Source organism: Phyllostomus discolor, chromosome X (assembly GCF_004126475.2).
Source record: "Phyllostomus discolor isolate MPI-MPIP mPhyDis1 chromosome X, mPhyDis1.pri.v3, whole genome shotgun sequence".
NCBI lineage: Eukaryota > Metazoa > Chordata > Mammalia > Chiroptera > Phyllostomidae > Phyllostomus > Phyllostomus discolor.
This window is the reverse complement of record NC_050198.1, coordinates 29,947,852-30,019,940: the sequence shown is the minus strand read 5'-3', so window position 1 is coordinate 30,019,940 and position 72,089 is coordinate 29,947,852. Positions and strand designations below refer to the sequence as shown.

Sequence of the window (72,089 nt, the reverse complement as noted above, 5' to 3'; positions counted from 1 at the left end):
TTCCCCCAGTATCCCTTCCCACCTTCTCTCTGGTTACTGTCAGTTTGTTCTTATTTTATGAGAAATATTCTGGTTAATAAATGTTGAGAATTCACATTTTTAATAACACATTTTACATTAAGCTAAACAAAAGCTCACTGCTATGTGCCACCTCTGCACTAGAATAAATGGAAAATAACTCAAGTCTTGTGAGCCGTTTGTCCACAGGTACCAGAAGGAAAGTGAGGTTCATACACAGATGCCAATTAAGTCAGGGTTGATCAGGATCCTTATCCAAACTCCCTATCTCTGAGATAAAAGTATCCATCCTTTTTCCTCTTTCACGTATGCTCTATTGTTAACTGCATATTTTTGCTTATTTTTCTCTAATTATAAGCTCTATTTGAGCTTATGTAAACCAAATTTGACCCAAGTTGATTCATGGTGTTTAAAAAAATCATAAGACAGCCCTGGCTGATGTGATTCAGTGGATTGAGTGCCAGCCTGCAAACCAAGGGGTGGCTGCTTCAATTTCCAGTCAGGGCACATGCCTAGGTTGTGGGCCAGGTCCTCAGTTGGGGGCATGTGAGAGGCAACCACACATTGATGATCCTCTCCCTCTCTTTCTCACTCCTTTCCCCTCTCTCTAAAAATAAAAAAATAATAGAATCTTAAAAAATAAAACTTTAAGCCCTGGCTGGAGTAGCTCAATGGATTGAGCTTGGGCTGTGAACCAAAGCATCGCAGGTTCCATTCCCAGCCAGGGCACATGCCTGGGTTGCAGGCCATGACCCCCAGCAACTGCACATTGATGTTTCTCTCTCTCTCTCTTTCTCCCTCCCTTCCCTCTCTAAAAATAAATAAATAAATCTTTAAAAAATAAAACTTTAAAAAATCACATGACAGAATAATAAATAATAATATCTAACATTTGTTGAGCACTTGCTGTGTATCAAGCACTATACCAAGAAATTTGCACACATTATCACATTTAGCCCTAATAACAATCCCTATTTTAGAGTTGAGGAAAGAAGTAGCTGATAAGGTAGTTGCCAGGGTGGGGTGGGAAGGGAATAAGGAGTTGTTTAATAAATATAGAGCTTCAGTTTTGAAAGATAAAAAGAGTTGTGGAAATTGCACAATAATGTGAATGCATCTAACATTACTGTACACTTAAAATGGTTAAGAAGGTTAATTTTATGTTATATGAATTATGGCATAATTTTTAAAATAAATAAATATGAAAAATTTAAAAAGACTGGAAGAATACAAGCCAATATGGAAGCAGTGGTTATATTAGAGGAGTACCATTGGGATGACAATATTGAGAGGGTGCATTTTATCTAGTGTACTTTTCCTTTTTTTCACAAATAGGATTTTTATTTGTCTCCATTAAATGTCTGAATTTTAAACATAGTCTTGGACTAGAGACTCATATCTACCAGCTTATTCAACTTTAACATCTGCCTCATCACCAGTAGCTTTTCCGGAACTGCTGCCTTCACCAGGAAGCCCCATGAGTTTTCCCAGTTCAAACTTAGGTTTCTTTAGCATTTTGACTTTTCTAACAAGTACATCATAGAGCAAATCAATAAATTTGGAAGCTTTGTCTATGTCTTTTCCAATACTATCTGGAATCAATTTATTGACCACTTATTTCAAGTCATTTGTCTGTACCTCTTGGGTCATGATTTCCATCATCTTCTTCCAGATTTAGTGGACCTGTTGATGTTGAGCATAGAGGTCTTGTGAATCTGATTGCTGCGTTTTTTAGTAAAATCAACATGGAATTGATAAAGCAAATAACCCCCAGTAGTCTTGACATCAAGATGAGCTTCAATCATGGTCTGCCAGTTTTTGACCATGGAACACATTTTGTCATGGGTAATATTCATGCCATGAAAATTAGTTAATGCATTTTTAACACCCTTAGTAATTAGCTCAAATTTTCTAAATGCAACTTCATCATTCTGCAGATCAGCTAGGTTCACTTCAAAAAATGACCCTTGAGACCATGAGATGTAATTTTGGTCCCTTGAGTTCTCAAGACTAGTGTGTTTCCAATATTTCTTATATTGAGCACAGCTGGTGCTTTCACATCATACCAATCTTTCTTAGAGAATGAATTAACTACTTTGTTCCTGGCTCATCTTTTGCTGCTTTTCTAATGTACTTGTTCTTGCCGACTGCCATGGTGTTACTCAGAGAGCCAAAAGGTATTTCATTTCTCCCATTTACAAATTTGCAACAATAAACATAAGAAATAATTGAGAGTGGGGTCAATGGATGAATCCTGTATGAAATACCACATGGGGCACACCAGTGTGTCCATTTTTGGACCCATCTCTTCCTTTGTTTTCCAGCTTCTGCTGTGTCTTCAACATCACTTTGTTCACAAGCAGCCATCTGGCTGGGTTCATTGGCTTCCTAATGAATACTAGTGTACAATATTCCAGAATAAATAAAGTTGTGATTATTTTAAGTGATACATAAACTCATTAACCCAACTTACATAGTTTCATTATGGCCAGGAGTTAAAGGCCACTATTATGGGCTTCTCTGTTCCCTCTTTCCTCAGAGCCCAACAACTCTGTCCCCACAAAGAATTAAATCATACTTTTTGGTGAATACATGAATATTCATTAAGCAATGACTGCACACAAAACGGGAAACAAGTTTCCTGAGGCAAGTTCACAACTTTTTGGGAGGTGAAAGTGTTGAATTAGAGAGAAAAAGTTTTCAGTAACTTTGTAGAGCAAGCTCAGCTTATATTAGTGAGAGATTCCTGTGTTTATCAGGCATTGGCCAATGCAAGTTAGAGCTAGGGAATTTCACCTTCCAATGTGAATGTATACATAAGGATCATTAGGTAATAAGTGTACATAAAATACATTTTTAAAGACTTGATAAAGAGAGACTTTTGAGAGGGTTGCTGCAAGGTAGAAGGAACCATTAATATAGAGATAAGACCTGCAAGTATCTCCCATAACATATATTTTAATACGCAGGTTATTAGCATCACATGCCATTCAGAGTTATATAAAAATATTTTATTGTTAATTCTTGTGACATACCTAGGGCTATGTTTAATCACACAATTGAAAGTTTTGAAGTATATGAAGATAATGAAATGTGTTCAGGTCTCACTTTTATTTAGTAGTGGGCCAGTGGATGGATTTTAAGCTTCCCTGCTAATAATTATAATGCACTGAATAGAAAACCAGGGGTTTTGGGGATAACCAGATTTGGTGGTGTTAAAAACTGAAATAATGCAGCAGTATTACATTCTCTTGTTACAGATATCTGATATTCTGCTATCATTGTAAAATAGTTTTATTTTTCTAGGAGAGCTTCAAATTTAAATATTCTGTCCCACTTTCAAAAGGGGTCAAATATATGGTGATAGAAGAAGATTTAACTTTGGGTGGTGGGCACACAAGGCAATACACAAATTGTCATAGACAATTTGTGATGTCATAGACAATTCTATGATGTGTCATAGAATTGTACACTTGAAACCTATATAATTTTATTAACTAATGTCACTCTAATAAATTTCATCAGATCTAAGAAATTGCTTGGAATATTTTTTTCCAGCCTTTCACTTTCAGTCTGTGTAGGTTTTTTGTTCTGAGATGGGTCTCTTGTAGACAGTATATATGCAGGTTATGTTTTCTTATCCATTCAGCTACTCTCTGTCCCTTGATTGGAGCATTTAATCCATTTACATTAAAGATTATTGATAGGCACTTATTCTTTGCCATTTTTTCTTTTGTACCTGTGTTCCTCTCTCTCTCTCACTCTTTTCCTTCCTCTTCTGATAGCAGTCCCTTTAGAATGCCTTGCAGTGCTGGTTTGGTGGAGGTGTATTCTTTTAGCCTTTTGTCTGGGAAACTCCTTACTTCACCTTCCATTAAAAATGAGAGCCTAAAAGGGATAAAACTGTACTTGAACAATGATTAAATTTTTTTAAAAAATGAGAGCCTGCCCTGGCTGGCATAGCTCAGTGGATTGAGTGCAGGCTGCAAACCAAAGCATTGCAAGTTCGATTCCCAGTCAGGGCACATGCCTGGGTTGCAGGCCATGGCTCCCAGCAACTGCACATTGATGTTTCTCTCTCTCTCTCTCTTTCTCCCTCCCTTCCCTTTCTAAAAATAAATAAATAAAATCTTTAAAAATTAAAAAAAACTACTAAAAAATGAGAGTCTTGCTGGATAGAGTAGGCTCCTTTCTTGTTTGCAGGCCTTTGCTTTTCATTACTTGGAATATTTCTTGCCATTCCCTTCTGGCTTGTAGAGTTTCTGTTGAGAAATCAGCTGCTAGCCTATCAGATCTCCCCTGTATGTTACTGTCTATTTCCTCCTTGCTACCTTTAAGATTCTCTCCTTGTCTTGAAAGGGAAACTGACAGTGACCAGAGGGGAGAGGGCTAATGGGGGAAAACAGGAAAAGGGCTAACCAAGGAACACAATAGAGTAATTATGCACATGGACAATATGAGGGAGCATTGACTGTGGGAGTGGGGGGTGATGGTGCAGAGGAGAGTAGTGGGGGGAAAGGCCAGACAACTGTAACTGAACAGCAGTAAAAAATATAAAATGTTTATTGTTCTTTTTTTTTAAAGATTTTATTTATTTATTTTTAGAGAGGGAAGGGAGGGAGGGAGAGAGAGAGAGAGAGAGAGAGAGAGGGAGAGAAACATCAATGTGTGGTTGCTGGGGGTTATGGCCTGCAACCCAGGAATGTACCCTGGCTGGGAATCGAACCTGGGACACTTTGGTTCCCAGCCCGCGCTCAGATTGTTCTTCAAAAAAATAAAATTGTTTGGTTATGAGATTAAAAACAACAGGAAATTGTTTAGCAAAATAAACCAATCACAAAAGTGGATATTTTTCATGATTCCATTCAAATGAAAGTCCAGTACCATAGATCTATTTGTAAAGGACATGTAAGAACATTTAGGAGTGATAGAAATGGTCTAAAACTTTATTTGGATGTTTCTTCCTTAGGCAAATACATTTATTAAATCATATCTTCTTTAAATGTGTAGATTTTATTGTATGTAAATTGTGTCTCAATAAAGCCATCAAACAAAGATTTAAATGGAAACAGAAATAAATTCTTTCCCAAAATTTAAACAAAATGAATATTTGTGTTCATATAATTTTTTAGTTTCCTAATATTGTCATAATAATGATGAGCTTGTCAAAACATCTTAACATATTCCACTGCAACAAATTATAGGTAGTCTTTTGCAAAGCTGGCAAAGCAATCTTAACCAAAGGGAACAATTGCAAGAGCTCTATGACCTTTAAAAATTGTCAAAACCCAAAAATTTCTCTTACTATTGATTATAAATATATAGGAAAATGAAAAATAGTAAAATTAATATGTATTTCATAACTGCAATTTAAAACATTGGACACATTGAGAATTAAAACATTTTTCCTTGTACAAAACTAAGAATAGTTTGATCAGTGCTTGCCTCTTTCTCATAATAAAAGTTTGGCATAGATTAAGGACCTTTGATATGCCTTGACACATTTTCATACTCCTTTCTAAGTATGAATCAGCTTCCAATATTTTATCCTGTGCACTTTCATTGTTGTTAAATACCTCCAAGAGTTCATTAAATGTGAAGCTTTTCCCAGTGTCACTTCCTCTGGAACATCTTCATTCTTTTCACCACAACTTCTTTCCTCATTTATAAGTTTGATCAATTCCCCTTCACTGAGTTCTTCTGACTGCATCTCTAGAGTCTCTTGAAGATGAGGCATGGTCAATATTTTCACATTCATCTATTTCTTCTATAATTCCATGCATTTTCAATTCAAATTCTTCTCCCAGTATTACCACTTTTTGTTTCTTTGCTGCAGTTTTATCTTTGTTGGCTAATTTCCTGTTTCTGTATCTATTGTAAAAATGTCACATGGATATATCACTGACTAACAAGAAGGCAATAGAATTACATGCTTTGCTGTCTGTGTATAAACTGAATAACAGATTCACAGTGGCCAATCACCAACAGGCTTTCAAAGATATGTAATTGGTCACTGATTGTGATGCACATCTGTTATTTATGTTGTGATTTGTGGACCAACGAGCAGTGAAGTCTTATGCAATTATTCAGTGTTAATATATGTGGTAACTGAATCAGGTTGTTAGGGGACTAATGTTATTAATTAAACTGTGGTATCTAAAATGTTTGTATAGCAAAACCATGCAAAGCAAGGACAGCCTGTATATGGAAACCATGAGATCCTATAACCTCTGTTTGACAACTCTGAGTAAATGAGTGTTTCCCCAGGATTAGTATCAGAATTTAATTTGCACAAGGAACTTGGCGATCATCACATGACCCAAAATGTCCCTAGAACTTTTATACAAGTGCTTCTCCATGCCACACAGAGGGGAAGATGTCTTGGGGTTATGACCAAGACTCTTAGATAGCTGGGACTGAAGACTTGTAAAGAAGAGGAAAATACCAAACCCAGTGTCTATCCAAAAGGATTGTGGTGAAGTACAAGGGTTCACATGAGGCAAGAATCTGGTGGTAACTGACCTGCACAAGGTCCCTGGGAAGACAGGCAGGGCTCAGTCACTGTCTCAAATTTGAATTTTTTTAAAGCATTACATTTACCAGCCAAGGGGACTTCCTGGGCAGCTGCCTGCTAGATGTTGCTGCGAAAGGAACTATGCACTGCTGGGCAACAGAAGGATCTGTGACTATTCTAAGTATTATATAAAGTTGCAGGCACTGTTGAGACAAACATTGGAAAAATCATCCAGGAGGGGTTGTTTTGGATTTCTTTGGCTACTATGTATAATATACATGATATTTTGTAATCCTCACACAGAAAAGCTTACTCTTTCACTCAACAAATAATTAATGAATACCAACTATAGCTTGCACTATGCAAGGCTGTGGGATAAGGTAGTTAGTGTCAGAAAGGTGACTATCAAATAGCTAGTGACAGAGCTGATCATTTAATTATAATCAATGTTTGGAGATAAGTGCCACAAATAAAGATTCATATGGTGGCATGATGATGTATAAGGAACAACAGGTATTTGCAGAAGGCTTTCTTGAGGGAGTGACAGTTGAGTTGAACCTTGAAATGCAGGTTGGGTTTCCCAAAGACCTGGCATGCCCCCCATATTTAGAAGATTTATGTTTTTTACATAGAAAAGTATTTCCCCCATATTTCTTCTGTAGACTAAAAGAAAACTCCTCTAAGTTCTATGGATTTACATTATTTTTTACAGAACACAAATTTTCAAGCCAGCCAGGCCTTCTGTGAATCTCATTTAGAGCTTACTGTATAAGGACCTGCGCTGATCTACCTGTCTTGGCCCACTTTCTTACTCTCACCTTGTCTTCCTCATTTCCCTACTCTGGTTTGCCTTGGTCCACAGATTTGACATATAGTGTTGACAACTTGGCTACAAACTGGCCCTTTTGAACACCTCTAATTTTCTACACCAGTGTCCAGTCCTCCTACTCTTACACAGTATCCACCAGCATGGCTGCCCCTTGATTGACCACAGCCTCACTCACAGGATCCAGTTAGTTTTAGTAAATGCATACTGTAAGAATTTCAAGATCTTCAATCTAGTGCTATTTAAATGCAAGGTCTATAAAGGCAGAGAGAGTGTCTCCCTCCTCCTGGGAAGTACTCTTGGCACAGTCATCAGCAATTCACCTATAAAAACCCAGTTCTCTACCCCCTTGACAGGAGACATGGGTACATTTCTGAGATGTATGCTCGACAGTCTCCCAGAGATCCACAGTGGGACTGAGACACAGTTGTCCAAAATGATAACATACTTGATATTACACCATTTATTGGCTGCCTTTCCTTCCCTGTTTTACTTGCACACTCTCTTGCCAGTGTTTCCTGGGACTGTCTCCCAGATAAAGTATTTGAACTCAAAATTCTGTCTCAGCATCTGCTTTAGGGAGAACACAAATTCAGTTAGCTTCCTTCCTATAAGGGAGTGCCATCTTTCTGGCAATATGTTAAGTATTTGACATGCTTCATCTCAGTTAATCTTCAAGAGAACTCTGGGAGGTATTTGTCTTTTCTCCTGTCTTACAGATAAGAAATTGAAACCCTGAGAAATAACTGGCCCTAGATTATACATTAAGTTAATAGTAAAGCCAGTATTCTGAACTAGACCATCTGACTCTAAAACTGCCTTCTTAACCACAACCCAGTGTTAAGTTTAGAATCATAGTTTTGTTTTGTTTTTAGTAATAAAATCGCTACATTAACCTAAACTGAGTTCACCAGGTATCACACCAAAGGTCACCTGCATACATGAACTCCCTCAGAATGATTTGCACTCACTCTGCTTTTGATTTGCCAGTCCTACTTTAAGGTAATCTGGGTTCAATAGTACTTCAAGATACAGATTACATTTTCAATTGTGAATGTATAAAATATTAATGGGGTAGTGTTTATTACCTTAATGGGGAAGTCTAAGAAAATTCCTAAGCAAATTGTTTAGAGCTTTATGCTAATTTTCACAAAATCCAAATAGGGTCCAAAGGAAAGAAGTTTAATGGAAAAAATACAATAAAAATAAACTATTTTTTAAAAAGTTGACACATATAAAAGCTAAAATATGAGTGGAAATCTTACTTCATATTTCAAGATGGGGTCAACAAAAGGCGGTTAAAAGAAAATGGAAAATTTTCTATCTGAAAAGCAGAAAGAAAGAACAAGAAGTGGGAGCTGAAATTCCAAAAGACAGCTGAAGAAGTTCTGAATAGTAACTCCCAGGTTTTTAAGTGTTGAGATGAGTTTTCTTCATGTGAAACAAAAGGCAAATCAGTTAATGAGACTGAAGGTGAAGAGTTATGAATCTGCAGAAAAAGCAAGCTGACAGCTTGATTGGCATATTGAAGGAGAAAAGGAGAATAAATGGAAGATTTACCAGACAAAATTTACAGATGCCTTTTTAACCTATGAAATTAACAAGGATTTAGATGGGGAAAATGCTTTCATCTTAAAATCAATGGTTAAGAATTATAGGCCCTGATTGTCTGTAAACAGGGAAGATTTGTCCAATTGATATAAAATTTCATTGATGCATCTACAGGTGAAAATAAGACAAAATCATGGAGATAGAATACCTATAAATTAGAACTGATAATTAATGTCTAATGCCCTTCTGGGCATAGACATTACTTGGATAGATAATGAGGTAAGATAGATACTGAGGTATCTATCCAAGAAGGCCCAAGTTCTATGTGGACCAACCTTCTGGTCCCAACAGAAACAAAAATAACTGGGCCCAAGGATCATAGAGGCAAGAGTAGCAGTATTTGAGCATTTTGCCTTCTCTCCATCTCTTACTTTCCATTTAGAGCCCTGATCTTTAGAGTAGGTTAGCTCTTAACCACATTCCTTCTTTGTTTCATCACTTACTGCTTTTTCTCTGAATGCTTAGTAAGACAGTATATCTGGTGAAATTTTCCACTTGGCATCATGACCATTCTTACGGCCTCCACCATGCAGACAGCCTCAGACTTCAGAGTCCATCTTGGTTCTGGATTTGTTCCTAAGGGTTGTACTCTAAACATGAGGATTACTAAATAACTGACACAATGCTGGGGGAACACCAGTATCAGGTGCCTTCCACCTTCTAAGACAGAACAGTAACTCGAAGGTCATGGGACACATTGGTTTTGCCCCTTCTCCACCCCCCACTGCTTCATGTTTACAGCTGTGACCAGAGCTGGACCAGGTCAGTGCCCCTTATGATTATCCTCCATGGTCTGTGCACTGAAACATTTTGTTAACTTCCAATGGGTCACACACCTATTCTTTCCTGTATCATAACACAATTGCTCCAAAGTAGGTGTATTAGTCAGGGTTCTCCAGAGAAACACAACCAATAGGAGACTATATAGAGATATAGATAGAAACAGACTGAGAGAAAGAGATTGATTTATCATTAAGAATTGGCTCACATAATTATGGAAACTGAGAATTCCCAAGATCTGCAGTTGGCAAGCTAAAAGACCTGTGAGAGCTGGTGGTATAGTTGCAGTTGGAGTCTTAAGACCTGAAAATAAGGAAAGCCAATGGTGTAAGTTGCACTGTGAGGAAAGAAGAAGGCTGATTTCAGAGCTGAAGTGGTCAGGCAGGCCAAGTTCCCTCTTACTCGTTTTTTTTTTTTTTTTTTGTTCCATTCAGTTCTTCAATTGATTAGATGAAGCCCACCCACATTAGGGATGGAGTAAATCAGTCTGTGTATTCAAAGGTTAATCTCATCCAGAAACACACTCACAGACACACCCAGAATAATATTTGACCAAATGTCTGGGCAGCCTGTGGCCGAATCAACTTGCTATACATTAACCACATCAGTAAGATTATCCCTCAAGTAAGTAGTACCCACTTTCTAGGAGATATTCTGGGAGAGCTTCCAACCCCTGTGCAAAAACCAATATGTAGCCCTGGCTGGAATAGCTCAGTGTATTCGGCGTGGGCTGCAAACCAAAGTGTCGCAGGTTCGATTCCCAGTCAGGGTGCATGCCTAGGTTGCAGGCCATGACCCCCAGCAACTGCACACTGATGTTTCTCTTTCTCTATCTCCCTCCCTTCCCTCCCTAAACAATAAATAAATAAATAAATAAAATCTTTTTAAAAAACAAACAATATGTCTAAACTACCCTTCTGTCAGTTCAGGAATAAATTAGAATGATGGAAGTATTTTTATGTATGCATATATGTATGTACGTCTTTATTTTTTAATAATAATGTTGTAATGATCCAGAAGATGGATTAAAATTCTTTATTTCTGCTTCTGTCTCTTCACTCTCTGGAAAGCCTTGAGAATTTATGATCAGGACCCATGATTTGTTTTTTTTTAATTTTCAAGTATGGTTGTCTCCATTTTCCACCCACCACTGCCCCCCACCTTATCCATCCCCATCTGACATGCTCAATCCTACCCCCTTTGGCATTCTCCATGTGTCTTTTAAACATGTTCCTTGACTATATTTCCCCTGTTTCCCCTGTTATTCCCCTTCCCCCTCCCCACTGGTTACTGTCAGATTGTTTTATATTTCAGTGTCTCTGGTTATATTTTGGATACTTGTTTCTTTTGTTGATTAGGTTCTACTTATAGGTGAGATCATATGATATTTGTCTTTCACTGCTTGGCTTATTTCACTTAGCATAATGCTCTCCAGATCCATCCATGCTGCTGTGAAGGGTAGGAGCTCCTTCATTCTTTCTGCTGCGTGGTATTCCATTGTGAAAAGGTACCGTAGTTTTTTGACCCACTAATTTACTGATGGGCACTTAGGTTGCTTCCAACACTTGGCTATTGTGAATTGTCCTGCTATGAATGAACATTGGGGTGCATAAATTCTTTTGAATTGGTGTTTCAAGATTCTTAGGGTAAAATCCCAGCAATGGAATTGTTGGGTCAAAAGGCAGTTCCATTTTTAGTTTTCTGAGGAAATTCCATATTGTTTTCCACAGTGACAATACCAGTCTGCATTCCCACAAAGAGTGTACTAGGGTTCTTTTTTCTCCACAGCCTTGCCAGCACTTGTTTGTTGATTTGGTTATGATGGCCATTCTAACTGGTGTGAAGTGATGTCTCACTGTGGATTTAATTTGCATCTCTCTGATGGCTTGTGATGCTGAGCATTCTTTCACATGTCTCAGGGCCTAATTGGGTTGTGTGTCTTCCTGGAATGGAGTCATTTGGGCTCTTTATATATTTTGGACATCAAACCCTTGTTCAAGGTATCATTTGAAAATATATTTTCCCATATGGTTCATTCCCTTTTCATTTTAATGCTGTTTTCTTTAGCCATGCAGAAGATTTTTATTTATTTTTATTTTTTAAACTCTTTTTAAAAATATTTTATTTATTTATTTTTAGAGAGGGAAAGGAGAGAGAAAGAGAGAGAGAGAGAAACATCAATGTGTGGTTGCTGGGGGCCGTGGCCTGCAACCCAGGCATGTGCCCTGACTGGGAATCAAACCTGAGATGCTTTGGTTTGCAGCCCGCACTCAATCCACTGAGCTATGCCAGCCAGGGCAGAAGATTTTTATTTTGATAACATCTCATTTGTTTATTCTTTCCTTTATGTCCCTTGCTCTAGGGGATATATCGGTGAAAATATTGCTGTGGAATATCTGAGATTTTCCTGTCTATGTTCTCCTCTAGGACATTGATGGTGTAACAACTTATATTTTAGTGTTTTATCAATCTTGAGTTTATTTTGGTGTGTGATGTAAGTTGATGGTCAAGTTTCACTTTTTTGCATGTAGCTGTCCAGATCTCCCAACACCATTTGTTGAAGAGGCTGTTTTCACCCCATTTTATGCTTCTGCCCACTTTGTCAAATATTAATTGATCATAGAGACTTGGGTTTATTTCTGGGCTCTCTATCCTTTTTTTAAGATTTTATTTATTTATATTTAGAGATAGGATAAGGGAAGGAGAAAGAGAAGGAGAGAAACATGAATGTGTCACTGCCTCTCCTGTACCCCCTATTGGGGACCTGACCTGCAACTCAGGCATGTCCCTTGACTAGAAATCGAACCTACGACCCTTTGGTTCACAGGTCCATGTTCAATTCACTGAGTTACACCAGCGAGGGCTTAGGCTCTCTATTGTGTTCTATTGATCAATGTGTCTGTTCTTTTGCCAGCACCAGGCTGTTTCAATTACTGTGGCCTTATAGTTTGATATCAGGTACTGTGACTCCTCCTAATTTGTTCTTTTTTCTCAAGATTGCTTGGCTTATTTGGGGTCATTTATGGTTCCACATAAATTTTTGAAATGTTTGTTCTATATCTGTGAAATATGTCATTGGTATTTTAATAAAGAGTGCATTGAATGTATAAATTGCTTTGGGTAGTATGGACATTTTGATGACATTAATTTTCCAATCCATGAACACGGTATATGTTTCCATTTATTTGTGTCTTCCTTAATTTCTTTCTTCAGTGTTGTGTAGTATTTTGAGTACAGATCTTTTACCTCCTTGGTTAGGTTTATTCCTAGGTAATTTATTTTTCTTGTTGCTATAGCGAATGGCACTTTTTTCTGATTTCTGTTTCTGATATTTCATTGTTGGTATACAAAAATGCCTTCTATTTCTGAATATTGACTTTGTATCTTGCTGTTTTGCCAAATTCACCTATTAAGTTGAGTAGTTTTGTGGTGGAGTCTATAGGATTTTTATGTACACTATCATGTATGTCATCTGCAAACAATGACAGCTTTGTTTCCTCTTTTCCAATTTGGATACCTTTTATTTATTTTTCTTGTCTGATTGTTGTGGCTAGAACTTCTAATACTATGTTGAATAGAAGTGGTGAAAGCAAACATCATTGTCTTGTTCCTGATCTTAGTGGGAAAGTTTTTAGTTTTTGCCCATTGAGTATGATGTTGGTTCTATGTTTCTCATACATGGCCTTTATTATACAAGGTATGCTCCCTCTACTCTCAATTTACTGAATGTTTTTTATCATAAATGGGTGCTGTAACTTATCAAATGCTTTTTCTGCATCTATTGATGTGATCACATGAGTTTTGTCTTTCCTTTTGTTTATGTCGTGTATTATATTTACTGATTTGTGAATATTGTACCATCCTTGCATCCCTGGGATGAATCCCACTTGATCGTGGTGTATAATCTTTTTAATGTAATGGTGGATGCAGTTTGCCAGTAATTTGTTTAGGATTTTAGCATCTATGTTCATCAATAATATTGGCCTGTAGTTTTCTTTCTTTTTGTGTCTTTAGCTAATTTGGGGATTAGGATGATGCTAGCTTCATAAAAAGAGTTTGGGAGTCTTCCCTCTTCCTGTATTCTTTGGAATAATCTGTGAAAGACAGGGGTTAGATCTTTGTTAAATGTGAAAAAATTTTATAAAATTTTCCTGTGAAACCAACTGGTCCAGGGCTTTTGTGTGCCAGGAGTTTTTTGATTACTGCTTCAGTTTTACCAGCTGTTATCAGTCTGTTCAGGCTTTCTGTTTCTTCATTCCATTTAGAAGACTATATATTTCTAGGAATTTTTCCATTTCACTCAGGTTTTCAACTTCCTTGGCATGTAGTTGTTTGTAGTAATTTCTTACAATCCTTTATATTTGTGTGGTATCAGTTGTAATCTCTCCTCTTTCATTTTTGATTGTGTTTATTTGGTTCCTCTCTCTTTTTTTTCTTGATGAGTCTACTTAAAGTCTTGTCAATTTTGTTTATCTTTCCAAAGAACTAGCTCCTAGATTTATGGATCCTTTGAATTGTTCTTTTAGTCTCTATGTTGTTTAATCTTCTCTGATGGTGGCTATTTCCTTCCTTCTACTCGCTCTGGGCTTTGTTTCTTGTTGTTCCTCCAATTCTTGTAGATATAGGTTTAGGTTGTTTATTTGAAGTATATCTATCATTTTTAGGTAGGAGGACCCATGACTTTTTAGACTCATCAGAACAGTAAAAGAAAGGACAGGCAGAAAAAAAAGAGAGTCATCTAATACAATCTGGCAAACTCCTGTTCATTAAGAAATATTATAGCCCTGGCTGGCATAGCTCAGTGGATTGAGCGTGGGCTGTGAACCAAAGTGTCGCAGGTTCTATTCCCAGTCAGGGTACATGCCTGGGTTGCAGGCCATGACCCCCAGCAACTGCACATTGATGTTTCTCTCTCCCTCTCTTTCTCCCTCCCTTCCCACTCTAAAAATAAATAAATAAAATATTAAAAAAAAGAAATATTATAAATTTTAATAAAGCATTTGCCCCAAACTTGGGATTGATTTCTTGATATACCACTAGTTGGCCAGTCCTCTTCCCCCCTAGCTTCCAGCTCTGCTCTCTCAATCTGTGTTTACTCCTGGAAAGTTACCATGGTTAGTCACCAGGAGGGTCCTTCCTGTCAATACTTAAATTACATGTTGGTTTGGATTTTCCATTTATGCAGAAAGACAGTATTCAGATGTCTTATGCCTTATTCTACACAAGGCTAACCAATAGCCACAAGCATGATGAGTTTTAGTAACTGAAATTCCTTAATTTCTTTGGGTTCCATTTGGAATCAAATTTCATTGCAATTTTAATAATCATTCCTGGTTGTTATTTTGGTTTTGCTTGTTTGTTTGCCCATTTTGTTTTGTTTTACAGATTAATGTTAATTTAGTCTCATGTGAAAATAATATTAAACAGTTTCACTGGGTTCCTGGGTGTTTTTCTGAGACCAGATTTGAATTCCAGCACAGGTGTTTCTGGGTGCAAAGGTAAACCTCTGAAAAGGAGGTTCTTTTTTGGAGTAGTCTCCACTATGCCACTTCAAGGGCTATTGGGAATTTCTGTACTTGATCTTAAATCATCCAATCTCTTGTTTTTTCAAGTTTGTTCCAAAAGTCTATTCCTTTAACCCAAGTATTTTAAACATTTTTTCAATGAAAACCCAGGTCATCTATACTTTTTTCCTGACTTAATTTTTAAAATAAATGTTTTTTTTTTTGAGAACCTGACTGATACCTATAAAAAACCTGCCTTTCTTTACCTATGTGTTTTTCACTCTAGACAGCAGTTTTTTTTTTCTCACTAGGTCTGTGTCAGTAGAATTTTCCAGGTTCATTAGAGCCCAAGTTGCTGCTCAAGACTGTTCATTTAGCTTAGCTTATTTGATTGCACCCAAATGTGAGGCACAATGATCCTCATCTTTCTGATGCACTTTTGGAAGTATCATTCAACTAATTGTTATGGGACCTTTGCCCAAGTAAAAACCCATGCCTGGATCAATAGTCATGGGTTGAAACAAGAAAGAATAAGGGCTGTAAAAGAATCAGACAAAAGCTGGACCTGTTGAGAGGCACCTGGCTGAGGGAAGGTGAAATTTCTTGGTGTTCTGAGTCCCAGGGAAGCATGTGTGTTAAGCCTTCTTTTCCGTTTCTTTCTTCCCTCTTCTCTCTCTTCTCTGATTCACCTTTATTTTCCTTTGTTCTTAACTTCTTGTCCTCTCTTCTTCAACTCCTTCTTTTGCCTCTCTTTTCTTCTACCTTTCTTTTCTTGTTTTTCTCTTGTCATTCCTACTTCTTTTGCCCCTCATAGTTTGTCCTTTTCCCCCACCTTGCTTTTGGCCCTATAATTGGCTCCATCTTGTAATGGACCTGAAAACTTTTTGTTTTTCTAATCTAGGCTCTGACCAAAGCTAGGAATCCTCTCCCTAGAATAGGGCACAGATGTTCAAACTGAATACACAACTTCTGGGAGTTGATGATGCTTGATGCTTTCCAGGATTGAGAACTTCTGTGTTAAGTGTACTGGGTCCATTTCTTGTCATAAATCAAGTGATAGAACGGTTTCAAGGAACACCTTAAGGAGACAAAAATAACTTCCCCATTTCCCAAGTGAAATTTGGCAACTAGGTAATCAGCATGAATACTAAAAGGTTACAAGAGATCATACAGCAGGTAGGGAGCTTTGGAAAACATATGAGATCCAGAATACGTTCAGATGTCCACTCACTTATAAAGTTGGTTGTTAACCAACACTGAAAATAGAGACACAGCAACCTCTGCCTGATGATATCTATAGCAACATATACAACTATTATTGGTGAGAGCTGTAGGTGACATCTTTTGCATACTATAAAACCCCAAAGCATTATGAACTTGTAAAGAGTAGTATCAGCCCTGGTTGGCGTAGCTCAGTGGACTGAGCACGGGCTGGGAACCAAACTGTCCCAGGTTCGATTCCCAGCCAGGGTACATTCCTGGGTTGCAGGCCAGAACCCCCTGCAAACGCACATTGATGTCTCTCTCTCTCTCTCTCTCTCTCTCTCTCTCCCTCTCTCCCTCTCTCCGTCCCTTCCATCTCTAAAATAAATAAATAAAATCTTTTTAAAAAAGAGTAGTATCAAAATGAATTTAGCTAATCAATAAATGTAATAGCTCTGAGTGATTTTTTTATAATTAAATATTCTGAACACAGAGGAATAAGTTTAAGCTATTAGGAATTGTTTTTATTTTAAAGACACACAACCACACACACACACACACACATACACACACACAAACTTCCTTTAGTTCCCTCTTCTTTCCAAAAATGCATTTTTAAACTTTTTCCTCAAGGTACTGCCCTGCCTACAGGATAAAACAACTGCTTATCACATTTGTTACCTTACCACAAATCTGGTATTTGGATTTTTCTCATTTCTTAGCCAGTAGAACCAGATTACAATTTTATATTCAAAAGAATTTTCATGATATAAATGCTCTATTAAATTAGCATAACAGAAATGCATTGCTCTATTGTAAACTACTAATATTATTTCATTTCCATTTGGAAATTTGTTAAAGCATGATTAAATTTTTAGTAATGGTAAGTTAATGATATATTAAAAATGAAACAGGAGACATTTATACAAAGTATCAACAATATTATTATATATTTTAAAGGTCATCATTTATTTGAAACATAATTATAGAATGACTATAAACTACACAGACTTACTTTTAAAAATATACATTACAATTTCCCACTGTTACTTAGGTGTATTAAAATAGTGGTGGTTGGATTTTTTAAAAAGAGGAAGCACTATCTCACTATTGTGTGTTTGTCCTTTGAACAAATTTGGCCCAGAAGGCATTGACCTTTTAAAATCAAAACCAACAGTGAGACATCAATGAATCGATGGTCTGCTCTCTTCTTTTTTGCCCTAGATTCAGGTTTTAGGGGTTATGTGAACTTAAGATAAAAAAGAATGTGATGAAAATAACTTGGCCAGCTGGGGAAAAAGAAACACTTGGGAAATGGAGAAGAGTCAATTATACCCGTAAAATGGCACTTTTTCTTCTTGGTATAAATATGTCTCCAAGTTTTCATGGTAAACTGACCACAGTGTATGTTGGCAGTTAACTCCTGAATATTTAAAAAAATGAAGTACATAAATAAACCAAAACATAATATTTTAAATTATTTAAAATTTTTTTTCACTTAACATTTACTTTGCTTCTGTGTTTTTCTTAAATAACTATTAAAATCATTTTATTTTGCCAAAGGGGCACACCTCAGTCTGGTGGTGAGGGGTATAAGGTCCTTAAGGTGTACTATGAATGGGTAAAACCCACATCAAGTGAAATATTTACCAGAGAAATATTTACACATAGAAAATAAAAGTGGCCCTGTCTAGGTGGCTTAGTTGGTTGGGGTGTTGGCTGTATACCAAAAGGTTGAGAGTTTGATCCCCAGTAAAAGAAGGGGAAGAAGAAGGAAGAGAAGGAGGAGGAGGAAGAGGAGGAGGAGGAGGAGGAGGAGGAGAAGGAGAAGAAGAAGAAGAAGAAGAAGAAGAAGAAGAAGAAGAAAGAAGAAGAAGAAAGAAGAAGAAGAAAGAAGAAGAAAGAAGAAGAAAGAAGAAGAAGGAGAAGGAGAAGAAGGAGAAAGAGAAGAAAGAGAAACAGGAGGAGGAGAGGAGGAGGGGGAGGAGGAGGGGAAGGAAGGGGAGGAGGAGAACAGGAAGGAGGAGAAGGAGGAGAAGAGGAAGGAGGAGGAGGAGAAACAGAAGGAGAGGGAGAAACAGAATAATAGGATTTCACTTTTAATTGTCCATGTAGACACATTTCACTTTAACGTAAACCCCAGTTTTATTTTTCTAATTGCACAGACAATTGTATTCAATGTGCTGATATACATTTTGCATGGTAATCTCTTTCATCCTATGTGTGAAGTTACCAGGTTTACCTCTATCTGGTATGGCATTCAAACCAGAGATCTCGCACATGTATACATGTCCCAGTAATTGTCAATCTTATAGAAATCAGCTCATTTTCAGGTTAATGTCTATTTTGAATGAGTGTTTTGATCATGGGGAAACTTTGAAAGATGGGTGCTAGCTGTTGAAATATGAAATTTTCTGCATTAATTCATCAAATATTTAATATTTTATTCTACTTACCAAATATGTATTGAACACATCACTGGTTTGCCACACACTGTATGGGCCACAGAAATTATGAGTAATTAGAAATAGTCCTGGCCTTTAAGAAGCTAAACACAAACCACAAATTATAAAACCATTTGGAAAGTTATTGGGGAAATTTTGGCAGGTAAGGATATAGCTAATCCTAAGAGAAGGTGTTGTGTTGGTAGTGATGATGTGGTTTATTTGTGATTTTAATTTTTCTTAATTGGTATAGGGCAAAACAATTTTTGTAGATTTGAAAGACACCAGTGATTTCACACTTCACTGAACTATAAATTCACCAGGGGATCTTGTTTAAAACAAGGTGCCCGGGTCCCACCCCCAGATATTCCAGTTTAATTTCTTGAGTAGCGTTAGCAAATTTGAATTTTTGACATCTCATCCCACAACCCCAGTCATTCAGATAAATTTTGAGGGACTCAATTAGTCTTCAAAATGTTTTCCAACAAGATATCCTTTACTTGTGAGCCATGCACATCAAGTCACATCCATTCTTTGGAACTTGATTCATAGAAGAAATTGAGAAATACTCCAATGCTTAGACTACTCATAATGCGGGTGATCTTTATGAATCTCGCTCTGTTCAAATAAATTGTTTTCTTAAAGTATGTGCTATTTCCCTTGATTATAGAAATGAAGATATTCTGCCCTATATTCTGGTCTGGATCTCTCCATCTGTCTGTCTCCCTTGATGGTGAGCTACCAAAGGCACGGGCTTCATAGTTAACAATCTCTCCCCTGCCCTGCCTTGCACAAAGGCAGTTTACTTCTTGCAAAGAAGTTTACAACAAATACTCATTTTATTGAATTAAGGACAGGATTTTGAAAATTAGAAACGTGTATGCTTTTGTATTCTAAGAACTGCTTCAAATTGCCTTAAGATGATTCTCAGCTACTAGGGCAGCAGTAAACAGAAAGCTCTAGGAAGGCTTTTTTCTATCCTCCAAAGAGGCACATAGAAAATACTATTTTAAAGGGCTGCTCCCCATGTTCCAGACCTCCTTTAGGCCCACCCCAACCACAAACTCTTGCTTTTGTGAATGAATGCTAAATTTATGCAGAATGGGTACTTATATTTTAATAAACTATTTTCTCATGTAACACTTCTATCCAAATAGAAAACTTTCACTGAAATGATGAACCCATAGCATAGTGATTTACTGAGGTTTCTATGCAGGTCCTGTTTGATTAGTTATCAGTATTAAACACACACACACACACACACACACACACACACACACAAGAAACATCTGCAAAAATTTGCACGTACATCATTCCATTGTGCTATTCAAAAATGTAGAAGAAAATTAGATAATTAGTTAAATGAAAACATTTAACAGTGAATGTGTCTCTGCTGGGAGCACTTCCTTGTGTTTTACATTATCACAGCTAAACATTAAGCCAGACCCTTAACTTGATTTTAATGTATTTAAGCAATAACCATCAAAGCACAGAGTACTTTCTGGGAATTAATGAGCAGTAAGAAGAGTTGATGGCCCAAAGTCAAATCAAGGACCGTTAACCCCAGCTGGCTATTAATTCTACAGGAAATGCCTGGCACTGAGGTTGGTATTGCTATTTATAAGCCCTTTATATATGAAGAAAAGAAATACATATATAACCCTGCTGGGCCTTCATTTCATAGAGTGCTGTGGGAAAGCGGGGAGCTGAATCACACTGTTGTTGCTGCATCAGGTATTTTCTGCTAAATTGAAAGTAATTATCCAAATGAAGGCTTTAGTCTACAACCAGAAACAACATAAGATCCCCCACACTACCCTCCTCTTCCTCATTCCCACCACTAGTAAAATAAAAGGAAATAGTAATGGCAGCATCTTCCCAGGACATTTTTTAATGAGGTGTAACACACATGCAGTAAAGTGCATAAATCTTAAGCGTACAGCTGGATATAATTTTGAAACGTGTGCTCACCTGCATTACAACCCAGATCAAGGTTTAGAACATTTCCAAAATCCCTAAAGCCTTCCTCCTTCTCTCTCCCATGCAGTATCCCAAAAAAGGGGATCACAATTCTGCTCTCAGTTCATAGAGTGGTCTTGCCTTTTCCTAAATGTTATGTAAGTGGAATCATACAGTGTGTACTTTTAGTGTCTGTTTTTTTTTCCCTCATTCATCATTATGCCTGTGAGTTTCATATACATTGCTGCATGTCACTCTTTTTCATTTTAAAAGTTACCCCTGCTTTGGGGTAACTTTTAAATACACTAAAGTAAAAAAAAAAAAGAAAAGTTTTTTTTCTTTTTCTGAGCTACAAGAAATTCTCATGCCTGAAAGCTTGAATGTCAAGATTTTGTGTGCCCTGAGAAAGTAATACATAATTACAGGTCCTAGCATACTAAAGGCAAACAGCACTGTATTTGGGACATAATAAACCCCACCTGTGACAAGGCAACTGCTTTACAAGGCTGTCTTGATGACAAGGTAATAAGAATTGTGTATAAACAAATATTCATTAAAATGTAGTTGAGGCATCTTCCCTAACCTCTTACCCTCTATCCCATTATGAAAAATATTATTATAAAATGCCCATTATGTACTAGGTTTCTTTCTTATCACTTTCATCCTCACATTTTTTATAGTTGTTCAAGTACTGCTGTCTCCATTTTCACCCCACCACGCCCACCCATCCCTACCTCCCACCCTCAAACCCACCCCCTGTGGCTTTGTCAATGGGTCCTTTATATGTGTTCCTTGATGGACCTTCCCCTATTTTCCCCCATTATCCTCTCCCCCCCTCTCTAAAGTATGTTCTTTATTTCAATGTCTCTGGTTGTATTTTGCTTGCTTGTTTGTTTTGTTCATTAGGTTTCACTTGTAGGTGATATCACATGGTATTTCTCTTTCACTGCCTAGCTTATTTTATCCTCCCACTTGTTTTCTCCAGTTTACAGGTGGAGAAACAGGAATGCTGGCTAATTTGCCCAAGGTCACAACAGCAAGTATCAGAGTTAGGACTCATCAACTATCTGACTCCAAATTTCAAGCCCTTTTATCACGCACATAGCCACGTAAGAAGGGTGAATCAGAGGAAGTCAGTGACTGGAGAAAAAAAATTAAGGAAGCAGGATTTTCACTCAGATTCTAACATGCAGTTCTGTGCTTATGGGGCACACCTAAGCCTTAAGTCCCTGGATTGTTTAAATGGGTTTTTAGTAAAACTTTGCTGTAGTGTGCATTTACCTTATGCCTTAAGCATCCTCCAAATACTGTTATAATAGTGACACCTAATTTTATTGAACACTTACTATGTGCCAGGCACTATTCTAATGCTTTATCTGCATTATCTCATTTAATCTCCATAAATACCCTATGAAGAGATACTATTGACACAGCCAGTTTTACAGATGAGAAAATTGAGGTACAAAGAGGGTAAATATTTTCCTTGAGGTCTCCAAGCTGGAAGGAGGGGTCTGAATCCTATTTCCAATCTGAGGCTTCAAATCCCAGATGGTTGGACTCTGTGACCTGTTCTTGTAAATACTATGGCATACTGTCTAGAGCTAGACTAGTGTGTCCTGTGCCCTTCTGTAAGTAAATTGTTCCTTTTCCTATATTTTCACCATCCATGCATTCAGTTGCAAATTCCTTTATATGCACTGTCCCAAGAAAGCCAGGACCCTGTTGGTTTCAGTTTCAATTTCAATTTCGATAGAGCAATGATGCAACTTGAAACTGTTGATTTGGAACTATTAACTGTAATAGCCTGGTGGTAACTATTTTTATTTTGTATTCATGGTACATCTTGGATCTCCAGGAAATTAGCTAAGTTAAGCACTCCCATTAAGCAGGTGAGTTACCTTTGCTTTTCCACTCATTATAGTGAGGGGCCCTTTCTGCTGCCAAGTTTTCCCTGTCTTGCTACCTCACCCCTGCCTGGCAGTACTATAACAAGATTTTTCTACCTACTTCCCTGTAAAAGCTGCAGGGGAACATTTTCTATTTCCTGTGTGAGAATCATAAGCCTTATGTTATTAGTTTCTTACTAGCTAGGAAGCTGTGATTCAGCAGAGGAGATAAATGCAGAGCAGAAAAATGTATATCTAAGGTCACAACCTAGGTTGATAACCTTGCGGTGAATGTGGCTCCAGTTATCTAGTAAACAGTTGCACAGAGTATTTGCATTTGTTATCTAGCAGATTTGTCATTTTGTAACCACCAGTCTTTCTGTATATTTCATTGTTCTAATCTAGAATCAAGTAGTCCTGAATATCAGAGGGCACTTGGAGTTCATATGTTGATTCAATCCATGTATTTTATAGATGAGGACACTGGGGCCAGGGAGGTTGCCAGGGAGCTTTCTCCAAGGTCAAATGGCTATAAAAGAATGGAATACAGAACAGAATGCAGGTTTCCTTACTGCCAGACCAGGCTCTTTTCACCACTTTACCTACATTCTCACCACATGTTCATAGATCCATACAGTGCCCTTCACATTTAAAACACAAGAACAGCTGAGAAACCTAATTCTATTTGCTTTTCCCATATTCCTTTCATTCACTAGATTAAAGGTAGGACTTTGATAGGGGGATTAAGTGGATTCTAAGAGCTGGAAGGCCTTTTGGACTTTGGTGGTATTTTTCTGGGGTTTTAACTGTTTGTAGAAACTTTTTGCTTGTAAGTGCATTCAGTACTGTAGATAACTTTCTGATTAGGATATGTCTTTAGTTCCATAGGATAAGGGTTTGTGTGAGACTAAAAGAGCCCTGACTGGTGTGACTTAGTGGGTTGTATGTCATCTGGAAAACTGAAATGTCACTGTTTTGATTTCTGGTCAGGGCACATGCCAGGTTGCAAGTGAGAAGCAACCGATCAGTGTTACTCTCCCTCTCTTCTCCTTTCTCTAAAAATAAATAAATAAAATCTTTTTTAAAAAGGTAAAAGATATAGCAACCTCACATGCTCCAAATTTTTCCAAGGCAGTCTTGATTTTTTTTTTTTTGGCTACTTGTTAACCATGTGTGAAATGAAGGGTTTTCTAAGCAAACTACAAATAAAAGGAAACTTCTGAAACCCAATAAAGAACATCTATGACATATCTACATCTAATATCATGCCTATGGTAAAATATTTAACACTTTCCTTCTAAGATTAGGAGCAAGAGAAAGGTACCTGTTCTTATCACTTTGATTCAACATTGTTGAAGAATTCCTACCCAATGAAATAAGGAGAGAAAAAAGGCATAAAAATTAGACATGAAAAATAAAGCTGTCATTTACAGATGAGATGATTGTTTACATGGAAAACATTAAGGAATGTAGGCCCCTGGCTGGGTAGCCAGGTTGGTTAGAGTGTTGTCCCTGTATGCCAAGGTTGTGGGTTCCATCCCTGGTCAGGGCACATACAAAGAGCAACCAATGAATACATAAATAAGTGAAAAAACAAAGCAATGTTTCTCTCTCTCTCTGTCTCTCTCTCTCTAATTAATAAATAAAAACAATTAAAAAGAACAAAAACAAAACATAACCTACTAAGGAATCTACAAAAAAATCTAGTAGAATAAGTAAGTTTGGCAAGAATGTAGGGTACTAAGTCAGTATAGAAAAATGAAGTGTAATACATACAACAGACAGTTGGAAAATGAAATTAAATAATATCATAACAATGTAGTGATATTACTCATTAATTTTGCTTTTAGAAATAAATCGCAGTTTATGGATGCTACATACCACCAATTTAATGTTCTATAAATTTCAATAAGTTCACTAATAAAATAGCTGCTCCAACCCAGTAATTTCCTAACTATTCCATGCTTCTAATTGCAATTTTCTTATTTATCAAATGTCTAACTAACCACACAACTTACATCTTTCTTGTACAAAATGGAATGAAATTGATTCAGTAATAATCCATTTTACTTTATTGAACATTTAAAACTACATTTTGTCATTTAAAATAATTATTTTAAAATTATGGTATTTGGGAACATAGAGTGCATTAGATTCTTAAATAGCCAAAACTTGACACTACAAACAAGTTACTTCTACTAATTTTGATGGCTAGGTTATTCAAGTGGAATAAAAAAATAGGTAAATGATGTCAGAATGAATTTTATACGTCCTAATAGATGTGTCCTGAAATAATATATTAGGGAGTTGAGCTGAAAGCAGAGACAATGTAAGAAATTAGAAAGAAGACATTTTTCCTGGAAGGTGATAGTAAGATCTGCTTCTCAAAAGCTTGGACAAGCATGAAGTATACTTTTCCTAAATAAATAAATAAATAAATAAATTTTGTAGACATCTCCCTAAAGTAAAAATTGCATCACCAAACAAAAGTGACAGTTTCCTAATTTTTTGTGTAGATACAATAAAAATCTAAATCCAGTTTGGGACTATTTGAAATGACACTTTCAGAAAAATCTAGAAAGATTTAGTAAACCTAATCAGACCAAATTGTGGTGAAGCATGCACAGAGTGGATTTGTGAGTTACCGTATTTTGCCATGTGCAATGAGCACCCATGTTTCTGTGTGCACTATATACAGGATTATTATACCCATTGTTATACCCATGGTATGTAATCATTATATCCACGTATAATGTGTATCTTTATTTTTCCCTCAAAAATTTGGCCAAAAAAGTATGCACTATACATGGCAAAATGTGGTACATTTTTGGCTTTCTTTTAGTCTTGAATTCAGAAGCTCTCAGCCCTCCCCTCACCCCTGACCTAGGACTTGAAGGGACAAAAAAATCATAAGACAAAATCTGTACATCTGAAATAGGGGAGGGGGGACTTTTCTACTCTCAAGAGTTAACCAGTATAAAAAACACGCAGCATCTATGGGTTTGACCTGATTATAATGATGTGTTCTGAGATTTCTTTTAAAAGACACTCAGAATTTTAAAAGGAAATAGATATTAAAAGTCTGTCTACATCATTGACAGTAGTATAGCTGTCATGTAAGAGAATGACATTTTCTTTTTGGAAATACAGTTTGAAGAATTTAGGAATAAAAGGACACAAGATCATCTACTTACTATAAAATGGTTCAGAAAAAAATACATATACACTCACATACATGCACACAGAGATTATTGTAAAGCAAATGGGGCAAAATGAAAACTATTAGTGAATCTGGGTAAAAGATATATGAGAGAGCCTTAACTTTCAAATTATATAAAATTTTAATAATTCAAAAAATATCAGTCTAAATCATATACCTTTTATAGTCACTGATGTAAACTACCTGTAAAAAACACATTGTGGTGGTTTCTCACTTGAATTGAACCCTACATTTGAGGTTTCAAGTGATGTTTCTAAAGTAAGGCCACTACCTATTATGTCTTCACAAGGAACCCATTATACTCACTGAAGCTCCAAGCAAAGTTCATCTCTTTAATTAAGCAAAGTTGAACAAGCATTTTATCAGAAATAATTCTAGAGTTGCCTGTTGATATGGTCAAATGTCCCCAAGAAAAAGTGTTGTTTCCCTAAACTTGAAAGAAATTAGAAGAATGGATGAGGTAGAACATTCTTGTTCAAATAAGTTTTGTTGGAGGATGAATCTTTACTTCTATCAATATTTGAAATGTGATAGAGTGGAAGAAGGAAGTCTAAAAAGTGTCATGGTAAAGACTGGAAGATGGGAACACACAGAAAACATCATCATCATCATCATTATCATCATCATCATCATCATCATCATCATCATCATCATCATCATTGCTGGAGCCAGCCCTGAGTCTTAGGTTCTGGATTTAAGAGAAGAAACTGTTTTTTTATTTGGTGTAGCAAATCAAGGAAGTGGCACTCAAAATAATTTTTGTTACACAAAAATGGCAAAACACAGGGTGACAGAATATGTCTGCTAAACCTGGTGAGAAAATGAGCCCAAAGACTGGTACATTGTCTTAAAAAAAAAAAACAAAACAGGAAAATTGCTCATAATTTGTTTGAATTGTAATCTTAAACTCATTAAAGCTTAATTTCTTTCTTTGACAATATGTGTTTATTCTTGCTGGTATTTTCTTTAAAATATGTGATAATTTATATTTATAATTTCACAGAGTGGGAAAAGAATATTAAAATAGGCATATTTCTCACTAAAAATTGTATGACTTTCAGTGAGCTAGCCTCCAAAGTCATATGTCAGCATTTCCACCTTGTGTTGGTCAAGGTGGATCCAAAGGAGACCCAGGGTAGGATATATAAACCCTACATCTTAAAGGGAGGTCTGTCAAAGAATTAGGGTCATACTGTATACCTGAAATTAATACAAAATATTATTGAATGTAAACTGTAATTGAAAAAATAAAATTTAAATTAAAAAGATGAAGAAATGTAATTATAAAATATGTGATAATTTATATTTATAATTTCACAGAGTGGGAAAAGAATATTAAAATAGGCATATTTCTCACTAAAAATTGTATGACTTTCAGTGAGCTAGCCTCCAAAGTCATATGTCAGCATTTCCACCTTGTGTTGGTCAAGGTGGATCCAAAGGAGACCCAGGGTAGGATATATAAACCCTACATCTTAAAGGGAGGTCTGTCAAAGAATTAGGGTCATGCTGTATACCTGAAATTAATACAAAATATTATTGAATGTAAACTGTAATTGAAAAAATAAAATTTAAATTAAAAAGATGAAGAAATGTAATTATAATTTTAAAATTATGTCAGCCCATAACTTTTCTTAAAGAATATCAATTCATGTAGGTTCAAGTAATATTCTGTTGTCAAGCTGCTAAAACAAAATACATGCTAAAACTTAGCTTTGTAAAAAAACATTTCACAAGAGATAAACAAATGGTCTTCATGCTTCAAAGATGTCAGTCATGAATAACAAAGACTAAGAAACTTTTGAATTAGAGGAGAATAAAGAAATATGAGAGCTAAAGGCAACTGGAACATTAAAATAGCTATAGAGTCATTATTGTGAAAATTAGCAAAATGTGAATATGGATTCTATATTAGATAATAGCATTGCATTACGTTAAGTTTTCTGATTTTGATAATTACTCTGATTTTGTAAGAAAATGTCCCTGTTATTAGGAAATAAACACTGAAATATTAGGGGTTAAAAAAAGAATTAGTGCCTGTTTTTTACAATTGTCACACTGCATTATTGACACTTGTGCCTCTGCTTCCTTCCTGCCTGCTGTGTCTGCCAGTCTCCACCCATTCAGATTTCTACAAAGGTGAGTTCATTGTTATTTCCCATGGACATTTCTCAGTTAGCTATTAAATTAGTTTTGAAGTTAGTGGTGGCTTAAAACGATAATTTATTATCTTACAATTCTGGAGATCAAAAGTGCAAAATGGGTTTTAGAGAACTACAGTAAAAAAGTCAAGGCATCCCTTGGCAGATCTGTTTTCCTTCTGGAGTCTCCAGGGGAGAATACATTCCTTTGTGTTTCTAGTGATCGCCCCATACTCCTTGTTTTGTTACTCCTTCCTTATTATCAAGGACAGCAGCAGTTTGTGTTCAAACGTGCCCCTAGCCCTCCGACCCCGCCATCTGCTTCCCACCTGCATAATCCAAGATAATCTCATCTCAACTCAAGTCTTAATTTATTTGCATCTACAAAGTTCTTTTAGCCTTGTAAATTAATACATTCACAGACTCTGAGGATTAGAATGTTTAAAATGTGAACATCTTTAGGGGGTCACTTTTGGGGGTCGTTAATCTGCCTACCACAGACTTGTTTCCGGAAGCGATCAATACCTTGTCTTTAGAACCCTGTGGTTACCATGTACTGCCTTGTAATGTGAATCATATGATTTGTTTGCCACAGAGAAACTGTTAAAGAAACCAGATGCAGTACCTCTTTCTTTTAGCTTCTGAATTTGTTATTAAAATGTGGATGTTACTCAGTTGGTTGGAGCATTGTCCCCATACACCAAGGTGGCAGGTTTGATCCCCTGTCAGGGCACATACAAGAATCAAATGATTAATGCATAACTAAGTGGAATGACAAATCCTTGTTTCTCTCTCTCCTTTCCTCTCTCTCTAAAATCAATCAATAATTTTTTTTAAAAAATTGGATGTTATCATACATCCCATGACTATCCATTTAATCTGCCTTTGGTGTAGCTTGGTATAACTGCTAATTGTCAGGCTTTTGTGAAAGATTCCTGATCTGATCTTTTAATTCTTCACAGCAAAATTCTGTGACAATTTTTTCCCAGACTTTAGGCCCATGTCTGTCACACAGTAAATTTTCAAATAAAGTGTGTTGAATAAATTGAATTTCTATATTGCTGATGAAAATATTTGGTACAAATTTCTCTTCATTAGATGGTGCCTTTAAGTTGCAAATAATGATAATCCATAAAATGTTTTCTGGAGAGAATGTTTGCTTTCTAAGCACAGTCATTTATCATTTGGTTAATGAAGTTGTTGGATGGTGTTTGTTATGCTGCCAACTGTTAAAAATAAAAGAGATTTCTAGACAACTGGCAGCAAACTGACACTGACCTTCTGAAGTAAGACTTTTTACACTTCTGTATCACAAATGATAATGATCATATATAAGGAGACTTTTCTTAACAGTATGTTTATTAAAATATGTAAATGTCTCACCTAATTACAGAGGAGTTCTGTTGTTTACCTTGAATTTCTCCTCACTAAAGCCCTTGGCCAGATCTTGTTAAAGTAAATGCATCTATTCTGATTTCATCTGTATTTTCATCTTTTTTTTCCCACCAAGTGAACATGGTAGCCAATTCCTTTCTCAACCCAAGCTGAGCCATGTTGCACTAGTCTGCCAGTCTCTACCCATTCAGATTTCTATTTTTTATAATAGAAATTATTACATTTTTATATTCGGGCTGGCAGGTGAATTGTGTGAAATTTTTGTTTTCTATCTGCCAGTGCTCAGAGTTAAGGAATTTACATCATAATGTCTATAATACTGATGATTTCATAGCTATTTCCACTTGTTAATGAATAGACACATGTGAAAGTAAAAATTTGAGGAGGATGGCTTCATATTAATCTTCCCTTCAGAAAAATTATGCCCATCCTCTAACTGCATAGAAGGGTTTCATACATCAACCTCATCTTTAGCAGAAACAACCAAATAATGTTTAGGCTGAGTTCTTTCTGACAAATGACCAACTCAAAACTAGGGATCCTCATAATTTATGCACATTCTGCATATCAAATTTACCATCTTATGTTGGTCTATGAGTGGTGATAAAATTTACATTTCCTGAATACTGAATTTCTAACTGGTCAGGCAACTATCCATGCCCAGTGGGGTTTCCAGGGGCTGAAGCAACAGTAGGAAATTTCTCATTGGAAACTTTAAGAGATGCAAAAAAGTGGGAGTCTTTAACAGAGAGCCAAGAACCTGCTGGAAAGCTAAAGCCTAAGAAACTAGAAAAGCACAAAGGGTGTCATGAATGTCAGTGCTAGAAGAAGGTATAAGTAAAATATCAAGAATCCAAGACACAGGCAAGAAAAAATAGAAATGGGTGGAAAATAGTAAATGGGGAGCAAAGACTTAGAACAGGGCCTACTGGTCCATAGCTTTCTTTTACATGCTGTTAAGTGTCATGCATGTTATGGAGTTTGGGGAGTTGTTCAACATTCAGGTTACTCCCCATTACCCTTCCATAGCCATTCTTTAGGTTTCCCACCCTGATTGAATCCCTTTAGATTGTATCAGCCAGTTTCCCTTAACTGTCTGGCTCCCTGATGGGTTTGGTCAATGGAGGACAACAGAAAGAGAACTCAGAGCAGGAGAAGAGAGAGATCAGAGTATTTATTTGTCCTGATTTCCACCTTGCCAAGTTACAGATTGGCAATGACTGAGTTCTACTGGAGTCCTTGGCTTCTGCCTAGTGGTTCTTTCCAACAGCTATAGGTATAACAGTATTTATACAATTTCTATCTCCCTCTTGTCCCCTCAGGCCTAAAAATAGTAGCTTCCCACCCTTACTAGTTCCAAGGCACTACACATATATTGCTGGTTTTCTTATCCCTGCCTTCAGCTTTGGAAATATTCCCTTTACTGTTTTTTCCCCAGAATTCTATTTGTGTGTGCCTTCCATTTCCTGTTGCTGAAACCCCACGGTTTCAGTGGGGTCAGTGAAATGAATTATTTACTAGAGTTAGCAAAAATCATAAACATTTCTGAATGGTGTTGCTATTTGTTATGTAAACACATACTCTGTGTTTTATGTCAGTCTTTTGTGACCTGTGATTCAGGAAGAAAATGCTTTGTTCCTGCTTTTTAGTGGCTTATGGTCTGCCAAGATGAGAAGACTGAGCACACCATGAAGGAATTGCTATAATGCTGGTAAATAGATGTAATGACCTGGCTGGCATAGCTCAGTGGATTGAGCATGGGCTGGGAACCAAAGTGTCCCAGGTTCGATTCCCAGCCAGGGTACATTCCTGTGTTGCAGGCCATAACCCCCAGCAACCGCACATTGATGTTTCTCTCTGTCTCTCTGTCTCTCTGTCTCTCTGTCTCTCTCTCTCTCTCTCTCCCCCTCCCTCCCTCCCTTCCCTCTCTAAAAATAAATAAATAAAATCTTAAAAAATATAGATGTAATGGGAGAATAGAAGAATGATCCATGTTCACTTGGGGTTTTCAGGAAATCACTGCTGGGCTGATGATTTATTATCTTCCCTTGACTTTGTAATGACAGAGATCTTTTTTTCTCCTTCACAGATGTCTAAGCTTATTAGTGTTTGTTATATCTTTATAATATTAGCACTTCCTGTATCAAGCCCGTCTTGGTTCAGCTCCGCCAGAGGAGAGACTGAGTTAAGACTTCAGGTAGAGGCTATTTATGAAGGACATGCACTCAAGAGAAACTAGTAAGGGAGTGGGGCAAGCAAAACAGGGAAGGGAAAGAAGCCAAGAGTGAAAGTTCAAGTGATATTCTAGCCTCAGCCTAATCCCATGGGAAGTGCAGAGGTGCAGTTGCAACCAAGTTTTCTTCCCTGGTGACAAGGGATAGGGGAGTTGCTGTTAGCAACTATAGATTGCCTATGGGCTTCCCAGGGTAGGGGGTGGAGTGGGGAGTAATATAAGCCTCCCAGGCTCCCAGCAAGTCAAGCAAAATGGATCTTGTAGCCCAAGGATAGGTCTCTGAATACAGTTGCAAGTATAAGCAGTTAGGAGCAAAGCACACAGAAGCTATGTGATGAACATATAGAACCCATATTCTATGATGTCACCTATAAGGGGAACCTAATCAACAAAACAAACAAGTAAGCAAAATATAACCAGAGATAGTGAAATAAAGAACAAACTGACAGTCACCAGAAGGGAGTGGGGGCAGGGATAATGGGGGATAATAGAGGAAGGGTCTTCAAGGAACATGTATAAAGGACACATGGACAAAGTCAAAGGGAGTAGGATCAAGGGTGGGAGGCAGAGATGGGTGGGGTGGGGGTGAGATGTGGGGGGAAATGGAGACAACTGTACTTGAACAATAATTTTTAAAAATAATTAAAAAGAGAGTCTCGAAGATTGATATAATCAGAGCACCAGCAGCATCTGCTACATAGCCCTTCCAGAAACACATCTGTTACTGATTAACATGCAGTTAAGCTAACTCCTGGGAAAAAACAATCAAACACAGCTTTCTTCCTATGCACATTGTTAGATTCTGGAGGCATTAGGAGAGATTATGAGTGATGCTGTGTATCTAAGGTGATTAATGGTATCCCAGGATGCCAGATTTTCAGTGCTAAATCTCAAATGGCCCTGTGTAACCTGGGATGGTTGGTGAACCAACCTACCTTGGGGAACCAACATACCTGTATTTGAAATGTCACTCAATGAAGAACTCTCAGGTTGTCTCATGGAAAAACTAACCCAAACAGAGCTAGTTGTGAGTGTAGGAAGGATACAAACTTCCCCTGATGTAGTAATTTATGGTTTCCAGAGCTGCACTGAGAGCAGGAGTCCAGAAATCTGGAAAGAAATTAAGTCTGAACAAGGGTATGGAGACTGTAGGAGAGGATGGGGAAGGGGTTCAACTTAAGACCTTGGTTCTCCAGGACAGCAGAACGTGCAAAGATTCTTCAGAGAGGATCACAGTAGTGAGACTAGCTCAGGATCCAAGATTTTCTCCCAGATAAAATTCCAGAATAGTACTTTTGCACTCCTTATTCTCCAGGGAGGAAGGTATTTGACATGAGTTTGAATTTTTGTGTGTGTCATTGTGAATTCTATTGATGTGATAATTAATTTCCATTTAGGAATATTCTTGTTTAGTTTTTCTTCAAGTCTAATGTGAATGATGATGGGTAAAACCACTTCAAATTACATCAATTTTTAGTATGAGAAAATATACTATTTTCATGACATTTTTGTTTTTTAGAAAGGGAATCAAAAGATGATTATGACTAAAGCTTTTAACTTATGTATGGGTTGAAAATTTTTCTAAAGAATGTTGTCACAGTGACTTTACTTTGGATAAGCTAGAAATGTTTCAGAGTTAGGATTTTAAGTTATTGAATTAAAGATAAGTTTGTATGCAAGTGTCAGTTGTAATTATAAGAATCTTTTTAATGTAATCATTGTTGCGGCAACAATGAGGATTCCTAATCCTAACTGTATATGAAAAATATTTAGGAAGCTTTAAAATAATTCCAATGCCTGGATCCCATTCAAAACCAATCTGAATTTCTGGTAATGGAGTCCATGAAGGCAGGCTTCATGGGCCAATGACGTGTACAGTTTCGTGGGGCCCTGCACTTACAAAGGTCCTGCCTTGGATATAATGCTGTGCTGTCTTGAAATTCTTAGGAGTCCAAGCTTTAGTAATTCTTCAAAGCTTCCTAAGTGATTTCAGTGTAAGAAGCATGAAATAAAGTACACTGAGAAAGAAGCTTTGGTTCAGCTTGCTAGTAATTAGTGGAATCTTTCTCTCTGCTGATGAAACAACTTGGAACCAAAGCCTCTCAGAAAGACTGTGCTGGGCCTTTCTAGAAGATGCTTACCCCTGTCTACTTGTCCTGTCTCAGTGGAGATTTGAAAGGGCCAAGTAGTGTGAGACTTGAGGGAAGCATCTACCAACACATCTCCTTCATCTAGCCCTAAGACCAGGGTTAGATAAACAGGGATCGGCAATGCCTTTTTTCAGTCCACTGCTCTTCAAATAAACAGGCTGTGAGATAGGTTTACTTTGCGTCTTCTGTGTAGGTGAAGTAGGAAGGGTAACCATTAGGTTTTATTTTGAGCAAGGCACACAGTGAGGTCTTGAAACTGTAAGAGACAGTTTGGGAGCTACTGAGTAGTAGAAGTCTCTGACCCCTACACAGCAAAAGGAGTGATGTGACACTTGCAAGACAGAGACTAGAGAGGAAAATAGGTATAAAACCCAAAGTCAAAAGTGTCTTTCCTTATTGTCCTCACTCTCTGAGAGGGAATCTTATGTTCTTTGAATGAGAGACTCCCTTTCCCCATTTCTGTCCTTGGAATACTTGGGCTACTTCACAGAAGCAAGGGGAAGACCAAATTATGTACAAGAGAAGTCTTCATGGGCAAATCCTACGATTAAAAAATTATTAGGTAGACCTATGCTAATACAGTATATTCAGAAATAAAAATTGAGTGTATGAAGAGAAAATGAACACAAAGCATTTACCATGAATGTTCTTATTTACACTGTATATACTATCTTTCATTACTATCAAGTCTTTGCTTCAATAAAATAAGTAAACAAAATGAACTAACTTTCTTATCATTATATAGGTGAATGCTATGAATATTCTTAAGTTCTATTCAGTGAAATATATAAAGGTATAATGTCTGCATCAGTCAATCTTTCCATGTATAAAATACTTAACACTGTTGTAGATGCAGGGGTTACAGCAGCAAACACTATAGATAAGATCCATACCCTTAGGGTATGTATATTCTAATAGGGAGAAGTAGACAATAAAAATAAATGAATAAGATATGAAGAATGTTTGATGGGAACAGATACTACAGAGAAATATAAAGCAGAAAATGAAGCTGCTGGAAGTTGGAGGTCAGTGAGGGTTGGAGATTCAGGGAAAACACCTAAATTATTACTTTGGTCTTGGGCACTGGGGAATTTTTATCCTCACTGTAGGATGGGGTTGATTACCACAACCCTGGAGGGGAAGAGAGAGAGGTTTGGTGCCCTGGAACTCAACTCCTGGGTGGCATTGCCAGAGACAAAGTTGGCCATCCTATTTATACCATCAAGAAGGCTTTGTGGTTGATATACTTCAGGTGCACTGTAAAGGAGAGCAACACTTTACTGAGGATATCAAAATGAAAATAACAGTAGACCATGAACATTTTGGACCATCGACTTTTCTTTATGGGCCCATTTTTTTAAAAAAATCTAATATAAAATTTGTTTTCATTCTATTGTAACATTTTGATTCAATTTTTGGGCTATAGTTGAACTACTCCTACACATTTTCATGAGGGAATAAATCCAGTCAGGCCTCAAGCAGCTTCCTGACTGTTTCAAACATCAAGATCCAAGAATAGACACAGAGAGAATTATCCCAGCTTTCTTTTCTACAAAGAATTGACACTTTCCTTTTTATTTCTCCTGGCACTTCTAATGAAAGAAACACTATATTCATTATATAGTCAAGTGGTGCATATTTCTCTAAAAAGTATTTGGTTATCCTTTATGGATAATACACAAAAAGGGAGGATTTCTGGTATTGACTGTGGTTTTATATTGGGGTTTGTCCCAGGCACTCATTTCAAAATAACTTCCTTACTAGCAGTAGCAACTGTAGTATTTCTAGAGTTTAGGAGTCCTTCCTTAATTAAGGAAGGACATAGTGGCTGCATCTAATTGGAATTTGGAGGTAAGGGCAGGCATAGGAAGTAGAACTGGGGCTTGCTTGAAGTTACATTTGCATATCAATCTATTATTTTTACTCAGCTTAGTTTTTTTTTTTTAGGGGGATGTCTGGAGAGAGATGAGAGCTGGTTAAGGTTATTAGAGAGGGTGAAAGCCTCCTGCCTATCCTCTTCACCATCTTTTGGGGGCGCAAATGCTTGCTGGAGTGGGAGGAGTAAAGAGAATAAAGCTCCTAGCTGACCTTTCACTCCTTTATTACAATCCGAGTAGGTCCAGGATTTCTCCTACATAGAACTCTGAAATTCACTTTGTTTTGGGCTCTCTTTTTCATCTTCTTCTCCTCCTCTCCTTTACCCAACCTACTCCATTCTTCCTCTAGTTCTGGCTAATCTCTGCTTCTCCTTATCCTTTAACTTGGATAATATGTATGGAGGATACTCTATTAGCTTAGTATTTGACTGGGCAATCAGGGATGTAACAAACTGATAAATGTACAAGTTTAGAACTGACAAAAATTCAGGCTCTGAAATCTGAAATTTTAATTTGCCACTGCTGAAGACCAGAACCTTTCAGACAAAGGGAGGAAGCTATTTTAACTCAACAACTGTAGGTGAAACTGAATTAGTAGGTCATGTTGGATGGTGGAGGGTATAATGTGTACAGAGAACACCATCCTACACTTTTTAAAGTCCTATACCACCTAGGTATCACATAATCTCAAAAAAGAAAAATCTCCAAGATATTTTGAACATGTTAATATTCTGTGCCTTTATGATTTACATTTGTAGCTGAGTCCCATCTTGGAGAAGCTATCACATTAAGTGAATTCTCAAGATTCCTTCCAATTCTTGGATGATTCTACCTTGCTATTGTCCTTCATGTGCAGAAATGACTCTTACCATTCTTAAACATTCTACATTTGAACATTTACTCTGTGCTGGGTGGAGTTGATGATTGCCCGGTGCATTAGTTACATAGGGCTGCTGTAACAAAGTACCACCAACTGGGTGGCAGAAAGGAACAGAAATTTATTGTTTCACAGTGCTGAAAGCTAGAAATCCAAAATCAAGTTATTGGTAAGGCTTTTGGAGAAAACCCTTTCTTGTCTCTTCCACCTTCTGATAGTTTCAGGTGTTCCTTGGTTTGTGGCAGCATAACTCCAACCTCTGTCTCCCTCTTTACATGGCCAGTTTCCCTCTGTGTCTGTGTCTCTACTTCTTTTCCAGCAAAAGCAGCAGTCATACTGTGTAAAGAGCCCACCCCACTCTAGTATAACTTCATCTTAATTACATCCGTAAAGATTTTAATTCCAAACAAGGTTACATTTACAGGTACCATGGGTTAGGACTTCAACATATCTTTTTTTAGGCATATAATTCCACCCACAACATCTGGTTACCAACATAGTTTGTCTATGTTTAGGCATAAAGCTTTAATTGGCAGCCATGAAACAGACCAAAATAAAAAAGGTCCATGAGGGAGGAAACCATGAATAACCTGATGTGCTTATCAGTTTTGCTAACCAGTCATACATATATTCACCCTATCACACTGGCTTTAGTCTTTCCTTCCTTTTCTTTTCCTTCTTCCCTTCCTCTCTTCATCCCTCCCTCCCTCCCTCCATTCCTTCCTTCCTTCTTTCTTTTATCATTGAATAATATGGTTAAATATTTGGTGATGTGAAATTTGTGGGAAGATATGCATCAGAAAAAGGTATTTTCTTGTGAGTAAGGTAAACATTAAGGTATTTATCAGTTTATCACATACTCAAAAACCTAACAGAAAGCTTATCAAGGGTTTTGTAACTGAAGGATCTATTACAAATATTCAGATTTGTACTTAGCTTTGAATTATGCATAGACTCCCACAAATAATTTAGCTTAGAGCATCAATATTTCAATCTGAGCATTATATGGATAGTATCGCCTTTATCACCATTGTCTTGTGAGATAACTGGTGACATATTTCTTTAGCACAAGAGAACCAACTAGAGTAACTGGAATCCTGCAAATTTGAATCAATGATGCTGCTCACTAATAAAAGTCAACCAAAATGAAGAAAGTTAGTTCATGCTTTTCTTATAGGCAATGAGGAAACTCTGGTGAAAGAGCTGTCTTGTCATCAGCCCTTCCCCCATAAAACTTTTCCAGGCCTGAAATTCTCATTTTTCATAGCAAAGAAAGAAGACTATGCATTTTGTTCATGTTCATTACGAGTTATAACACCCAAACAGTAAATTAATAAAAACTATTAAAGTATCAGGAGCCCTGGCTGGTGTGGCTCAGTGGATTAAGTGTCTGCCTGCCAAGCAAAGAGTCCCTGGTTCCATTCTCAGTTGGGGCACATGCCTGGGTTGCAGGCCAGGTTCCCAGTGGGGGGCATGTGAGAGGTAATCACACATTGATGTTTCTCTCCCTCTCTTTCTCCTTCCCTTCCCCCTCTCTGAAAATAAATAAATAAAATCTTTTAAAAATACAAGTATCAGGAGAAAATTTCTCAAGAGAGGAAAGCTAATAAATTATAAAACTCTTTAAAACTCTGTGCTGGGGTGAGGATCAGGATGGGATATGCTGATAGCATTAAGCTGTTACAACAAACTCATGTTTTGTTTCAGCCTCACTATTTTGAATTTGAACTGGTCATTGGGAACTCCCTTTCTACAGGTCGATATGGGGTGTTCACATCTGTCCTTAACACTGTCAGACATTTCAAAACAACTTTTGAAAACAAATAGGTGACACAGAATTCCTTGGAGACAGCAGGAGTGTCTAGTTGCACTCAGTTATTCAAAGATCAATGAAAAATTCTCAATAGCACAGGAACTAAAAAAGGGAAATGTGAAATCTAATGGTGTTTGGTTATTGGAGCAGGGGTTTGCAGTGATGAAAGAAAATACAGATAAAGTTATTTGGACTGTACTTTTATATATATCTTAACATAATTCAAGTTTAGAAAGGATCTCAATTGTGACTTGTTGGCTTAGTTTTGACCTAAAAAAATAGATTTGTTGGTTTTGTTTCTTCTTTTTATTCAAATGGGACACGCCCTCCTGATTTTGAGAAATCTGATTGTTATCTCTTAGAACCATGCCTGATGAAGTACTCATGAGGTCCTTGTTATAATTTTGATATTTAATTGTGTTGGATTCCTATCAAAGACCTCAAGGGAGACTTAACTTGAAGGATAAAGATGATTGTCAAGTGAGCTATAGAGTAAGGTCTGGTTCTTTGGTGGAAGTACAATGAAAATTGTTCAGGCAAAGGTAGATTCAATAAGGCAGACAAAAAGAAATAAAATGTACTTCTGGGAAATAAGCAAGGCAAAGCAAACACATAGGGGCTCATTAAAGAAGCAGCCAATGAGCAATTAATAACCAATATCTGATATTTAATTTAAGACCCAAAGGTCACTTAATATCAACTCTGTTGCAATACATATGTGCTGAATGAATCTGGCTGGCAATTGTTCTTGAGTTTACCTTGGCTGGTTTCATGGATGTGTTTCTCTAGAGTCACACACACACAAAAATGGAAGAGTAAAATTAAATTTACGGGGAGCATTTATTTGGATTAATTAGATAATAAAAACATTCTGAAATTGCTCATTTACTAAGCAAAATCACCAGAATGTTGAATTACTTTACTTTTATTATGATGATTGAAGGAGATAAATGCAGACCCAGCCACAAAAAGCAAAGCAGAGAGAAGAGAGGCAGCAGTCATTCTTTGGATAATTACTGGTATTTGTCATCCTTGCCTTGAAAAGGGGATCATCAGTTTTTCTAAAGATTGTTTTCTTTGCTTGAGAGCCTCTTTTTCAGAATGCTGTTTACCATCCACATAGTCCTAATTTATTCAGCAAAAAATGCACTACGGCTATACTTTTCATTAGACAATTTAATGAATTTAATTCTGGTTCAAAATTTTAATTAAAAAGTGTACATTTCATTCTTATAAGAATGAAACTTAAAAACTTTTGTTTCTTAAGTGTTAGATTAAATTACTAAAAGCAGAGTTGAAAAACAAGGTTAATCAGTGTGAAATTCAGTATCATGAGCCCTAGGTTAATTGTGTTAATAAATTATAATTAATTTTCATATCTCTTTAAGAAAACAGTCTCAAAAATCATGGCATCTATAACTTCATTTATATTAAAAAATGAGAACAGGAAGGAAGTTTGCCTCAAAGAGAAAAAAACACCAAAAATGCTTACATAATATTCTATCGCTAGAAAATGAATGAGAATTTTATTATTTCTTGGCTTCAAAAAAATCTATCCTTTGCCAGATATAAGAATGCTACTAACGTGGAAGAAGCAGGATCCATTTTTCTATATAAACACATTTTAATAATTTCCATGAAATCGACATTTTAGAATTATGGCTAAAGCCAAATGAAAACTTATGGGTTCCTAGCCCTAAATTCTGAGCCAGTTCCTTAAGAAAGACCTAAAATACACTTTAAAATAAACCCAATTAATATAATTACAGAGGGTTTAAATAGCACAAACACACTGGATCTGTTTTTGTAAAACACAGGTGTTCTGTTATTTATATTTTGCTATTTTTAAAAATCGGAAATGTGCTCATATATAAAGTAACTTCTTTGAAAAGAGTTGAATCTGTTGTTTCTGCAATATTAAATTTTTAAAAAGCTCCTAAAACCAATTAGCTTGGAAATCTTACATTCATGCCTCAGACTATTGCAGCAGTTGTAACAAGGAAAGCAACACTTTCAGGTATTCAATGTAACAGACACAAGGCACAGGCAGCAACTTGTATCCATTGACAGTAGACATGCTAATTTCTTTGCCTCCTCTCTCCACCCTGCTTTACTAACTACCTTCTCCTCAAGACACGAGGCACCTTTGGGGACATGGAAGGTGCTTTCCGGAGAATGAAGAGAGGCGGGAAAAACGAGGGCAGAGCACGCGGTGCCCAAACCCTTGGCCTCTGGGTGAGTGTGGGCAGCACTTGCTGGTAGGGGGTAGAGTGGTGCAGGTTAGGAGTGCCGTCGGGGTGGATCTCAGCGGTGGTGGGGGGCGCCCCCACTCCTGGAACTGGAGATCTGCTGCACTAGGCTCTAGGCCCGCAGCCTGGTTGGGTAGGGGCAAGGATGGGCGGGGAGTGGGGCGGAGCACTGAGCGGGGCGGCGGGAAAGGGGCGGAGAGGACAGCTTAAGATCAGACGGCTGAGGGACAGTGGTAGAACCTGCGGAGTAGGTGGGGAGCTCACCCGCAAGGAGGAAGGGGACCGCGGCTGCCCGAGAGTGAGGAGAAGCGTGGGGTCCAGGTGTCAGACCACCAGCACCTTCTGTAGCTAAAACGGCAAAGCCGGCGGAAGCACCCGCTGCGACGGCGACACTGCGCGCAGGTGGGCACCCGGGAGCCTGTCGTTCTCACTCCTCCCAAGCTGCAGGGAGCGGGATGCCTTCCCATCTTGGCTACCGAGCTTGGGAACGAGGGCTGGGCAGGTCTGGGAGCAGGAGGAAGGTGCTCGACCCTGTGGTGTGCCCGCTTGTGCCTCCTTCCGCGGTGTGCTTGGTAGGTAAGAGGTGCGGCAAAGCTGCCTCCCTTGGGATGCTCTTTCTTGGGTTTCATTGTCCCGCCCTACCCCTTCTGTTGTGCTGAGCACCGGAGCAATTTTGGAGTACTGCGACCCTTTTCCCTGCCTGCAATCTAGGTAGTGTACGCAATTTGCCCCCTCTCTTCACAATCCACACCCAAAAAACATCAAGACACCTCCTGCTCTGCGCCCCCTGCTTTGTAGGAACCTTTGGAGAAGAGATAGTAGTAGCAGGACCAGCCGGAAGGCAGGAATTACTGGAGTATTGTCTCCCCAGGCTGGTGCCTGAATCCGTGCGCTCCCTTGCGCCTTCAGGGCCAGAGTGGGAGGTTGAAGGTTGGGGGTGGGGGAGTGGAATAGGTTTGCTGAACTTACCTCCGAAGGCTGACTGTGCACATGCACTTGGCACCATGTGCATGTTTGGATGAGGGTTTAATGGAGACACGTGGGGAGAGGATTGTCGCTGTTGTCCCCACCCCGCCCCAAAGCCGCTTGGGATGGCTCTGCGCGTGTACGGGGTTGGGAAAAAAGAAAGTGTGTTTGTGCATATCCGTCCTAGGGAGAAGGAGGAGGGAGGCTCAAGGAGACTTGATTTTCTTGGATTTGCTGCAATTCCTTAAACCAAACTGGTCTCTCAGGCGTTAAAGTAAATTACTGGTAAGTAGGGACAGATGTCTGGTAAAAAGGCCCCCGGGATTTTGGGGTAGCGGGCATAATCTCTGTGTAACTTCTGGCGTTACCTCACCGTAGGGGTGGGGGTGGGATGAAGGTGAGGTGGTGTGTGTGGTGGTGCATGTGTCTGATTTAAGGTGCTGAAGCTGGGGCACTTGTCTTGGGCAGGCTGTTGGACTCAGAGCAGGTAAAAAGCTGTGTAACGCAGTCTGTTCTCAATTAACTGTAGGATCTTAGTGTCTGTCTCCCGTGTTTCTCTCTCTCTCTCTCTCTCTCACTCACACACACACACACACACACACACACACACACAGTGGTGTGGTGTCCCTTTCTCTTTTTATCTCTCGCTTTTTCTTTCTTTCCCTCCCCCTATCTTTTTCTTCCTTTCCCCTCTCGTACTCACCCACAAGCTCACATCACACGCACACCATGGTTGGGTCTATTATTCTAAATTAACTTCGGCTCTCTCTCCCCCACTCAGTCTCTTGTTTCTCTCAATCTCTTTCATCTCTCTCGATCTTTCTTGTCTGTCTTTCAATATCTCTGTCTCTCATCTCTCAATTTCTCAATCTCATGTTCCTCTTTCTCAGTCTCTAATTAATCTCAATCTTTCTCTTCTCTTTCAATTTCTCTTTCATACATGTACCTCTTATCTCATGGCTGCTTTGACTCACTGAGAGTTAGTTGCTCATGGATCTTTATGCATTGCTTATTATGTTCATAGATTTTTATTGATTTTTTTTAAGAAAAGACCCACTTGTATTAAAATCTGTGGGGTGTCGGAAAGACCTTTCAGCACTCATTCATATTCAAACTAGGAATAGGGAACTGTGAAAATACCCCACCTAACTGCTGTTTACATTGGGCAAAGCTCTAGTTCATGTCAGAATATTATTTTAAATAGACATTTTACAACCATGTGATACTGTAACCTTTTCCTAGATCTCTCCCTCTCTATTTTTTAAAAACATTTTGCCTGGCTGGCGCAGCTCAGTGGACTGAGTGCAGGCTGCGAACCAAAGTGTCGCAGGTTTGATTCCCAGTCAGGGTACATGCCTGGGTTGCAGGCTATGGCCCCCAGCAACCGCACATTGATGTTTCTCTCTCTTTCTTTCTCCCTTCCCTCTCTAAAAATAAATAAAATTAAAATCTTAAACAAAAGAATGGGAATTCAAATTCATTTAAAAAACATTTTATGTATTTATTTTTTTAGAGAGAAGGAAAGGGTGAAAAAGAGGGAAACATCAGTATGTGGTTGCCTCTTGCACACCCCCTGCAACCCAGGCATGTGCCCTGACTGGGAATTGAACTGGTAACCCTTTGGTTCCCAGGCAGCACTCAATCCATTGATCCACAAATAGAGAGGGAGAGGCCCCTCTCTATTTGTGGCAATTTACAGAATTCTTGATTACTCAATCAACGAAGTGGTTAGCTTACCTTCTAATTTTAACGGACAGGTCTTGAAATCTTTGTAGGCTGGCATGCAGGCGGTTGAGTTCTGTGAACTCCATCTCTTACTTTAATGAACTGATTAGAGTGGTATTGATCTGAGACTTATGAATGCTTTGATTTCTAAATAATTTATCAAACCTTTGGGGGAGAAGGACTCCTTACAAATTTTCCACACAGGAGAAAGGACACTTTTATTTCTTGGAGCAAATATTTTCCCATTTTCCCCCCAATTGTCCCTGTTAGATGTCTAGAAAAGATGCATGGTTGTAAGACATGGTTTATTTCCATTTTATGTCTACAGGTGGCAGTATAGAAGCCAAAATGGAATCTTCTAGAAGTGGTTTCTGAAAAATAAGTACATATACACAAGTAAGCAAGCACAAGAATCTGAAAAACCACAGGTATGTAAAACAAGCCACCTATCCAGCTTTATAATTATTGCATTCCAATATCTTGAAACTTATAATATATACTTTTATGAAGTGAAATACATTGAGGTGCTCTCAAAGGAGAAAACAAGTGCATTCTATTTTAGAGAATGCATTTAAATAAAAAATACTGTGTATTATTGTTGCATTATGTTTTACTGTTTTAAAAGCAAAGGATAATTTTTCTATTGTGACCAAATGGCTTTGTCCTTAACCAGTAATTGCTTGATACTTGTTTTCAAAAACACTTTTGCTGAATAAAACTTCCAATTGTTCTGAGTAATTTCATTTGTGAAAACTGTTAACTAACAAAGTCACCCTGGTGAGATAATGTGACAGTATATACTTTTTACAAAAATTGCATCTCACCGTTGACTTAAAATCTCACTTATCAGATTACTGAAATACCTATAAATTAGGTATTATTTTAAACCAGCCTTTGTGTTTTTAACTATCTTGTCACTTTTCTTCTCCTACCTTGTTGCTTTTCTAAGCCCAACATATAAGAAATACCTTCATAATTTACCCACTTGATTGAACTAATGATAGCTTTTAATATGGGGATCAAAGACAATCATGGTCAAATAATTTTTTCATTACAACACAATTTAAAAGAATTTGCCTTTATCATTAAAATGAAATATTTTGCATACTAAGGCCCTTTCTCTTTTTTATTAAAATATGGTTGACATACTATATTATACAAGTTTCAGGTGTACAACATAGTGATTAATGATTATATTCTTTAGATGTGATCACCAGAATAAATTTTGTCACCATACAAAGTTATTATGATAATATTAAGGGCCCTTTTTGATAACTGGGTAGCACACTGTTGGATGGTAGAAGAAGCCAGGAAGGGAAATGTTCACTTTTGTGGATTGTTTTCCTTAGAATGCTGGGCCATGGTGCTCTCAAAGGGAAGTTAAAGTTATTACATTGGCTGTAAAAGAGTCAAGCATCGAACTGGCTGTTAAAGACAATGAAAATTTCTCTTTCCTAGGGGCGGGGAGGGCGGTGTATGTTCATTGCAGTGCCAGAATGTGGTGATATCTTGTGATTTTTGACATTCTACCTTTATAGCTGAGGAGGGATTTGTTTAGCCCATGCCAATGAAGGTATAAAACAAGATCACATACCATTCTTGAAGCTTGAAAGTATCTAACTGGACACTTAACCAGTTTAAAGCAAATTGGGAACTCTGGAAGTATAGACTGAGCTAAAGACTTGAAAGGTTCTTGCTGTAAAAAGCTTGTGGATATGAAGTGGCTTCAGGAAATCTCATGAACATTTAGGAACATACAAGTTTGCACTGCATAGGACTTAGATACATTATTTGACTCAGGAAACTGGGAAGTAGTTAATCATCCCCTAATGTATATAAGAGGAATAAGGTCTGATCTTCTAAGTTAGAAAGGAAAAGAGTACAGTTGAAATTGTATTCATTTTTTGAATTATAGCATCCTCATTGTAGAGACATTAAGTGCTTTAGAGATATTTTATTTTCTAGGTATAACATGCATACAAAAAGTGTAAAATGCACTAATCAAAATGTATTTTACATGTGTGTACACCCATGTGATTGCCACCCAGGTTAAGATATAAAACACTTTCAGCACCCGTGAGGATTTCCTCCTTTTGCCTTTCTGGTCAGTTTTCATCCCACTTCCAACCTGAAGGTAACCACATTATGATTTCTAAAAACTCCATCTGCTAGTTTTGTCTGCTCTTAAGCATCATATAAGTAGTAAATAGAAGGGAATCATGTATATGTCTTCTTGCACATAACATTGCACATGAGATTCATCCATGTTGTAGTGTATATTTGTAGTTTGTGCTAGTCTGTTGCTGAATAGTAATTCCACTGTATGGATATACCAAAATTTGTTTATCCATTCTCCTGTTCAATCTTTGAATTGTTTCAAGTGTGGCTAATATGAATAAAGCAATATGAACATTCTTGCTGAAGTTTTGGTGCACGTGTCCACTCATTTCTCTTGAACATATATCTAGGAGTAAAATTGTAGGGTCATAGAGTAGGCTTATATCATATATCTAGGAGTAAAATTGTAGGGTCATAGAGTAGGCTTATATTTAGCTTTAGTAGATGTTGCCAGTTTTTCAAAGTGGTTGTACCAGCTTAAATTTCACAAATAGTGAGCAAGGATTCCAACTTTCTACATGGTTCTGTCAGTCTTTTAAATTAATTTTGGGGATTGCATACTGGATCTACTTGTGGATTTTTAAAATTTTTTAAAAATTTTAATTGCGGCAATATATACAACATATGGAATTTATCATCCTAACTGTTTTTTAAAATCTACAGTTGCTGGTATTAAATATATTCACATTGGTGTATAACCATCACCACCATCCATCCCTTTACCTCTTGGAAAACTGAAACTGTACCCATTAAACAATTAATCTCCATTCTTTCCTTACCCAGGCCCTGGGAATCACCATTCTACTTTGTCTCTATGAATTTGACTACTTTAAGTGCCTCATACGAACAAGTAGAACCACAGACTATTTGTTCTTTTATAACCAGCTTTTTTCACTTAGCATAATGTCCTTAATATTCACCCATGTTGTAGCATGTGTTAGAATTTCCTTTTTAATATTCCATTGTATGTGTGTACCACATTTTGTATAAACATTTGTCTGTTGGTGAACACTTGGATTGCTGTCAGCTTTTTGCTGTTGTGAATAATTGCTGCCATGAATATGGGTGTGCAAATATTTCTTCAGGACTCTGCTGTCAATTTTTTTTGCCAATACCCAGAAGTGGAATTGCTGGGTCATATGGTAATTCTATTTTAACTTTTTGTAGAACCACCATACTATTTTCAAAAGCTACTGCAACATTTTATATTCTCAACAATGTACAAGGGTTCCAGTTTCCCCACATCCTTGTCAACACTTGTTATTTTCTGTTTTTATGGTAGCCATCCTAATGGGTGTGAGGTGGTCCCTATGGTTTTGATTTGTTTCCTTGTAAGTAATATTGTTAAATGCCATTTCATAAATTTATTGGCATTTGGATATCTTGTCAAATTCTTGTTAAAATCTAGCCCATTTTCAAATTGGATTATTTAAAAAAAAACTAATTTTTATTTTCTAAATATGAATATATTTTTTATTTTCTAAATATGAATATATGGTTAAATATATATATTACAGATATTTCCCCAGTTTGGCTTGCTTTTTCATGGTCTTCATGGTATCTTTTGATAATTTGTAATGAAATCAATTTTCCTTTTATGGATACTGCTTTTTGTGATCTATTTATAAAATCTTTGCCTACTTTGGGGTTATTTTTAAAAACTTTTTAGTTACTGAAAATATATAAAGGCAATGTTTGGAAGACGCAGTAAATTAACTGTAAGTGTATTTCAAATTAGAGCCCTAAGTATGAATGTTGGGCACATACTTTGCTGTAAAAGGTGCCAGAGGAGTTTGAAAAAAACATGTTTTTCAATAAGATACATGGACACAGATGCTCTTACTCAAGTGGCCCCTCTTGCTGTTTCCTGCCAACACTGTCTTCAGGGCTTCTTTAGAGTGGGACCTAGGGAAGAGCCTGGTAATGACTTGGCTAGAAGAAAGAAGGTAGAAAAAATGGATGGGTATCTGCTTTTTTTGTAATACAAAATCCATACTTGCTGAATGACCCTAACCTTTCCCTCTTCCATCTCTAAGGAGGGGTTGCTGCCATTTGGTGCTATTTCTTTCCTTTGCCTCTGAAATATCAATATCCCTTGGGAGTATGCCATTTATTAGCTTTTTCTCTTTTCCATGTACATTTTTTCCCTGAATGCCCTGTGTTCACATTCACTTTCATGTCTTGAACTATCTCTCCTGCCTTGTCCTAAAGACTCCTCATGTCTTTATCTCCTGGTCCTACCACCTGTTTATGAACATAACATTCAGATCTGTATCTTTTTCTGCCTCCTGAACATCTTCCACTGGATATTCCAATGGTGCTTTTATGAAAAACACTCATTTCTCTCCAGTCTGCTCTTCTTTCCTGCCTTATATAGTATATTTGCCATTAATTGAGGATCCCAAAGTTGAAATCTTGGCTCGGCCCCAATCTTCCCACACAGTTTAATCATGCTCATAGCCCCTATTTAGTTGGTTATCAAGGCTGCTAGGTCTTTCTCCTATTTCTGAAACATCTTTCAAAGGCATCTTCTCTTTATATTTGCTATGTTGTGGCTGGGGTTTCCTTTAGAATTGTAGTCAAAATGTCTTGAATGATTCCCCTCATTCATTTTTTAAAGGTTTTCTTTATTTATTTTTAGACAGAGGAGAAAGGAGGGAGAAAGGGAGGGAGATAAACATCAATGTGTGGTTGCCTCTCATGCACCCCCAAACTGAGGACCTGGCCCATAACCCAGGCATGTGCCTTGACTGGGAATTGAACCAGTGACCTTTTGGTTTGCAGGCCAGCACTCAATCCACTGAGCCACACCAGCCAGGGCTCCCCTCATTCTTAAACTCCCTCTAATTCTCCACATTTATTATCAGTTTTTTTCCCTAAAACATAGATGTAATCATGTCATTTCCTGTTTAAAAATGATTTGTAGCTCTCCACAGCCTATAAGAAGCATTCAAATTCCTTAGAATGATTTGTACTGTGATACGCTTTATTATATGCCTTCGACTTGCTTTTCCTGTTCTATCATCTGCCATTTTCCCCATTCTCCATCTGTCCTAAACTATTTTCCACTTTTAGAACATTGTTTTCTTTCCTGCACCTATGCTTTCCTGCATCTGTGCTTTCTTGTATCTGTTATTTTGCATATATTGTCCATTCTTATTCCCTAGTGACTTAATAGTTTTCTTTAAAAATTAACTCATTTGAGTGAGCCTCTCTATCCTTCAAACCTCTTTATTCATACTTCTTTTAGTGTAGTTTGATGAAGTGACTCCATAATTGCAGGTGCTATCATGTATTAATATTTGTACTCCTGGTAACTACTGAGAACTACTTCCAATATAGAAGATGTTTAATATATGTTCACTGAATGGGTAATTCATGAAGAATCTATTCCTTACTATATCAGTTAGCTTTTGCTGCTTAACAAGCCACCACAATATTAGTTTGGTTAGTGGTTTAGAACAACAAGCAATTTTGTTAGCTCTTGATTCTGTGGGTTGGCAATTTAGGCAGGACTCAGCTGCACAGTTCTTTGGATCTGAGCTGGTTTTCTCCTGGGTGGGCTGAGGGCTGGCTCTTCTAAAATGGACACATCTCCTCTCCACATGGTTTCTAACCTTTAACCAGGCTTGTTCACACCATGACTGGCAGGGTTTTAACATGGAGTGGAGACATGCAAGATCTTGAGGCTTAGGCTTGAAACTGGCACAAAGTTACTTCCTCTAAATTTTGTTCGTTAAAGCTAATCACAAAACCACCCCTGATTTAAGAGGTGGGGAAATAGATTCATCTCTTGAAAAGAGGAGCTGTAGATGTTGCAAGAAACATAGACAGGGAGGAGAATAATTATAGCAATTTTTCTAAGTAGTCTGTTGTACTGCAAGAATATGATAATAGACCAAACTTGGTTCAAAGGGTTGATTCTACTGAGGTCACTAGCAGGAAGGACAGTTTTGACCTTGCCTAATTACATCTAAGATGAGCTCAACTAAGATGGCTCCATGGTTCCTAGCATCCTTCTTTGTTCTTTCTTTCAAATCCTCTGTCATTACCTTTTAACCAAACCATACTTAAGATATCCCAGGTTTTTGTTTGTTTGTTTGGTTTTTGTTTTTTGGCCTTAATGAAGTACCATTGGTTGCTCTTCGGCATTGAAGAAGAAGAAACATTGCTTTCTTCTTCATTAGGGAAGCAGCTGTGAATAGTCTTTGGTATTGGAGACCTTCTCATTAAGGAGCATCCTTTAGTATTTTCCATTGATTGCCTCTAGTCTCTAATTTAAAAGACCTTCATGGTGAAGGCTTCAAGAAATAAAAAGAGATCTGATTGATTGGAGCTGATATCTGTGTTCTCCCTTATGTGTGAAAATTGAAGATATCCTCCTAATGAGAAACAGTAGTTTACATGCTCTTAATGTTTGTTTGTGTGCTTTTCAAGCTGTTACAAACTATTCAGAGTGGAAAAATGAATTTAAATGTTTCTGATTTACTTTCTATTAGAGGAGGAAGTATAGTTAAAATATACATGTAAGAGTTTAGTTGAAATATACATTGAAATTGAAGTATATACTCATAAATACACTTAGTAAAACATACATGGAGTAACTCTAATTTTCCAGAGATAGTGGAGTATCCATGGATAGGTTTTTTCCCCCAGAACTTGATTTTAGTGTATATCTGTATATTTCAGTAGAGCTGTCAGAAATAAAGAAAACAGATAGAAATTTTAACTCATTAGAGCCTGTTTCTACTAATCTTAGAAATACAGATAAACTGAAGTAAGCAAAAGAATAGTAGGCACTTAAAGGGCCCAAGACTCCTTATGATGGCTTAAAGATGTCTTGTATATTTTCTATATTTTTTTAAAAAAATATTTATTTTAGACAGAGGTGACTGGAGGGAGAAAGAGGGAGAGAAACATCAATATGTGGTTGCCTCTCATACTCCCCTTACTGGGGACCTAACTTGGCCTGCAACCCAAGCATGTGCCCTGACTGGGAATTGAACTGGTGACCCTTTGGTTTGCAGGCCGCCACTCCATCCACTGAACCACACCAGTTAGGGCTTTTTCTTCAATGTTTTTTATTGTGGTAAAATACACATAACATAATTTTTTTCTTAACTATTTTACATGTACAGTCCAGTAGTATTAAAAATATTCACATGGTTGTGTACCTATCACCATCATCCCTCTCCAGAATACTTTTCATTTCACAGAACTGAACTATGTCCCCATTAAACAAGCACTCCTCATAACCCCTCCTCTGAACCCTTGCCAAACACCATTATACTTTCTGTTTCTATGATTTTTCCATGTATTCCTTATGCAGTATTGTGTAAGCACAGTGACTGGTGCTTGGTGGTAACCCAGAAAATTTACATCTCTTGCTGTCATTCCCCTGCCTCTTTTCCTTTGCTCTGCCCCCTCCCCATTTGTTGCAGTTTAGTTTTTGGTCTCAGGGAGAGCTTGCTGCCCAGCTTTTGGGCATTGTTTTTCTTCCTTCTTTGGTCACTGTGATCAGTTCTTCTAATATAGGCTACTTATTTCTTCCGTTTCTAATTTTCTAAAGGATACCCTTCTGTTGTGTAATTAAGCAACAACCTGTAGTTACCTACCTGCTCTCCCTGTGTCTGTTCACCAGCCTGGTGGGGAGCTGTTCCCTTATACTCTTAAATGTACCATGCTGAGCACCATAAAGTACCATTGTGTGCTAGGTAGAATTATGGTCCCAGAAAAATGTTTATGTCCTAATCCTTGGAACCTGTGAACATGTTAAATGGCAAAGGGGAATTAAGGTTGCAGATGGAATTAGGGCTGCAACTCGGCCGACTTTAAAATAGAAATTATCCTGGATTATCTGTGTGGGCCCAATGTAACCACAGGGGTCCTTAAAAGTGGTATGTGTTGTAAGATATCCTTACAGCTAAGTTTGTGGACTGCTCAGAGTCTTAACTTACCTTGAATATGATCTTCAGTTAATGATTTATTGATGAATTACTCCTATAACAGATGACTGTATCAGTTTTTGTGATATAAGCTGTAGTGAAAGAAAGGTGCTGTGAAAGAAAGGTGCTTTTATTGAATGCTTATGAGTCAGGTGCTTTACATATATTACCATTTTTAATGTGCTAAACAGCCCAAGAAGAAGATATTATTTAATTAAATCCTTTTATGGATGAAAGAATAAGCACAATGTTTAATTTATACAAGATTACCCTGGTGACCCTGAGGGTTTTCTTACACATAAAAAGAAAAATTCTGAACTGTGACATTGTAACATTTGCAGGGCATGTTTATGGTTGTACTGTCCAATGTAATATTTTAAAGTCTTGCCTTGAAATTTGAAAGTTGAAGATTAATTTGTAATTTGTATTTTGTTGAAGCAATATGACATTGTGACAAACATGTAGAAAATAGAAGACAACGGCCAAACATAAGCCCAGCAAAATCTTGATTATATTTTTGCATACTTTTCAGTCTCTTTTTTGTATATGTATGTTGTAATTTCCCACAGCTGTAATCATAGTCATACTTTAAACATTTTACATGATATGAAAACACAATGTGTTCTTTCTAATTATTATCTTTAGTACATAATAGGTTGTTTCCAATTTTTTATTATTAAAAGTAATGCTGAAAGAACAGTTCCTATCTGGGACATGCTGTTCTCTTGGCAGAGAGGAGCACAGTCCAAACCACGCAATGCAGTTAAAACCTCTGCTTGGAGGTGGTTGGCGTCATGTCTGCTTAGATTTTCATTAAAGTGTGTCATAGGGCCAAACCAAAAGTCAACTAAATGGAAACATATACTTCTCCCCCAATGATGATCGACAGGATGAGTAATTCTATCATGAAGAGGGAGAAATAGTTGGGAATAATGATTCCATCTACCACCTAGAGGAGAAAAGATGACTAGAGGTAGAACATAAAAATAGAAATAAATAAAAGTAGCAGATCTAGATAGGTAGGTGGGCTTTAATTCATATTCTGACCTTGAGCACAGGCTCTCTATTCAGGTGCCTCCTCTTTGATACTAAAAGGGGAAAAATGATGTATCAAAAGCATGCTGCACTTTGCTTGACTTGTTAAAGGCTTCCAGCTAATGTTGGGTCCTGTTAAAAATATGATTTTGTCATGGTACTGAATAGGCTATTTTACTGTCCCTGTTTGGACAGAAGTTGACCTCTTTGGTTTTAACTGAAATATATACAACACTGTAGATTTCCTAGTCATTAAAGAAAAGACAGGCTTACTTTCTAGGTTATTGTCCTTAAATTGCATAAAAAGTGCATAATCACCAGTAAGCCACTTTAAAATTCCTGATCCCAAGTCCCAAGGGGTACAGTAAGGGTGGGAATCAACATTTACCAGGTAATTATATATTCTTTGGTACTTAAAGGGTGATCCAAGGGCCATCAGGCATTCTGTCATCTGGGAGCTTGATAGAAATACAGCATCTTGGGCTGTCCCTCAGACATATATCCCCAGGACATTTGTATATACATTGAAACTTGAGTAGCACTCATAGATGCTTCTTAGAAACACTTTCAAAAAATAAAAATTTCTTTAAAAATTATTTGCCTTTTGCCCTGGCTTGTGTGACCCAATTGGTTGGGCGTCATTCTGCAAAGTGAAAGGTTACTGGTTCTTCCCAGTTAGGGCTCATGCCTACCTTGTAGGTCTGATCCCCAGGAGAGTACAAGAAGCAACAGATCTATGCTTCTCTCTCACATTGATGTTTCTCTCCCTGTCTTTCTCCTTCCCTCCCCACCCTCACTAAAATTTTTTAAAATTCTTTGCTTTTCAATTCAACGATAATGAAAACATCAATAATATTTATGTAAAGATAAAAAATATTTTAGTGTACACAGTATTTAAAATAGACATAATTAGAACAGTAATAATTTATAATTTTTTCTTTTCCAACTTTCAAGAAAAATGAAGTAATTTTACCTAGGAAGTTTAATTTTTATTTTAAGCTGTTGGTCCCTGACAGTTTCAGAAGTCTTAAAATTACAGGTCAAATTCAAAGTATTATAAGTAATCTAATATGTAACAATTAAAGTCTTTGGAACAAAATGGTAATTTTTGAACTAAAGAATTTTTTGTGCTACTTGTCCTTGTTCTTTGATAGTAATCTCGTTCTTGAGTTTCCTTATTGCAGATTGTATATCAGAGGACTCACTGGAGGGAGGTCCTGGACCCTGAATAAATGGTGTTTAAAAATTCTGTTTTTCACAAATTCTCAGGTGCTCAACCAATGTAAAATATTTGTCTGGTGGGAGCCAAATCTGTGCCTGTATTTGTAAATAAACTTTTATTAGGCCCTGGCTGGCATAGCTCAGTAGATTGAGCACAGTCTGGGAACCAAAGTGTCCCAGGTTCAATTCCCAGCCAGGGTACATTCCTGGGTTGCAGGCCATAACCCCCAGCAACCGCACATTGATGTTTCTCTCCCTCCCTCCCTCTCTCTCTCTCTTTCCTTCCCTTCCCTCTCTAAAAAATAAATAAATAAATAAAATCTTAAAAAATATTAAAAAAAAACTTTTATTAGAACACAGCCATGCCCATTCATTTACTTATTGTCTATGGCTAACTTCATGATACAATGGCCTCAAGGCTTAAGCTATTTATTTGCCCTTTATGGAAAAAGTTTGTTAGCCCCTAGTAACAATAATGAAGGATAGTTTTTTATATATGTGAATTTTAGAGAAAGGTGTCTAAAGAATTTTGATCTTTTTCTTTTTAAATTTTATTCTTGTTTATTCTATTGTAGTTGTCCCAATTTTTCCCTCTTTGCCTTCCTCTGTCCCACCACTTCCCTCACTCCCACAGTCCACACCACCTACCCTGATACCATGTCCATGGGTCATTCATACATATTCCAAAGAATTACTCCCTTCCCCTTCTTTCATACCCGATCCCCTTTCCTCTGGCAGCTGTCATTCTGTTCCCCGTTTGCATGTGTCTGGTTCTGTTTTGCTCATTAGTTTATTTTGTTCACTAGGTTCCTTTTATATGTGAGATATCTCTCACTGCCTGGCTTATTCCACTTAGAAAAATAGTTTCCAGTTCCATCTATGCTGTCTCAAAGGGTAGGTATTCCTTATTTCTTTCTGTTGCATAGTATTCCATTTTGTAGATGAATCACATTTTTTAAGATTTTATTTATTTATTTTTAGAGAGGGAAGGGAGAGAGAGAGAGAGAGAGAGAGAGAGAGAGAGAGGGAAACATCAATGTGCAGTTGCTGGGGGCTGTGGCCTGCAACCCAGGCATGTGCCCTGACTGGGAATCGAACCTGCGACACTGGTTTGCAGCCTGCACTCAGTTCACTGAGCTACGCCAGCCAGGGGAATCACATTTTTTCAATCCACTCATCTACTGATGGGCACTTAGGCTGTTTCCAACACTCAGCTATTGTAGACAGTGCTGCTATGAACATCGGGGTGTGTTCAATTCTTTTGAATTAGTGTTTCGGGATTCCTAGCAGTGGAATCGCTGAGTCATAAGGCAGCTCCATTTTTAATTTTTTGAGGAAATTCTGTATTGTTTTCCACAGTGGCTGCTGGCTGCTGCAACAGTCTGCATTCTCACCAACAGTGTACTGGAGTTCCCTTTTCTCCACATCTTCACCGGCACTTGTTTGTTGATTTATTAAGGATAGCTGTTTTGACAGGTGTGAGGTGATATTTCATTGTGGTTTTAATTTGTATCTCTCTAGTGGCGAGTGATGTTGACCATCCTTTCCTATGTCTGTGGGCCATCAGTATGTTCTTAGAGTACTTTCTCTTCAGGTCCTTGCCCATTTTTTAATTGGATTGCTTGTCTTCCTGGAGTGAAGTCATGTGAGTTCTTTATATATTTTGGAGATTAAACCATTATCTGATATATCATTGGCAAATATGTTCTCTCATACAGTCCGTTCCCATTTCATTTTGATGACGGTTTCTTTAACAATGCAGAAGCTTTTTAATTTGATGTGGTCCCATTTGTTTATTTTTTCCTTTATTTCCCTTGCCCTAGGAGATATATCGTCAAAAATATTGTTACATGAGATACCTGAAATTTTACTGCCAATGTCTTCCTCTAGGACTTTTATGGTGTCACAATTTATATTTAAGTCTTTTATCCATCTTGAGTTTATTCTGGTGTATGGCGTAAGTTAATGGCCTAGTTTCATTTTTTTTTTGCATGTACCAGTCCAGTTCCCCCAACACCATTTATTCTAGAGGCTATTTTTACTCCATTGTATGTTTGTGCCCCCCTCTGTTGAATATTAATTGACCATACAGACATGGGTTTATTTCTGAACCCTGTATTCTGGTCCATTGATCTGTGTGTTCATTTTATGCCAGTATAATGCTGTTTTGATTACATTGGGCTTGCAGTATAGTTTGATTTCTGGTATTGTGATCCCTCCTACTTTGTTTTTCTTTCTCAAGATTGTTATGGCTATTTGAGGTCTTTTTTTGTTCCATATAAATTTTTGAAGTATTTGTTCTAGATTTGTGAAATATGCCTTTTGTATTTTAATAGGCATTGCATTGAATCTATAGATTGCTTTGGGTAGTATGGACATTTTAATGATGTTAATTCTTCCAATCCATGAACACGGTATATGTTTCCATTTGTTTGTATCTTTTTCCTAGGTTCTCTTTCTGATAGTTCATTGTTGATGTACAAAAGTGGCATTGACTTCTGAATATTGACTTTGTGTCCCACTACTTTGCCCAATTCACTTATTAGGTCAAGTAGTTTTTTTGTTGATGCCAATAGGGCTTTCCATGTAGAATATCCTGTCATCTGTAAATAATGACAGTTTTACTTCCTCTTTCCCAATTTGGATGCCTTTTACTTTGATTTTTTTCTTTAAACAGAAAAAAAGCAGTTAATCTAACATTTGCTAAGTTTTTATTTATTCTTTACTTTCAAAGTATATGTTTGTACTAGGGCCCTGACAACAGGTTAAGTTAACTTTGCCAGTTTTTGGAACTATTTTTAGTCTTTCAACCAGTCCTTTTCAAAGTCCTGAAGGTAATTCTGTCACCAGATGCTGACTTTACTACACAAATGCAGTGGTTTATAAACGAACTGTGTATGTTTTTCTATATTTCGTGGATATATGCAACTTTCTTCTGCATCTCAAAGAATATTTTCCCTTGGAATCTCCCAACCTTAGTCTCTTCCTTCCCTGGGGTGCTTCTTTGTGGTGGGCTGTGAGACCTTTACTGACAAACTTTTAAACACCTTAGTCATTTAGGAAAGGGTGACTCATTCCAAACCCACTTAGAGTTAAGAAACCCACCATATGCTTATACGAGGTGAATCATTAGACTGGGACAGCATGCGTGGTGGATACAATATGGAAAAAAATCCCATTTTTTTATTCTCAACCTCTTTTCCTTTTACTGTAAATTGGGTTAGAGTAAACATTAAAAAATAATACATTACTCATTAAAGCTTTTTAAAAATTTAATCTTGCTCTGGCTGATGTGACTCAGTGGATTGAGCACCAGCCTTCAAACTGAAAGGTTGCTGGTTTGATCCTCAGTCAGGGCACATGCCTTGATTGCAGGCCAGGTCCCCAGTAGGGGGTTTGGGAGAGGCAACCACATTCTCTCCTTCTCTTTGTGCCTCTCTCTGTTCCCTCTCTCTAAAAACAAACAAACAAACAAATAAAATCTTTGAAAGTTTTAATCTTAATTTGTATTTTAGTTAATTCAATATTTTCATACTTTGTTTTTATGTGGTTGTGTGTATATAAAATAATATACATATATATTTATGTATATATCTACATCTTGTTTGTGTATACATGAATGTATGTAACTAATTCTTATTTTTGGTAAGCCTTGATACTGAAAGAGATTAAGAGTAGAGGTTGTGCCCTGGCTGGCGTAGCTCAGTGGATTGAGCGCGGGCTGGGAACCAAAGCGTCCCAGGTTCGATTCCCAGCCAGGGTACATTCCTGGGTTGCAGGTCATAACCCCCAGCAACCACACACTGATGTTTCTCTCTCTCTGTCTATCTCCCTCCCTCCCTTCCCTCTCTAAAAATAAATAAATAAAATATTTAAAAAAATAGTTAAAAAAAAAGAATATTGTTATTAAAAAAAAAAAAGAGTAGAGGTTGTGATTGTACCCTTACAAGCTCTTTCTGTATCTGGACCTATCACTTAGAAGTGATAAATTTTCCTCAGGTAGATGTTAATCTGTCACTCACTTATTAGCCAACAAGCAGGAGAATCTTTATGTAAAGAATCACATTTATTGTTTTACTTTCAACTTAAATTATTTGTAGATAAAATATGATAGAGCACAGGAGTTCATCAATATTCCATTGATTTAATTAGCTACCATAGTAACTACTAAGTTCTTGCCTAAAGACTAGAACATTCTTAAAATCCAGATAGAAATTATAACATTTGTTAGCAACTATTGTCAGGAGAGAAAAAAACACATGTACTAAATAATCAATTGTTTAGCTCTACATGCTAGGACTTAATGTTTTAAGTTCCAAATATAGTAATAATGAGCAAATTTAGGAACCAGTTTATTCTGCCAATTGCTTTCACTAATCTACCTGGTTGAAGATGAAAAGGAGATGTGCCACTCATAAGAACTGACAGATCAGGGCTAGATCAACAAAAATAGCAGTTTAGAGACATTTGAGACTTGTATTTAGACAAGCATTCCCATAGTTGAAGATCTATTCATTCCGAAATTGTTGCCAAGGATCCAAATGCTATGAACAGCTTGTAACCAAGACTTTTATTTATGGTTGCTATTTGCAAAAGCCCTTGAATAAGCAAGGTGGAAATAATACTAGGATGGGTAAATATTACTATAGTAACAACTCATTTTCTATTAGAAAAATTTGGAAAATAAAAGCAAGAATCCCTGCAACTCATTGAAATATATGTTGTACAAAATGGAGACTACAGAGAAGCAAAGGTCATGCTTCTGACACTGCTTTTTATTAAAAATACTTTTCTTTATGATGTGGAATAATAAAAAGTATTACATTTTGAGTGACTGTCTAATGTACTGTTTAGTTTGGATAAAATCACAAGAGAAGGTGTGAAGCCCTGAGAGAAAACAATATCATTTTGTTTGTTTTTGTTAGCATGACAATAGTAAAATATGCTCTTCAAATGAAATATAGTATTCTAGAGAAGTTAATTATCTTTTAAAATTCCATTACATCAGGTAACTCTCTTGATCATGAAATTCTTTAAATTCAGCCTGGATCTTTTGGGTTTTGTTTTTCAACTTTAAGGTAAAAAAAGGTCACATAGTTATGAAAGCCATTTTTGATAATGAAATACTGACAATTAGTTTCTTGATCATCTTCTACTGTGGTGTTATCAACCGTAGCTGTACATTAGAATCACTTGGAGAAGTTGGTAGAAAACTTCTGTGCTCCACCACAAATTTCTGATTTAGTTGATTCAAGGTGGGGGTATGGGCGTTTTTATGTGTGTGAGAGAGATTTTGCATGAGGATTGTAATGTGCAGCCAGGTTGGGAATTAGTGTTCTAGACCCTTAAAAATCATTAACAGCTAATCACATCATATTGATAATCTGTAAAATGATTTTAAAAATAATAAGTTTAGGTAGATGCAGCAGGTTATGACTAGAGAGTGTGGTGGTCTCAAAGGTCCCTCCATCTCTGAGTTGCTGGGATTCTAATCTGCATACTACAGGAGCCTGTCTCATTAATTAGCCACCTGTTTGAGACACTACCAAGGAAACACCTTTATTATGAAGACGGCCAATCTGGTGGGGTTAGGATGTGATAACTGAATTAAGAGGTGGCTTTACTCAAGAGGATGATGGCCTCATTGTTCTGCAAGTGACAAATTTCCATTAAACAATCCTGCGAGACTGGTTTTATTCCATTTGGATAATTCAGAACACTGACGCTTAATGAGGATACCTAATTAGGAGGTGGCAGAGACAAGATTTGCAAGAAGATCTGTTTGTCTCTTAGACACAGTTTTTTCCATTTTATCACATTTTCTCACATGTTGAGTGGATCTTCCATGGTTTTGGTTGCTTGAGTGCTATGAATGTATAGGAATAATACAAACTAAAAGAATGAGAGAGCTCATGGGCAGCTCATGCTGTCACTTTGAATACCTGTGTGTTTGAACACATTTGCCTAATATGAATTAATGATCATTATTGATAGGTAATGTATGTTCTTAATGTTCTCAGCCTATAAAGGCTCTTTATTATTTTTTATGTAAAAATTACATTGTGGTCATGTGACAAGTAAAAGAGGTTTTTGTTATTCTTTTCATCAAAGAACTATTGGAGTAGCCTACTACAGTCACATTTATTGACTATGTTAAGTGTAATTTATTGAGAGTTCTGTAAAACTTTGTCATCTGTAGTTTCTGGTGGTCAATTTTTATTAACTGAATGGCTAGTATGCCTTTCTTCAGAACTTTATATGTCAGTTCAAGACTGTAAGCTTAATAAAAATGGGAAAGTATCCACTTTCCAATTATACCAAAGATAATCACAAAAGCAAATTCCATTTACTGGCTTTCTATTATAATGATAAGATACTATAGATACATTTTTTCTAATCCTCATGAGTTAAGTGTAATTCTTATATTGCAGTAGAGAAAACTACACTTAACAAAACAAACAAACTTTCCCCAAACTGCAGTGCTAGTAAGTAGTGGAGCAAACATTGAAACCAAAGTTTTCTGATTCTAAACCCTTTGCATTTTGCTAGGAACACTGTCACTCTGTTCGCACCCTGTTTTAAAACATGACATTTTGCTCAACTTCTTCAAAGTGATTGTTCCAAATTAGTTATCCTCACGTCTTAAAGATTCATTAACCATATGAGTTCCTCCTTTTTAGCTGCTGCTTTGGGTATTTAAAAATCCTTTTATGACCTGGCTGGCGTAGCTCAGTGGACTGAGCGTGGGCTGCAAACCAAAGTGTCACAGGTTTGATTCCCAGTCAGGGCACATGCCTGGGTTGCAGGCCACGTACCCCAGCAACAGCACATTGATGTTTCTTTCTCTCTTTCTCCCTCCCTCCCTCTCTAAAAATAAATAAATAAAATCTTTAAAAAATCCTTTTATGCATGTATGCACATCTATGAAATACAATATGCATACAGAAATGTTACATTAGCAATTTGCAGCTAAAAGAATTACTGTAAACAAGCATTCATTTAACCATCATGAAGGCCAAAAAGTGGAATGGTACAGGATCCCAGAAGCACTCTTTCCAATTATTATTCTGACTTTGTGAAAATCACTTTCTTGGTTCGCTTTTTGGTTTTATTACCTAAATATTTATCCATAGGTTAAATAGTTTTGCCTGTTTTTGAGCCTTATGTAAATTGATTAATAGCATATATACTCTTGCATCTGGCTTTATTTGCTCAACATATTCAATAATGTCATTTCCTGTATAATGATCTTGGACATATTTTGTTACATTTATTCCCATGTACTTGTTATATTTTGATGTTATCAAAATGGCATAGTTTTCAAAAATTTATTTGTAATAAATGTTGATTTACTGAAAATTTACTTTAGAGCTTTGTCATATTCAGCACTCTTGCTAAAAAACCCTTTAAAAGTAAACAATAGTGAATCCTTTGAGTTTTCTATGACTATAATCTTCTCTTCTATAAATAATATTGTCTTTTTAATCTTCCTGTCTTTTTTTTGCCTTACTGTCATGGCCAACAGCTCGAGTGCAAATGTTGTGTAGAAGAGATGATGGTGGACATCCTTTCTCATCCTCTTTTCTAAGGGAGTGCTTTTGATGTTTTACCATTAAGTATTATGTTGACAGGTTTTTTTGGTATGTGTCTTTTAGAATAGGAATTTCCTTTTTTTTGCTTTAAGTTTTAAAAAAATTATCAGTAGATTTGGCTTTCTCTTCATTGATGAAAATATTTTTATTTTTTAATATATTAATATGGTCAGTTATGAGGGGGGTCCCCCAAAACTGGAATTTATTTATAAAAAAATTGTATATTCATTCTTACATGTTCAAACTTCAGTCACTTTTCAAAGTACTTTCCATTTGATGCAATATAGCTAATCGAGATGTTTTATCCACTGCTCAAATCAGTTTTTGAGCTTTTCAATTTTTATGCCTTTTAGTACTTCTGCCTTTTTTTCACCTCCTACAAGGGCAAGCAAGATGTTTCCCTTTGAGGACTTTCTTCATCCAGGAAAACAAAACTTTGCTCAGGGTGAAATTAGGTGAATAGGTGAAGCCCTGAGGGAATGCAGTTTTTAGTCAAAACTGCTGAACATTCAGTGTGGTGTGGGCAGGTGCTCTTGTAAGTCACCCATCATGAAATGGGCAAACACATTGAAAGTCTTCAAAAAATTCACCAAAGCTGAACACAGCCTCTCACAGCGCATCTGATACACTGATACAGGTGGGTGGGTTAGCGGGAGAAGCCTGTACTGTAAGGGGCCCTCCTTCCAGAAGATAATGTCAGCTTTTTTGAGTTCCGTTCTCCAGTATGCTCACCCACTTTGACTTTAACAAAAATTTAAACTAAGTGTGAATTCTTGAGTTAAATTCAGTTTCATCAGGGTGCATTGTCTTTTTAAAAATGTGGGTTTGATGTGCTAATATTTTAAGATTTTTGCATCTATGATCATGAATAGGATTAAGAGTACACTTTTCAATTCTACTTGTGTTTTTGTATTTGCTTCAATCTAAACTCCAAGCCATAGAAAATGCCCTTTACTCATGTTCTGTGGCAGGGTTTGTGTACTTTATCCTTCAATCTTTGTGTTAATTAAGTCTTACTGTTTTCTTAAATTTTTGGTAGAACTTGCTGTTGAAGCCATCTGGGCATGCAGTTTATTTTTTACCATAGGAAGGTTTTTAATTATGATTCAGTTTCTTAAATTACCATTCAAGTTTAGTGTTTCTTGGGATTTTTGGTAAGTTCTATTTTTTGTTAATTTTTTCAATTTGTTCATAATTTTAAACTTTTTGTAGTGAAGTTGATTGAAGTATGCCCTTTAATTATCTTTATCTGCAGTTATGTCTCTTTTTGTTCATCAGTCTTCATCAAAAGTTTGGTGTGTTGATTTATCTTATCAAATGGACAACTTATGCCTTTGATCTTTACTATTTTATGCTTTTTAATTTAAGTTCTGCTCTTGTTAATATTTCATGTGATTTCTTTAGGTTTCTTTTATTTCCAATGTCTTGAGATACATACTTAGTTTTGTTCTTATTTTCTAATATTTATTTCTTCTAAGTATGTTTGGCTTCATCGCACAAGTTTAGTTTGTAGTAAATTTGTTACTCAGTTTAAAATATTTTCTAATTGGTATTGGTTTCATCCTTGAGTTTTTCAGATATCTTACTTAATTTTTAAATATATGGCAGTGTATTTAGTTTTGCTGGACAAACATTTCTATTTCTTTTAATGTAGTTCTGCTATAGGTAACTTCTTTCATTTTTTGTTATTTTGAAAGTATCTTTCTGCCCTGACTGGTGTGGCTCAGTGCATTGAGCACCAGACTATGAAGCAAAGGGTCGCAGGTTCAATTCCCAGTCAGGGCACATGCCTGGGTTGCCAGCCAGGTCCCCAGTAGGGGGTGCACAAGAAACAACCACACATTGATGTTTCTCTCTCTCTTTCTCCCTCCCCCTCTCTCTAAAAATAAATAAATAAAATCTTTTAAAAAAGAAAAATAACTGGGATGTATTTCAAAGTGTCTTTCTCCTCTTCATTCCTAGTAAATATGTTCACTGGTTGTAGAATTCTAGGTTGGAGCTACTGTATTCAGGTAGTTTCTTTTAGTACTTTGAAGATACTCTATTTCCTTCTGGATTTAGTAATTTCTTTGGGGTTTGGAGGCAAGTCAACTGTCAGTCTAATTGTTGCCCTTTTGAATGTAATTTGTCTTTTTGCTACTTTTAAAAATTTATCTGCATCTTTAATTTTCTCATTTTTACTATAATGTGTTTAAGCATAGGTTCTTTTAATTTATCCTTTTTAGGGTTATTAGGATTTCTTGATTCTGAGAATTGTGCCTTTAATGAATTTTGGAAAACTCAACAATTGTATTTCTATACTTTTAGCCATTTCTCACTCTTCTATCTCCAGTAAAATATGTATTAAATATTCTTAGTGTGTATTCTTTACATGGCCTTCTGTGTTAGTTCTTTATTACCGCACACAAACCATTCCAAGAATTATTGGCTCAAAATAGCTACCATTTCATTACTTCTCAAAATTCTGTGGGTAGACCAGGGCACAGTTGGGATGATTCTTCTGCTGGTCTTGCTTGAGATCTGTCATGAGGCTGCAGTTTGAAGGCATCTGGGGCTTAAACATTGAAGATGCATTCACTTACTATCTAGTACCCTTGAAGGAGACAGCTGGAAAGCTGGTCTACTACAGTGATGACAGGACATCTCAGTCCCAAGGATTCTATATTCCATTCATCTGTCATATTCTCTCCATGTGGTCCCTCCAGCATGGCAGCTGGGTTTCTTACATGGTGACCTGGGACTCACAAAAAGGTTTCTGAAAAAGTGGGAGCTGCCAGGCTTTCTTAAGACATAAGCCCAGAACTAGCATCTTTTGCTCTATTCCTTTAATAGTTAAAGTTAAGCAAATCTTTAGTTAGAGCTAACCTAGATTTACTGTGGGAGGGGACTATACAAGTTCATGAATACTAAAAAATAATGGTTTATTGTGGCTTATCTTTGAGACTTACTACCATACCTCTTATCCCTGTACTTTTGCCTTTCTTTATGCATCTCTGTAATTCATTCTGAACACCTTTGCCCCCTGACTTACCTTGCAGTTCACTAATTCTTTATTTATTGAGTTTCTAATTTCTTAAAAATTGCATTTTGTAGTTTAGAATTGGCTGTTTCCTTAATTTTCAAATCTACATAAAATGTTTCAAGTTCCCTACTGGCTTTTAACTAACTCCTTAAATATATTAAGCATAGTTTTTTCACAGTCCAATTCTGATCTTTGGAGTCCTGGTGTGTGTGTGTGCATGCGCGCACCCGTGTGTGTGTGTCTTGTTTCTGCTTTTTCTTGCTCATGTTTTCTTCGTTTTGTACAAGTGGTTATCTTTGGTTGTGTCTGAATATTTTGTTTGGAAAGTCAAGATAATCTTTTGGCTCTAGAGAATTATTTTATTTTCTACTGTCATCTGAGCCATTCAGAAAACTTGAAACTTGGCTGTAAATCCACATGAGGGCTGGTTATTTTTTTTTTGTTGTTCACTTTAGTTTTTATTAAAAAATAGGTTGACTTACTCTCGGGTAGGTCCCATCTTTTTTTTTTTTGGCCCTCAGAACCATTAGAAATAACCTTTGTCTTCTCAGTGTTTGTAGGGTATACAAATGCTGTAGTGTACAACAAACGGCACCTCCCAGCAAAACAAAACAAAAACCCTGTGTATAATCTCCTATCCATTTTGAGACTTGGTACTCAGTTGTTCCTCACCATTGCAATAGCTTTAGTTTTCTTCAATGGGAATCTGGGCCCCAGTTATCTGATTCATTGTTACTGAAAGTAAAAGTTGCTGTAAGTTTTAGCCCTGACTAGTGTGTCTCATTTGGGTGCTTCTCGGTCAGGATACATGCTGGAGTTGCAGGTCTGGTCCCCAATTGGGATGTGTGTGAGAAGCAACTGATCGGTGTTTATCTCGGGCACTGATATATCTCTCCCTTTTTCTCCTTCCCTTCCTCTCTCTAAAAGTAAATAGATAAAATCTATACAAGAGTGATCTGGACCAATTATTGCATTTTTTTCATACAAGTGAACATAAGGACAAAAATAGTTAAATATGTTGAATTTAAAGTTGTGATTTTATTTGTTGAGTTACAGTTATGTTTGGTATGAGTAAGTGTATAAATGCCTATCTATGTCTGCCTACCCTACAGTATTATAACTCGTATGGAAATGGGGATTCACACCTTAAGAAAATGATCTGAGTTAGATGCAATAACACTCTAGGTGATCTTTGCTTAGGCATATTACCTGAACTTTACTTTTTTCCACATTAATTTTTAAATTCATTTATATTTGAAAGAGGAAATGTATTCCTTGCTATGAAATTCATCTGGTCATATAGCTGGGAAATAAAAAAAAATCTCAGTAGTGAGGTGATCATTTGACAACCCTACTTATGAAACACCACTCTTAGGTATGCTGCATCTCTTACCAGGTGAACAGCTCCAGGTACCCAAACAACCTATTTTGAGAACATCTCTTTCTGGTATTTAGGCTGTGGATGGGATGTCAGGCAAATGGAGTTGAATTCATGTCAGAATTACCTGCAAAGTCCACAAATGGTAAGTCAAGTTAATAGTTTACTAGGATTTTATGGCTTGCTTTTTACTTACTTCAGTTGCTTTCCATTTAACCTTTAATAGGAACATACTTAAGTTTGTTAATGTTTTATGGTATTTTATCTTGTTATTATTTTAATTTATTATTTGTTATACTTCCCTCTCCTTTATTTTTGTCATTATGAAGATATGGTAATATTATTGTTTTGTCAGAGGTAGAGAGGTGGCTAGAAAAGCATCAGGTGAACAGAATTCTCCTCTTTCCAACCTTTGGGAACTTTGTTTATTTCTGAGAGCCCTGGGTTCTTCACTTTTGTTCTCTTTGTTTTTCTTTTCCTTTTTATTTTTCGGTGCTACTAAAATGTAATATTCTTTTCTTTTAAAATTTTTTTAAAAAATTATTTTTAGAGAGAGTAAGAGAGGGAGGAAAGGAGGGGGAGAAACATTAATGTGTAAGAGAAACATTGATCAGTTGCCCCTCGCACACCTGTGAGTGTCTTGACCAGAGACCAAACTTGCAACCCAGGCATGTGCCCTGACTAGGAATCAAACTGATGACCCTTAGCTTTGTAGAATGATGCTCAATCAGTCTGGACCTCTTTTAATTTTTAATTTTTTTCATTTAGAGTTTACATTCAATATAGGTTGTATTAGTATCAGATGTATGGCTCTTTACTTCCAAAAGGAGGGATTGGCTTAGAAAAATTTTAACATTTGAGTAATCCATTTCTTCTTTTTTTTAGATTTTATTTATTTATTTTTAGAGAGGGAAGGGGGGGAGAGAGAGAGAGAGAGAGAGAGAGAGAGGGAGAGGGAGAGAGGGAGAGAGGGAGAGAAACATCAATGTGCGGTTGCTGGGGGCCGTGGCCTGCGACCTAGGCATGTGCCCTAACTGGGAATTGAACCTGCGGTGCCTGGTTTGCAGCCCACACTCAATCCACTGAGCTACGCCAGCCAGGGCGAGTAATCCATTTCTTAACAAAATTATTTTGCCTATTAGACTTAGGTTATGAACGGAAGTTTGTGTCCTTCCAAAATTCATATGTTAAAGTCCTAACTCCCAGTGTGATGCTATCAAGAGATGGAGCCTTTGAGGGGTGAGTAGGTCATGAAGGCTTTGCCCTCATGAATGGGATTAATGCTTTTATGAAAGAGACCTCAGAGGGCTTCCTTGCCACACTTTGCCAAGTGAAGTTATAGTGAAAAAGTGGTTGTCAATGAGGAAGCAGTCCCACACCAGACACCAAAACTGCCAGTAACATGATCTTGGACTTTCCAGCTTCCAGAACTGTGAGAAGTAAATATTTGTTGTTTATAAGCTGTCTGGTTTATGTTGTTTTTGTTATAGCAGTCCAAATGGACTAAAATTATATCCAGTGCGCAACATTGCATACTGGGTTGGATAGCTGAGTATTTCTAAGTTTAGCCATTCAAGCTAAAGATGGACATTTGGGATCCATTGGTGCATAAATGACATTCAAAATCATGAGCTCAAATGAAGCTACCAAGGCGGGGGGAGGGTTGAAGACAAGAGGAGCCAGCTGAACACTGAGCTCTGAGACACACTGCTATTGATAATGAAGAGCATAGAATCAATAAAAAAGACTGAGCAGCTGTGGCCAGGAATGTAGGAGGAGAATGAAGGAAACAGTGTCTTGGGAATCAAGTGTGAAAAGTGTTTCAAGAAGAAAAAAGTGTTCAGTTGTATCAAATGAGGCTAGTAGTGTGGGCAAGATAAGAACTCAAAGTTCACCATTGGCTGTATGTAGCAATGTGGGAGTCATGGGAGACCTTGACAAAGCACTGATTTGGTGAAATGATGGTGAGAGAAGGCCTGTTTTATTGGAGTGAGTTCAAGAGAGTGTGGAAGGAAGGGAATCAGCTAGTATAACAACTCTCTGAATGAGATTTGCTGAAAATGGGAACAAAGAAATGGAACTGTAGCTGGAAGGGAACATGAGGTCTAGGTTCTCAGTTTTTTTACCAGGTTCTCAGTTTTTTTACTGTGGAAGAAATTATAATGAAGTGTATATGCTAATAAAAATGATCGAGTAAAGACAGAAACATTAATGAGACAGGGGATAGTGGGAACAGTTACAGAACTGATGTCTTGAGGAGGCAAGAAAAATCTAGTTCATGAATGGGTTGACCTTACCTCAGAGTTCAGTACATTCATAGGAGAGAAAGTAGAATATATATGGGCACATTGGAAGTCATTAGCACTAATGTCAAATATGTTCCATTCTCTGCCATCTGGACACATGGTAGGATTATACTTCCTGGCCCCTGTTGCTTGGTGGAGTTATGTAACTGGTTGTGGTGAATGAATTATGTTAAGAAATATATATCATTTCTGTGCTATAGCATTTAATTGTCAGCATAAAAATCTTCAAAAGTTATTCCCTCTATCACAGTGATTGGTACTGTTCCAAAAACTTGACTACTCATCACCCTGCATCCCTGAGTAAGGATAACATAGAGAAGATCCTCTAGCTGATCATTATGGACATCTAGTGTTTTTTGTTGTTTTAAACTATTATTATAGCATTAGCAGGCCTATCCTGAGTGATATAGGTACAGATGTATATAGAAGAAGAGATGTGATGGAGGAGGCTTGTGGAAAGTCTGTTACAGTTTATGTAGTATGTTAACAATGAAATGGGAAAGAAACCGAGTGAGGTTGGGTGAGGAGGCATTGGAGATTTGAAGAGAGAGCAAATAGGATGAAATAGTCATTTTGGAGAATCTGAGAGTAATTGGATCAGCAGAATGTATCATGATTATCAGAGGGCACTCAGGACCCACTTGAAGTTGGTGGACATGATTAAAGTGTCAGTGTGGGTATGTTTTTCTTCTGTAGCTGTTGGCTAAGTGAACACAGACATGGTGTGTAGCAGGGGTGTCAAATTCATTTTCACAGGGGGCCACATCAACCTCATGGTTGCTTCCAAAAGGCCAAATGTAATTTCAACTCCTTTAACAGTTAAGGAGTAGTTCCATTTATATAATCCTAAAATTATTTTGGCCTTTGACTATGATTCTCCTTGTCATTTTTTCTTTGCTTTTTTTTTTCATTTGTTTCATTGTAAGGTTTGGCTCTCTTTGACAGGTGGGGAAGGAATAAAAGATGGGTGGGGTGGGTTATCACAATTCAGAATTAGACCCAGGGGGTGGATCTGTAAGCTCAAGTCACCCACATTTAGAAGTATGTAATCCCTCTAGATATGCTGTGATTTCTCCTAGTTATAAGTGATAAAACTGAAGCCCAAGGTTACTTGTACTATTTACACAATAATGAGTAATTTTTATAACCATTGTTCACCTTGCTTCTTCTTTGACATGACTTTTTCCCTTCTGTGTAGGAAATATTGGCTCTTAATGGTAAGAATTGTCCCCAGTTCTTCCAGTCAGTTTTGTGTGTACATTCTACCACTTAGAGCTAAATTATGTCTCAAAGGATGCTCAATCAAAGCTTCCATTCTTTCTTTGCAGCTTCTAGGCGAAGAAACTGATTCTAATTCTCTAAGGATGCCCTGTACTGGTGTCAGGTCACTAGAAAGCCAGAGGGGCCAGAGAGTTAAATGTGTTTTTTGTGTTCCTTTAGATAAGGACAATAAAGTCCTGGTTTGAAGAAGCCCTGTTGTCTGCTTTGCTGCTGAGCTTGAACCCTGGGATAAGAATCCCAGGTGCTCATCATCAGTATGTGACTCCCCCACCCCCAATAACTGACTTGAATGGGGAAGTCCATCAAGGAGGCATTTGTGCAGCACCACAGAGAAACAGTTAATAATACGTGTTGGTCATGTAGCTAGTGTGTCATGGATGGTGTCCAGAGCCTGCTGCTGCTGAAGGTGGGGAGGGGCAGATCTGGCCACTGGAAGAAGTTATCTCGGCCTCCAAAAGTCCATAGTACTCTTGTCAGCATTTTCTTCTTGGTGTCATGACTGTCTTTGATATTTCCTATTAAAACATGAACATCTTTGAGAAAGTGAGAACTTTAGTCCCCCTTGAATAATACCATGTGAAGAGTCATTTATTAGCATTGCCTATAACTAGATTTGGGGAAGATGGATGATGAAGGATAGTGAAGAAGTGCAGAGGACCAAGCTTTGTGTAAGTCATAGATAAAGCTCATGCACTTGACAGCGTGTGAATTTGATAACTTTAGAGACTTATGATTTCATTTTAGGGCTACAGATTATTGCTTGAACCATGACCTTTTACAGTGCTTGGTTTCCTCTCCCTTTATTCACTGCATTGCCACCAGAATGTGCCCTGGGTATTTACCTATTTCAGCCTTTCCTAAACCAGCATCATCTCTGAGGGCTCAGGATAAAGCCTCACAGGTTTGCTTCTCTAATTTTTTATCTCTTTTACCTCTGGGACAATGCTCTGTGTTGGTGACAGTGGCACCAGGTACAAATTAATTGAAGTGGGGCAGAGGTAAAAAAAAATATGGCCTGCCCATGTAAGTTTCAGAAACTAGCTTCTACTTTTTTTTTAGTAGACTACAATTTGTGGAGGACCATGCAAATCACATAGAAACCATGAAAATATAAATATTTGCTATCTAGTTTGCTATTTCACATACCTGGATGATGCCTGTGGTGAAATTCAAAGGAGGCTGTTCTGAATCATAGACCCCAAAAGCCAAGTAGTCATAAGCTATTAGGAAATTCAGTTACATAGTACCCGTTTTTTAGTCTCTAAGGCCAAGTTATAGGCATGGTCATTACATTTATATTACAGGGGAAACAGCCTTGAGCATTCCAATTCATTCTTTAATGTCATTTTTACAGTGGAAAGTTAAAATCAATGAGCTTTAGAAAATGTGTAGTTTACTTTTTCAGTTTAGCCTTTTCTGAGAGGAAGGCTGGATGAATAAAAGTTGGCCCTGCATTTTTACTCGGTCAACTTAAGTTGTTTTTCTTACAAATGTTGTCTCCTTAGAGTAACTTATATTTCAGGCATGGATGATGGATCAGTGTTTAGAGTAATGAAGAGAGTAAAAGAGAGGTTGGTAGAGGGAAACCCAGTACTGGGATCATTCATAAAGCCCCAATTGCTCCTAATGCTTGGTGCTTGTATATTCCATCTCCACATGAATTATTCATTTTGCTGCCTTTGTTATAATAGCCACAGTGTTCAGTCTCTAAGGCTGTCTTGTGATATATACTTCTTTGCTAAAAGGCTACATATCATCAGCCTCATTTGATTTAGAAACCAATTCAGCATACTACACACCATTTGAGAAGAATGTCAGGATCCTTCCTGCTATGAAAATATCATGCATACTTAAAATGACAAAATTTGTCACAAGCAGTGGTTTCAAGTGTTTTTTAATTATTGTTCTTGAATCTTCAAAGCAGTTTACTTTGAGGCTTTACATTTTCAATAAGAAATTGCTCATATATTTGATATTGTAATGTCAAAATGTTTGATTGTAGGTTTAGAGTGTCTAAGATGTAGAGTGAAAGCAATGTGTATATTTTAATGGTGGTAAACACATAATACAAAATTTACCATTTCAACCATTTTAAATGTATAGTACAGTGGTGTTAACTGTATTCACATTGTTGTACAAGAGATCTCTAGAACTTCTCCATCTTGAAAGACTGAGTCTATAGCCATCTTATAATATCTCACTTTTCCCCTCCTGCACCCCCAGCCCCTGGCAACCACCATTTTACTTTTGTTTCTAAGAGTTTGATTTCTTTAGATAACTTGTATAAATGGAATCATGCAGTATTTGTCTTTTTGTGACTGGCTTATTTTACTTAGCATATGCTCTCAAGCTTCTTCTGTATTGCAGCATGTGATAGGACTTCCTTATGTTTTTAAAGGCTGAGTAATATTCCATTGTAAGTATAATGTATATACCACATTTTCTTTATCCATTAATCTGTGATGGCAGTGTGACTTTGTGTTCTGATGACAGCTTTTCTCCTCAAGTTGTCTGTATTTCACTCAATGCAATGCCAAGAGGAAAGAGATAAAGGAAAAGAGCAGGATGGGGAGGGAGATGTTATAGCATGAAAGGATAGCTGACCTATGAGGTCATTAAGGTTATACTAGGAGGTTTTTTCATCACATCTGAAGTTTTCTCACACATCAGTTTCTATGTGGCTTCCAGCCACAACTTAGAGTTGAAGCAGCTTTGGCTAACACAAAATCACACAGGCAATATACCCTGTGGTGTAGATTTAGTCTGAATATTGCCAGAAAATCAGAATTCAAAGGTTAAC

The 72,089-nt window shown here is 37.1% G+C and overlaps 1 long non-coding RNA gene and 1 pseudogene across 1 annotated transcript; one reads left to right on the top strand and one right to left on the bottom strand.

The window, feature by feature from the left end:
• Positions 1-1,382: 1,382 nt before the first annotated feature.
• LOC114505371 lies at positions 1,383-2,172 on the bottom strand (annotated as a pseudogene).
• A 38,723-nt stretch (positions 2,173-40,895) lies between these two features.
• LOC118498377 lies at positions 40,896-65,962 on the top strand. The gene is made up of 3 exons (XR_004900880.1): positions 40,896-41,102; positions 43,720-43,819; positions 65,780-65,962. It is a non-coding gene; the product is annotated as an uncharacterized LOC118498377 (long non-coding RNA).
• The last annotated feature ends 6,127 nt before the right edge of the window (positions 65,963-72,089 follow it).